Below are 60,948 nucleotides of genomic sequence, written 5' to 3' on the forward strand. Positions count from 1 at the left end.
TTTGAATCTCCCATGCCTTATTCATGGTATACTGGAAAAGAGTTGATTTTATTCTCCACTCTGAATAAAGCATTGTTTACCGGGAAGAATTGTGCAATGCATTTTAATTTTAATGGATCTGCATTGAAGCTCATGCTGGTCTGCACCTCGGTGCCTGTGCATGATTCCTGAAACAACTGGAAACAAGAGAAAGAATCGACTGCGTGTTGATTTGCATGCAAAGAAAGTAAATTATTCTTAGTGCACCACTGCATTTTTTTTAACTTGTTTTAAGAAAATCGTATAAAAGGACTCAAATGAAGAGAAATGACCCAGTGAGAAGAAGATGGCAACTTTAACGAAGGATTTTCATTCACCCAGCTGTTCCAACAATTCTGCAATGATGTTCATCATATTATTGCACATAATGTCTTAATAGTTACAATAAAAGGTGTTATAAAATATAAAATAAATGCGGATTTGTGCTCTCATGTTCATGTAATGGAGGGTTTCTGCAGTGGCGAAAGGACACCAGAGGGTGGCAGCACTGTGCTGCACAGCCACCAGGAATAGGATCCATGTGCTGTGTTCTCCTGCATTTCATTAGTTTAAGAGACAGTGTGTGTGTGTGTGTGTGTGTGTGTGTGTGTGTGTGTGTGTGTGTGTGTGTGTGAGGGGGAGAGAGAGAGAGAGAGAGAGAGAGAGAGTCTCCAGATTTCTAAAAACATACAAGCAAGTCAAAAGTTGCTTTTCCATCACATTCAACTTTTCCCACCTGCAGTCTCTCTTTCCTCCTCACACGCACACACACACACACACACACACACACACACACACACACACACACACACTTGTATATTTATTCCCCTGTGTGTGATGCCTATACTCTGCTTGGCCAGGTGTGTCTAGATTTATGCACCTGCACCTTCATTCATACATATTCGTGCACACTCGAGCGTATACACGAATACATAAACAAACACACGCTGAAACCCTCCTGCAGCATTGATACGATACAGGTAGACTGTGTTCCACGCAGCACGTCAACGCGAGCGCCCTTTTACACTCTGACACATTCGCATCTGTGCACTGTGGCAACAAACTGACACCAACACACAACCACAACACACACACACCTTCCTCCCTCTGTCAGCCGCCTTCCCTCTGACAGATGGGATGATGGGATGGGGTCGTTTGCCAGATTTGGCTTCCAAGCCGAAGCCCGACAATCTGAGAGGTGTCAAAGATGAGAAATGCGGTGAGGGGGGAAGTGAGGGTCAAGACAAAATGACAATGGAGAGGAAAGACAGATCAGAGACAGTGTAATGCCAGGAAGGAAAGGTCATTTTGGTTTTTGGGTATTACTGCCTGCTTCCCATAGAAAAGCTCAGGGAGGCAGAGCTTCAAGAGTCTTTGTCCGAGTTTGGGAAGATCACCAGACAGGCATCGATCAAATCAGCCGGTTCGTCCTCATCCTTGAAGTGTCCTCTCTTGGACCATTTGAAAACACTTCCAATTAAGCAGAAATCTCTCCCTTCAGCAGCAATGGTCTCATTGTTGCTCTCCCGGCCTTCGGGGGCAGTCATGAGTGCATTACAGTCTGAGCAGTGTCATGCTGAAACATGAAAGGACGTTCACTAAAACACAGAGGGGACATTGAATTCACCAGAGAAGAGAGGCAAATGAGGAAACCCAGTTCTGGTGATCCATTTTCTGTCTGATCGAAACTGTGTTTATGACTAAAGAAGAGGTGGGAAAAAGGTTTTGCCAGGATAATCTTTGCATGCTCCTTAAAAACATACTTTTTTCATGTGTCAAAACAAGTTTTTTTGTTTTGTTTTTGTTCAGGGTTATATCTTGTTGTTGTAATACTCATTTCAACCACAAGAGGGTGAAGTGCAGCACACATGGGAGAAGTTTGCCTCCAGGACAGAAGGCCTTTCTGCAAGAGAGCTTTCTGGCAGAAAGGCTTTGAAAGTCATGTGACGTAGCATAAAGTCCACACCAGGAGGAGGTTCTGGTGAACGAATAGTCAAACACAGAACTTCCACGCCAGGTTTCTGATATCGTGAAATCAAAACTCAACACTGTCTCAGTGGTTTTAGACTTATTATATTCAGTTTCCAGTTTGGCTAGGTTTAGGAAGCGACCGTGGTTGGTATCAGAATAAACAGTTTTACAACGTTAACCATGAGTAAGCAAGCTTTCTGGCAGAAAGCCCGAAAGGCAAACTTATCCCATGTGTGGTGCACTTTGGCCTCTTGTGGCTAAAATGGGTATCAGAACAACAAACACTTTGAAAAAAAAAAAAAACTTTTACCTGCTAAAGCTTAAAATACTTTGGTTAAGGTTGGGAAAGATTTTCATTTAGGTTAAATGTAAATAACAGTCAATGGTACAAATACATCTTTTAAGATATACTGTGCAAACTTCCTGTTCCATTAGCGACCGGGCTAACAGGCTTGCTTACTATTGGTTGTTTATCTCTGAAGACCACACTGCACTGCTTTTTAATGTGACAAGTTTGGTATTATGTGTTTAGTGTGTGCCACCATATGAATATAAATGAATGAAACTCCTGATGGTCGAGGTTCCAAATGGTTCTAAAGGTTTCTCTCGATGGTCTCCTCTTAAAGAGATTTCCTATTTCTTCGCTTTGATTTTTCACTTCCTGTGGGCGGCCATAATTTCTCACTAGTGTTCAGACTCGACGTCAGTATTTCATTTGGGCAAATAGAGCAACTCTGCAGGGTCTCAATTAGTTTAGAGTGGACAATCTTTGCCGCTGAAGCCACAGTCTGTGATTTACACTGATAGGTTTGGGTGTTATTTTAAAAAACATCCTGCCTTCTGCTGCTGTGGACGAAAGGAAGGTGGAGAGGAGAAATGAAAGCAGATAAGGAGACCCAGGAGGCAGGAGACAGAAAGTGAGGAGAAATGAGACAGAGGTTGTTGTTTGATGTTTGCTGCTGGTGCTGAGAGTCCAGGAGGCTCCAGACACATTCTGGAGATGATGAAAAACACAGAGAGGAGGCAGAGGACGGACAGATGGAGGGAGTCAAGGAGGAGCGACCACATGGGAGAGGAGGCAAGGAGAGCGCGGAGGACAGCGCCTCCTGGTGGCTTCGCAGGGGCCCTAAAAGTCTTATGTGTATTTGTTGTTAATTGTTTTTTGTAATTGAATTTTTTCCATCATTGAGGTACAACATAAACAAAGTCAGGGCCTGGATTATGACTCAGCACTGGGTCCTCTGCCAAAACACAGAACGCGTCATTGTTTCAGTTTATTTTACTTTAAATTGTGCTTACATGTTGTGTTTATGGTGGCAATGGTGTTTGGATTTCATTACATCAGCTCTGTGGAGGTTTATACCAACTGTCAGCGTATTGTTGTCAGTGTTTCATTGTCTTTCCTCTAAAAACGGACTGTGGCCTTCACTACCTGCATTACCAGCACCAACAGGCAGGCAGACAGTAAGCGACTGGCTGGTGAACATGGTGCAGCATTTAGCAGCTAAAGAGCCTCGAAAGTCCTTTCTCAGGAGGTGGAGGAGACCAAAAACAGGGCTAAAAGAAAAGTGAATATAAGACTTTGAATGAGGTAAGTGGCACGACTCCAAACGAATGCTAATGTTGTTTCATGTTGCTACATAGGCTGTATGCTAATGTATTTGCCTTATCAATATAGGAAGTGATAGCACGACGTTTAACAGTTTTCTGTTCAATCTCTGTCCAATGAAAACCATGTATCTTCAAATTTGGTGGTTTTGAATTTCTCTGACAAACTGAAGTTTTCATGTAAAATTATTAAACCATTTACAAAAATGTCACAAAAAAGCCTGCTTGATCTTAGTTAGCCTTGATTTAGCTCGTTAAAGTGACAAAATTTTGCATTTGAAGAGCAGCAGATAGAGAGACAGGCGGACAGTTGACCAGAGGACAGCAGAGAGGCCGAAACACCTTCATCTCCCTTTCAATCACCGTGTTAGCGGCCGGCTAATGGCTTTGAAATAACAAACTCTCTGACACTCATCACACAGTCATTCAGCTACAGTTAGCAATGCAAATAAGGTAAAGCAAGCAGGAGGTAGTGAGACAGAGAAGGGGGATAATTGACATGCTAAAATGTTCCCAATTGTCGACATGTAAAATATTTCATCGCGCTGGAGACAGAGGTGCCAGTGATGGAAAGGTGGAAGGCGGCTTTGCTTCTGAAAAGCCTAAATGAGCACAATTATGCACAGGCTGGTGCTGTGCATTAGCAAGCAAATGGGAGAAACAGAATTTATGCAAAGAGGGGTCTGGGAAATTATGATGGTTGCTGCTGAAGCGTAGATTGTGTTGACTGAATGTCAGAAGGAAAGCGAGAGAGACAGATGCATGTAGATGTTCGGTGGAGGACCCTGCAGAGCAATCAAATCAGTCTCATCACAGTCCAATCATAATGGCTCTTCGAAACAAAACTGCCATGATATGAAGGCAATTTAATTGTGTTATGAAAAGCAAAACTCGGATTTGAAAGATGAGAAAGAATCAAATGAAGCAGGAGGAGAGGAGGTGGGAAAATGAGCTGGAACAAAGGATGCAGTTGCAAATAATAAGCATACATGTGCTTTTTCATTCATAATTTTAAAAAAAATCAAGGCAAAAACAAAATTAGAGACAAAGATGTGACAGAAAAACACTACAGGATATAAGTTTTCTTGCTGAGAGTTAGATGAGAAGATCAACACCACTCTCTCATATATGTTTACTGCATGGCTGTAGCCAGCAGCCAGTTAGCTTAGCTTAGCATAAGTACTGAAAACAGCTCACTCTGTCAAAAGGCAAAAAATCCACCGACCAGCACCTCAAATCTTACCACTGTAAAAACATCAAGTGGCACTTTCAGAGCAGGTTTTATGTGTCAGTAACTTCCTGAAGTCTCCCCTGAAAGCTCCCTTTTTTAATTCTGAAGCATATCAACTGTAACACAAGGTACATGCTAATACAAAGAGCTAGTCTCTTACTCATTTGTCAGGTATCGGCTCTGAAAAATCAGGAACAATGCAGCCAATCTGCCAATTGATCCCACTTTGACCCACACACGGCTCAGCCATTATTTCCATATCAATTATATGAACAGCACTCCCGCCGCCATTACTCACCGCTGGTTCATTTCAGCAGAATGCAGCTGAATAGGCGAGTGATGAGGATGAAGAGAGATTGTAAAAGAGCTACAAGTGCAGTAAGGGATTATTTTTTTTTTATTTGTGCTGAAGCAGGAGGAGTGAAGAAGACAGCATGAAATGAAAAAGGAGAGGAGGAGGCTACGGACAGCTGAGAGAAGAAAATGGAAGTAGAAATAACCGTGAGTGGATGATGGCGAGAAGGAAGAGGGAATTCATAAGAGGGGAGAAAAGATGGTGGGAGGCAAAGAGAGGAAAAGGCCACAGCAAGACGACAACAGATGGAGGAGAGGAAGAAGATCGAGTCATCCTCCGCTGCTTTTCCATTAACAGAGAGAAAGTTTCTGGTTACATGTGCTTGTATGCTGGTGTTTCTGAAATATATGCAGGGTCGGAGGCAACAGCATGGCGTCCCATTACCCAAACACTGTGTACCTAAAGGCATATTTTTCTCTCCATTTTGACGTTCTGTGGAGTGGATGAATCTGAAAGCAGAGATCTCACAGAGCGATGCTGTAAAGACATCAGCACGCTGCAAAAGAAGCTCCCGGGAACGGAGACAGCATCCAAAACCACCTCCACCCACACCTGTCCGATGCTGCCTCGACTGTCGCCATTTGGAACATCGTTCAATATGTTTGTCTTACCAGATGACACTCGGCACGGAGCCTTCAAGCATATCCCAGCCTCAAACAGACACTTTCAAATTTTGGGAAATGTACTTATTTGCTTTCTTGTCAAGAGGCAGATGAGAACGATGCCTCTCTCAGATCTGTTTGTTCTATATTAAGCTGGAGCCAGGAGGTGATTAGCTTAGCTTAGCAGAAACAGCTAGCCGTGCTCAGTCCAAAGGTTACAAACCAAAGCTTACTAATTTTGCATCTGTTTTCTGTTTGGCATTTGTGGTTTTAAGGGAAATACCTCAACAACCGTTGGAGGAATTATCACGAACTTTGGTTCACACGTTCATTTCCCCCTCAGGGTGAATTGTAATTTTCATTTCATTTCATCATCATTTCAAGCCTCAGTCTTGTCTTTAGCGCTGATTAGCAAACAGCATGCTAACACACAAAGATGATGAACATTATAGCTGCTAAACATCAGCAGGGTAATATTGTCATTTAGCATGCCGATGTTAGCATTGAGCCCAAAGTGCTGCTGTACTATCCGCACAGGAGGCCTTTCAGCTGCATTTGTGCTAAACCTGAGTGACCTACACGCAGTATTGCAGCTGCTTGCTCAACTTGTGCCATGACTTCTCTCCAGTTACTTAGAAAAGATCTGGAATTTTGCATTTGGGAAATACATCGGTACATTTGCTTGAATAGAACGCAGTAATTGTTTCCACTGCTGCATTCAGGCTTAATGAGTGTGTGCACAACTATGAGGGGACTGGGAGCAATAGTAGCGCAGATGTTTGTGCATATGTGTGTTTATGTGTGTGTGTGTGTGTGTGTGTGAGAGAGAGAGAGAGAGAGAGAGAGAGAGAGAGAGACGGAGATAGGTACAAAGAGAAAAACTATCCATTCATGGGTAATGAGCGTCAGAAACATGTGTGTGACATCTGGCAACAATGGGCAAAGCCCTCCAACCCCCTTCTCCTCTCATCTGGCACCAGGCTTCTCCCATGAATCCTCCGCTCTCCACTCTACCACCCTTCCTCTTCCTCTCTCCTGGCATTCCTCCTCTCTCCTCACTGAAATCCACATCTTAAATCCTGCGCTGGAGAGATGTAAGCAGAGGGGAGTGGCGCAGCCGGAGGCATGATGGAGGAAAAGAGTAAGTGGAGGAGGGAGGGGGAAACCTTGACAAGAGGAGGTGAAAGAGAGAGTTTTGGGTGGAGGTGGGGGGTGTAAGATGAAGGCTAATGATGCAGCATGATGAGAGGAGATGGTGAGAGTGAGGAGTCATCACCGTTGGAGAGCGAATGAAAGAAAATGGTAAAATCATGAAGGGAGATCCAAGGAAGTAGAAACACTCAGCGGGCACTTTGAGGATCACAACAGCAGGAAAGTGGTGGGAAGATGGAGTGAAAGCTGAGAGAGTACACACACACACACACACGCACACACACACACACACACACACACGCACACACACACACACACACACACACACACACACACACCTCCTGCCTTCTCCCTGAAAGTGTACAGACCCGTAAATCCCTCTGAAGCCAGCAGCAATGCAGCTCCGCTCACAGCCGCTGGATCCTGTCTCCATATTCCAAATCCCATGATGGTCTTATTACCATAATCGGCTCTGAATGGAAACACAACAAGAACACACACACACACACACACACACACACACACCCACACACACACCGCCAGTCACTCAGTTACTCAGTCAGTCTACCAGTCATCCAGTGGGCCAGTCAGCCACAATCTCCATATTTTACCTAAATCCCAAAATGTCCCTGCCAGCCCAGGCCAGCAGAGGATTCTGCAGAAGTTCATCAAAGTTCAGTGATAACGCAGCATTTTTCTATTTCTTGCACTCAGTTCTGCAAACAAATCCGCAAACCTGCACAATTGCATTATTAGAGCCAACATGAGCTTCTTGAGATTTGAAACAGGAGCTTCTGCCACTTGACGACTGAATCGCTTCCTCTTCTGCCTCTTTCTTAGACTCTGACGATCACATAACCGTGTCCTCAAAACTGAACTTGGACGAGCAACGAAAAGTTGAGATTTATCTCACAGTCGAGCTTTGTCTTGTACTTTTCAGCTGAATTAATTCATAATATTTACTCATTCAGATCCTTATTGTAAGTTGAAGTGTGGAAGCAGGTAAGCGGCTCAGTGAGGTACGTGAACTGGTTTGACTGGACACATTTTCAGGTCCATCTTTCTTCGTCCATTAGCTTCTCAGTCTCCACGATGGCCGACCAGCCAGACGGCCAAACTTTGCTCTGGCAGTCTTTCTAACAGCTGACCTTGTTACACCTTCACCTTGGTGACATTACACACACACACACACACACACACACAAACACACACTCATACAGACTTGGCCAGATAACAAGGCCTGTAAATGAGGCTAACCTCGTGTAGCGGAGCAGCCAATTAAACCCCAGCAGCCTCGCGCTACACCGCTGCTACTCATAACAACGATGATGACAGTGATGATGGCGCCTGCACCGCCGAGACCAAACAAGACAAGAAACATCGCCTCCCTCTAATCGCTGTTTGATTCCCCACGGAGACAAAAAACATGAGGAGAGCGTGGGGGGTTGGAGGGGGGGGGAGTTGAAAGGGTTTGCTGAGGCTTAGTTTAAAATATGCCGTTTTCTTTTTTTTTTTCTTCTATGCACTAAATTTAGATGCTCACAGAGCCGTCTGGCACTTAACACAGCGAGCCAATGAAGCATGCAAACCACCACCAACAGCTCACCACAGTGTGATACTGTTATGTGGAAGCCTGCATTAACTCACTGTTAGTGGGTTATGGCTGCGGGTGTGGAGGACCGAGACTTTTCAAAAAAAGGTTATAACCTGAGTAAATATTTGAAGCCTGTATATTTACTGGGACAGCAGCCTGCAGCTGATTGTCAAACCTCAGGTTCAGGTGTTTACATGAAAGCTCATGACCACATCCCTTGAGGCCTCTTCTGGGGATGCTTTGGAAGCTATGTGCCACCCAGACCTTGAACAGTTAACCAGAGTCTGTATGCTCACTAATAAGTCAGTGCATTTCCCTGTGGGTGGCTCTCCCACTGCTGTGCCTTGTCACTGTTTGTGATTTTCCAGGACAGAAGCTCAAGGGTTGGAGAGTGTGCAGTGTGGTCACCACAAAATTGGATCTCTGCTTTGTGCAGATAAAGTTCGTGGCTTTATCAGACCATGACCTCCAGAGTGCACCGGGACGGTTTGCCATCAGGTGGCAAGCAGCCGGAATGAAAATCAGGACCTCCAAATTCAAGCCCAGGGGCCTCTGTTAGGAGCTTGAATCAGAATTTCTGCTCTTTCTTGATAAAATGAGTCAGCTGAGTAAGTTTGGACTCATTAGGAAGACTTCTGGAAGAGTGACTGGGTACAGAACATGAACTTCAGGTCGGTCGCTACAACACAGCAAGACAGACAATACGACGAATGCTGGCAGTACTCCGGGTGCTTATATACTGAGTGAGCAGGTGGGTCTTGATTGGTGATTGAGTGCAGGTGAGTTCAGGGGGCTGGTCCCAACCTGCCGGCCACGCCCTGCAGGAACACAGACACAGAGTAGACAGACAGGGGAGAGACAGACAGGAGATACCAGGAGGAGGAAAAGGAGGAGGCTGCAGATCTCCAGGTCATAGGGGAGTAAATAAGGAGCCTTTCCCAAAATAACACAATCCTACTTTTCATAATTCCACAGGAGAATCCTGCTTCTGTGAAAGTAAACAAAAAAGGCATTTCTTTCATTTTCTTTTTTTTTCTGTTGCTGACTCAGCGATCACTAAAATCACGTAGCTCGCATGTTGTTTGAATCGTTGTCTTTGCATGCTGTGGTTTTCTGAGCTGTCTGATTATTTTTGTATATTAATTAAATGACCAACACATTCTTAAACAGACGAAATCTTATTGTTACATTTCTGTTAGTACAGATGAAACAAAAAGATGCAACATGCAACACATGCTAAGCTAGGCTAACCACGTCCTGACTCGTCTCACTTTGGGAAATGAAGTCAAACGTTCACACCCTTCAGGCTTTTCCTCGCAGTCTCTTCTATGTGGTCTATTTCTGCACCTGACACCACTTATCTTTTTAAAAGAGGTTGGCCCAGGACACTCAGTCATCTTCCTGTACACACTGGGGACGTCATTAGCCAGAACACTTGTGCTTGTAGCTGCATTAAAAGAATAAATATACAGCTAATGTGAACTTCAAAAGACTGCTTTTTACTCCGAGTCGAAACACGTCTTCCCTCAGTTGGACATTGCAGGGTGTGTTGGTTTAAACGGGTCTTTCACTGTATTGCACCCGCTTGACTCACCTCGGCACCTGGCTGCTCCCTGAGGAGTCAGTCACAAGCAGCAAAGATGGAGACAGAACAAGAGGATCTGAGGGATCACCACTCGAAACCCGACTTCTGCGTTAGCTCTCCTCGTCTTCACTGCTGCCTGGACCAAACATTCCCTCAGGGGAACAATAAAGCTAATGCAAATATTCCTCACACTGACTTCAGTCTTTGGCGGGCTGGCTTACTCCTTTACCTCCGAGCCATCCGGTTCTATTCTTTAAAATATGCCCCTGAAATTAACATTCATAATGTTTCCACTTTATTGAGCTTTGCTGTTATTAATATTGCAAAGCGTTCTCAAGATGCGTTCGAGTGAGTTTTTTATTTGCACTGCACAGATGGTTTCTCACTTTAAGGATTAGGGGTGTTTTTGTTGTTGTTGTTGTGCTGCTTCGCTCAAATGTTGCTTTTAATCCAGTGGAAAACATGAGTAGTGCTGTCAGGAGTAATTCTTTACAATCCATTCTTAGCCAGATTTGCATTTTCTATCCATACTTTTTTCCTCAGATTGTCACCTCAGTCTTCCTCTGGCCCTTCTTTGGCAGCTGAGGTTATGCACACACACACACACACACACGCACACACACACACACACACACACACACACACACACACACTCAGCTCCAGCTGAGCTGCTCCCTGATGTGGAGAGGGAGCTTAAGTGTGTGTGTAAGCTCATCTTGCCTTTAGCTAATGCCACCCACACACACACACACGCACACACACTGGCATGCAGAAAGTATGATTAGGTGGAAATTCGACATTGCGCTGCGCCGTCGCTGACATGCACGAATACTGATGTGCGAACAGGCGGCTGCTGTCTCACACACTTGTACGTGGCCAAAAACAGCTCTGCAGCACGCACACACCGAGCAGCAATGGAGCAGAATACTGATGCAAAGGGATATGACTGTCAAACGTGACACACACGCACACACACACACACACACACACACACACACACACACACACACACAGCTGAGCATCCAGAGGTGTTTAGAAGGCCTGCAAACAAGTCATCAAGGTGACTGAGGAACAATATCCTCTGTCTCATTATCTCTCCCTCACACACACACACACACACACACACACACACACACACACACACACACGGTGAGAAAGCCTCACATGCATCAGTCCACGCACACACCACACGTGCAAAGTTTTACACACTCATCCGGTACAAACATGCCTGAGCACTTAAGCCTTCGCACACAGACGTGCTCATGCATAACAGAGCATCACCTCCTCCACCTCTGCAGGACTAGAGCCCCCCCCCCCAACACCAACACTCCCCCCCTTCAAGCAGCTGTTTCCATGACAACATCCAATCAGCAAGCTTGTACAGAGAAACAGCCAGTCACCTTTTAGAGCGGAGAGAGGCTGATGAATTCCAACGGAGGGAGGAGGGTGGGAGGAGGGAGGGAGGGGGGAAAGATGGATAAGACAAATCAGAGAGGGAGAGGAGGTAAGGATGGAGGAAGGGAAGAAAGGTGAAGAAGAGAGAGAAGGAAGGGAGTGCAGGGGAGATGAGAGGGGGAGGCTGGAAGAAGAAACAGAGGAAAAGAGGGAGAAAAGAAGGAGGAAAGTAGGAAGGAGCAAAAGGATGTAGAGAAGGGTGTGAGAGAGGGATAAAGACAAACCAGGAAAGAAAAGAAAGAAATGAGCATGAGGAAGGATAGAAGGAAAGTAGGAAGTAGGGAAGGCGGGGAGAGAATGGATTGCATAAATCAGTCAGGAAGAGGAGGAGGGAAGAAAAGGAGGGTGAAGGAGAGATGAATGAAAGAAGGAGAAGAGGAAGGAAGAGGAGCGAGAGAGGAAACAAGAGGTGAAGGAGGAAAGCAAGGAAGTCGAGGAAGAGGTAAAGAGGAGAAAGGATAAAAGCAAGTCAAAAGAACTGAGCTTACAGGAAGGAAGACGCGTAGGGATGAGGGAGAAAAGTGATGAAGAAGGAAAAGAACTCAAGGAAGGATGGAAGTCAATGGGAAATACAGACAGGAGGAGGAGGCAAACAAGGGAAGGGCTTTAAGGAATTAGGGAGGATACAAGGAACAAGGAGACGGAGACGAAGGAAGAAGGGAGTGGAAGAAGGAATGTCAGGTCAAAGGTCAAGTAAAGCTGGAGAGTTACGTCGCTAAAAGGCTAAAACCTGTGATGTAACAGGCAAGAACACAGGGGTCTACTGTGTGTGTGTGTGTGTGTGTGTGTGTGTGTGTGTGTGTGTGCCTGCGTGCGTGTGTGTGATGTAACACAGGGGTCCCTTTTTCCTAGAAAACCTTTCTCAGCTCTCAGAAAGGTCTTTTCAGGAATCGGGCCTCTGAGCGGAGGAGGATCACGTTAAAACACGTTAAAGAACATCAAGTTGGAAAACTTGCTTTCATTCACAATCTGATAATGTCACGCACAAATATTTTCACACCACGAGGCCGACAAGCGAATCAGACCTCGAGATCTTTTTGTCACAACAAAGTCTTGACCTGCACGCTCCTCGTTGCCATCCTCGTGCCGTGACGGCGCCGTAATTAGCCGCAGAGCGCGCGGTGGTGATGTCGAGGCCAACGACGCTCTCAGAGGCCACGCAACGTTAATTAGAGTGTGTGGAAAGAAATAACACGACACGCGGAGAGAGACGGTCCAGCGCGCAAATGAGACTGCAAATGGGGCATATCAAAGTGGATGAAGAACACTGAGCATCTGTGTGTGTGTGTGTGTGTGTGTGTGTGTGTGTGTGTGTGTGTGTGTGTGTGCTGGAGGAGGCAGGTGTGTGTACGTGTAAACTTACACGCATGTAGCTCGTGTAAAAAATGTAAAGGTGTGAATGTGTTACGCGCCATATACGCACGCACTCACCATATGTATTGAACGTGCGTGCGTGCGCGCGCGGGTCAAAAGCCGAGGCGGGCCCTCGCGAGAGAGCCCTCGCGCTCGTCTTCAAAGAGCTTTTTCCCAGAAAGTCATTAACATTCATGGAGGCAGGCAGCCTTCCATAAACAGTCATTAGAGGAGGAACACTTAGCGCGAGGCCGGATCACTGAGCCTCTTCACACTCCGCATCGCTCCGAAGTCACCGATTTAATTTGGAAATCTATCAAACGCTGTTTTGAATAAGCGCGTTCAGCCTGCGGCGGAGCTCCAGTTTGCAAACTTTTCTTTCATGGAGGAGGACCCCTGGTTAGAGACGCTGCACGCGCACTCACACACTTTGTCTTCTTTGTTTCCCAGAAAGGAAACATTTATTTTGCATTAGTGTTTTTGGGCTCGTTAGTCTAATTAGTGTCTGATCTGAAGTGAATCCGGGTTTGTAAACAGAGTTTTGGTGTTTATATCCAGTTAATCTCCGAGGAAAGAAATGATCTAAATGTTTCTTATTGTCATCAAATCCCACGAAAAGAATAGAAGCAGCCGTGAATGTTGGGAACAAGTGCAGTGATGTCCTTCCTCTGCGCTATAAAACTATTAAAAACTCATCAGTGATGAGGTTTATTTTCAGTCCCACAGACTGAACGTCATCCGCTGACACTAACACTCACCAGAGCACCGAATGTGGATTCATCCGCCGCGAAAAATAGTCCCCAAACGCCTCATTCAGTTTGAGTAACACCAGCTAAAAACTACAGTGACCAAGTTTGTGAGACAGCTGTCTGTCTGTCTGTCTGTCTGTCTGTCTGTCTCTATCTGTCTGTCTCTGTCTGTCTGTCTGTCTGTCTGTCTGTCTCTGTCTGTCTGTCTGTCTGTCTGTCTGTCTGTGTGTGTGTCTGTCTGTCTGTCTCTGTCTGTCTGTCTGTCTGTCTGTCTGTGTGTCTGTCTCTCTCAGAGATTTTTGTTTTGTTTAAATTCACTTTTAGGACAAACTGCTGTCTGCTGCTGTCGTCTCTCGTGTCTCTCGTGTCTCTCGTGCTCACATTCGGACCTTTTATTGACAGTTTTATGAAAACAAATGTGGAGATTTTAAGACACTGTAGTACATAGTCCACAAGTGTGTATAGACTTAAACAGAATAAAGCAGTAAATTAACTCGTCAGACAATGAGCATAATGTGTGTGTGTGTGTGTGTGTGTGTGTGTGTCATCTGAAATACGTCCAAAAGCTTAAATAATAATAATAATTTCTCATCCTGCCTCGATCTAATTAAGCTCCTGCTGGGGTGAAATTACAGAAGTGAAGATAAGGAGAGTTTGAAAATATGTCTTAGTTTGCCGTGATGTGCTTATGAAGAGGAAGAGGAAGAGGAAGAGGACGAGGAAGAGGAGGACCCTTCAGTGCCTTCAGGAGGCAGCGGGAAGCCTGAGCGTTGTCGAAGCAGGTAGGTGTTTTAAATGACGGTCGAAGCTCCTCTGTTGACTAAAGCTTGTTTAAAGGTCTCTTTTTCCACATGAAGCGCCCTTGGCTGCTCCCCGCGGACCAATTAGACTCTGACTTGGGGTTTTTATCCTCCCTCCCTGCTCAGAGAGATCCCACCAGCCCCATTTACTTTCACTTTATTTAACCGGGATAATCCACTCGGTGATGAATCGGTTCCCGGGGAGCTGTGCTCCGAAATTGGCCGGCTTGAAGTTAAAATTTACAGATGTGGTAAACAGAATAATATTGATGTGTTAAATCGTTCACTGCTGCAGAAAGTGTTCAGTTATCATCATGTCAGAGTTTATGGCGTGGAGGAGGGAGAATTTAAGCAGCGTTTGACCGTATTCGGTGGACTCTTGGATAACTCAGTGATACATGAACAACATTTGATTCGGTGACATGGAGGCTGTGTGTCCACCCAAGTCGTTTTCGGTCGCATCAGGACGCCGTTTTCATTGAACGATAAACCCACCATTCAACATCTGTTAACCACCAAATGGCAGACGAGCTGCTGGAGCATTAAGCAGCTGAAGATCCAGATGTTTGCCTCCAGAGTTGGTGGAGAACAAAGCGGAGCTAAAAGGAGAAGGAACATCGGACTGAATCATCAGAACACGACTCTAAATGAAAGCTAACGTTGCTCTGTGCCTGTTTGCTAACATGCTTAACATCGACGATACTATGGCAGCGTTGTGTTTCCTGCTTGTTGAACTTTGTGTTTTTAGTTTTTTACATCTCCACTGCGAAGAGGACCATGTTGCCTCCAGAGAGCGCCTTTTGTGTTTTTAGGCGAGGGGTCTTCAGTCGGTTGCAATCTGCAACTTCACCACTAGATGCCACTAAATCCTCCACACTGGGCCTTCAGATATTACCACATATAATGTACTGCAGGATACTGAGCTGCCAAGCGAGCGTCTTCTTTTCCATGATGAAGATCGTCAGGGTACTAAACAGGATTTTAGAGGTTCCAGTTGATTGACATTTGAACCAGTGGCTGCCGAAAATACAACCTTCTGTTTACATCACGCACAGGAAGGAAACAAGCCTCCTTCGATCGTTGTTCCCTTTGTCTCAATGGTAGATTTAATATTTAGAAATCCAGCACTTGGCCACATTGACCTGGTCATTAGAGCTCAACCATATTAATAACTTAATATGTTTCTCCAGTTTGTCTAATGAGCATCCCTGAAGGTTTTAATCCAGACAGAAGTCTTTGTTAAATTTTGTATTGGGGTGGATTTCCACAGCTCCCGCACTCTGTTATATCTAATTACTCTCTATATATCTTAAATCAGCCTTAATTTAATACACGCTAATAGAGAAAACTGAAGCTAATTAAAGAATTCTCTCTGCTGGTTATTTGCACACATGTACTTAGCTGCGCTTGAGTTACCCATTTTCCCGGGTACAATAATTCTTGTTGACAACCAATACTGGCAACATTCGCCGTATATTTGGAACATTTTCAGCCGCTATATTTCAGCGGTGCACCTAATGAGGATAAATCAAGCAGAACGAAGCCTCCCACAGTTGGAGCAGCACACAAGCGAGCGCTCCATCACATCGTTAGCGGCCTCCGAGTCAGACCAAGTCAGTGTTGTTGTAAGGCTCAGGGGCAAATGTTAGAGAGCAGCAGAGATGAGGACAATTGATTTATCCGCGGTCACATGGAGGGACCGTATAGGAACTATTGAATGCATGAGACTGTATGGGTGAGTTTGATTCACTGGATGTGTGTCCGACCCGGCCGAAGCTCTAATTAGCTGTGGTTGACTTTTCTGTCAGTCCGCTGTGGCTGAAACCTCCACGAGAAATAAAAACGGCACCTCTTCCTGAGCCTGAGCCTCAATATTTAAAGCCACGATAAGAAAAATTTAACAACCACAACACAGCAACACACCATCTTAACGTGGCCTCTCACGAAGCGAGATTAGAGGATGAGCATGGAAACTTAAGGCACTGACAAGAGGCGGGAATCTTTGGGAATCTCGATCCATTTAGAAATCAAATCTCAATTTTTCCTGTGTGTCCATGCATGTTTTTAGTGCACTGAAGTATAATATGAAACAGTTATGATGACTGAACGAATAAAGCAGAGAGAAACGTGGTGGAGAACGCAGCTTTTTTTACTTCTTCACATCGAATTCTTTGAAATGAAATGGACTATTCTGAGTTATTTGCGCTCCACTTGGCGAACATTATCTCTGGGTAATGGCGCACAATGTGTTCCTAAAATACTTCGCTTTTATCTTGCAAACAAAGCCAAAAAAGAGCTGGTAGGTATGAAGACTCACAGGTGGATTTTCAAAAAGTTTACAAAATGTGCAACAATAAAGTGAGTGAGACTTTAAGTTTGTCATATTTAGTCATTATAATACTTTGATCTGACAGACCAGCAGTGAATATATGAAGGCGTATTTAATATCAAACATTCACTTCATTGTCTTTCCATTGTCTTATTTTCTTTACAGTTTACTGCTTTGTGCTCTTTTGGCTCAACCTTAGATCTTTTATTGAAACATATAATTTATCTCCACAGGGATCAATTGTTTGATCACGTTTGAGGTTAATTACCCGAATCTGGATCTGATTCATTTGTTCCATGAAATCCAGTTAAGTGTGGAGCGATTTAATGAAGTCGTGACAAAGCTCCGCTCGCTTTGTGAGACACGACTGCTGAGACCTTCAGCCTGTTTAAATTTTCAGGTCCACACTTTCTAGTTTTCAGGCCAGCACTGTTTTGAAAATAAAAATTCATGACCCATAGTAATTTTAAGACACTGACAGTCCCCAGACTCTGCTGCACAGCACAGTCAGACTGCAGCTGAGAGCATCCGACGTCCGCTTTCATTTCCCTGCTTTCGTGACACAGAAACAGTGTTTTACTATCGTAGTAAACAGCATAAAACTGGAAAACTGAATTTAACTTTAGTGAACAACAACAACAACAAAATCAAATTCTGAGACATGCAGAGATGCATTCAGAGCCACGTTTCAAAAAGACTTATCAGCTAAATGTGCTTAAAGTATGAAAGTAAAAGTACCCACAGTGCAGTGAGCACTGAGCTCGTTGAACTACTTTATATCCTGTTGGCTGGTTTAATCTACAGCGATGCATCATATTCGATAAGATCCTCGTATGTTTGCAGCGTGGCCGTCCTGTGAGAACCACGTATCTCCAAAAAGTTTGCTGAGTTCAGAAAAACAGCCTGTTTTCAGCTTTGTGACGATGCATTTTCAGCTGATCCAAAGAGGCTTTTTAAAGAGTTAATTGAGCTGAAGAAGAGGAGAATTTTCTCCAAAGGAAAATTTCGTCCTTCAGTTCGTCACAAACACTCAACACATCTGGAGATACGAGCTTTTCACTGGACAGGAAGGGTAATCTGAAAAGCAATCAGTAACAAAAGCTGTCAGACTTCTGAGATGTTGTGGAGGAAAAGTATAAAGTTATAGCAGACAATGGAAATAGCCTACTCGAGTACAAGTACCTCGAATTTGTACTTAAGTACAGCACTTACTCAGTAAATGTTGATTTACTGCCTCATAAGATGAGATTCATGGGCTTCAGTGCATCTCACAGCAGATATGGAACAATAAGTTCTGAGGACTTAAACATCATCACATGCAAACATGTGGTCACAGACAAATGTAAGAGGAGACCTTTTGAATACTGCTGTCGATAAATACTGGAAGTATTTTAGTCTTAATAACATTAACGTAGCTCAGAAGTCCTCATTAAGCTGCAGCATGTGGGCTTGCTTCAGGCTGCTCTGTCAGAACAAACCCCAGCGATCACATCTGTCTCCTGTGCACATCAGCACTGACACCCGGCTGTTTCAGACCTCCACCCCCGTCCATCTCCTCATTAATCACGCTTCACCTTTCTGTTAACTCCCGTCCCTCCGGAGCCTCCAGAGGAAGCAGCAAATGTCAGCAGGCCCTGACGAGGCCACATCATCGCGGTGGAGATGAGAATTAGTGCTGAAATCGCAGGTCAGTGCTGCTGCTGTACAGCTGAGGCTTCGCTCTGACGGGCTCTTCTTCACTGAGCTACAAGGCGGCCGCACTTGAATCTTAAGAATGATTTCAGTTCAATACACCTCGGACCTTCTTCTTATTAAACAGGGCAGTTTCAGCCGTGGCTTCTATCAGTTATGATAACGCCGAACACACCAGAGACTCATTTCCTGACAACGATCGATCTCAAACATTAAGAGTTTTTCATCCACCTGCAGCTAAGAGATTCAATGCAGGAGAACTCACTGAGCATAAGAAGCAGACACAAGAGATCAAGGACTGGCAATCGACACGAGAAACAAAGACCAAACAAGCTTTAAACTCTGCAGCAGAAACAATCTGCAGGCGAGTCCTCTGCAGTCCACAGTCTTTATGCTGCGCTTGACTGTGATGAGTCCCAGCTGTGCCGGATCCAGACCCCAAACCACCTGGAGAGCCACGCCCAGCCTCTGCCAAAAAAGGAAACACAGGAACCAAAGCCCACACCTCTCCACACAAGAAACACCTGGAGCAAACCTTTAATAGTGCCCCAGTTTCTCAAAGTTTCTTCAAAGAAAATTCTCTGAAAACATGATTAACAACATCAAAAATGGGAGATATGAGGATTTTATCCAACAGTGGCAGCACAGCTTCAGTATTTGAGCACAAACACACGCTTTCACGTGCACGCGTGGCAGCATTCATGGTGTGAGAACCTTAAAATCACCGTGATCGAGGTCCCACAATGCATTTCTTTGAGACAGAGGCCCTGCCCGCAGACAATTAGACCAGACCGCCTGATTCTCTCATCAGTATGCAGCCGCTGACATTTCACTGGCCGCTTCGCCGTCAAACACACACCAACACGCCAGAGCTGTCAGGTGTACGGGGAGGTGTGTGTGTGTGTGTGTGTGTGTGTGTGTGTGTGTGTGTGTGTGTGTCAGAGGTGATGCTGCACTGGGTGTGTTTCGGGTTTATATTTCAGTTTTTACTATTTCAGCCGGCCTGATTCTTTCTCCTCCCATCCTTCATGTTTCCCCATAAATAACACAAGAATGAAGATGGCCCTGCACGCCCGTCATGTCGTTCGGCGGATCAGATGCTGGTCACGCTCCAGAAGGTGTCTGAAGGGTTGAGGTCAGGGCTTTTTACAGGCAGGTCAAGTTCTTCCACCAAACTGGGAAAACCGCTTCTTCATGGGGCTGGCTTTAAGCACGGGGCCACGGGGCCACTGTCATGGCAGAACTAAAGCACCCAGTCTAAACCATAACGGCCCCAGTCTGAAAGTATGTGGACAGCTGGGTCTGAAAACAGAAAACCAGCATGTTCACTGTGGACAGCAAACAGGGGACTCTGAGATGAGAAGCCAAGGCTGCGTCCAGTCAGGTTACAATGTCCGCACCTGCAGGAATATGATTGGACGTTAAAAGCCACACGACTGTGAAGGAGCCAATCACCACAAAGTGACGTCAGTGCTCTGCATGAACTGACGTTACGCTTCGCTCAGATGAGCAGCAGACCTGCATCGTGCAGAAAATGAGCGTTTAAAGCTCATTCTGGAGCTTAGAAACAAAAAGCTTGTCAGGAAAACAAAATGCTTTCAGAATTAACTGTCAAAAATGACATTTTGGAATAAACATTTACTTTAAAACACAACTGTACAATTCAAGGCTATTAAATATGAGAGATTTCAGGATTCTTTGTGTTTTCTGAACATTGAACATTTTACTGTTAAGACAACATTTGTTGTTGAGGCCTGGAACATGGACGATGTGACAACAACACAGACTGGAATGAAACCGACTATAAAAAGAAAACGAGCAACTGTGTTTGGATTGGACCCATTTGATGGTCTGACTGTTCATGTTCCTGCTAATCTCTATTTAAAAACCACCACGTCGCAGATCTCAGCAGTGACATGAGCGAGCGTCGTCTCAGCGACCGTGTTAATGTCAGAATGATCAGGAAAACGTGCTCGCTGAGTTTGTGTAGCTGCAGTGATTATTCTCGTTCTGGATTAATCTCATCATTATTTTCTCCATCAATCAGTTGACTGTTTGATTTACAAATCAAATCACCAAAAACCAAAGTCACACCTTCATGTTTGTCTTCAATAGTTCAAAATTCAAAATTAATAATCAAATCCTCACATTTAAGGAAACAATTATCTATCGGCTGTTTGATTAATGGACTAATCGTTCCAGCTGTATTTACTGTAAGTGAGTTTAATTTATGACAAAATATCAGGTTTTAAAAGATCTTTGTATGTTTGGTGTGCAGACATCAAAGTAAAATGTATTTCCCCCTGAAATGTAGTGTAGAAGTATAAAGTGGCATAAAAAGAAAAGACTTGTAAAGTACAAGTACCTCAAAGTTGTAGTTCAGTACCAAATTCCTGCAGTAAATGTGGTTCATGTTGGCAGACTCAGGTTTTATTTTTGTAACAATAAATAAATAAAGCAGAAGTGGAGGTGAGTTCAAGGTTTGTGGGTTTTTATATTCCCTCACTGCTTCATCCTGCGGTTTGTGGGGAGTGAATACAAACACTGTTTGATTTGTCTGAGGCCACACACACACACACACACACACACACACACACACACACACACACACACACACACTCGCACACACACACACACACGCTCGCACACACCTGCCCATCTGTGGACCTCACTGGGTCGGAGGAGGCGGTTTGTGATTGGCAGCTGGTGTTGGGATCAGGTGGGGCTGCTGAAGGTTTTTGAGGGCAAACGGAGCCTCGGAGAGACATTTAGAGTGACGTCCTCACAGAAACAGAGAGCGACACGACAACAGATGTGACAGTTAAACCTCCATCTGACCTGCTGAGTGCCACGCACGCACGCACACACACACACACACACACACACACACACACACACACACACACACACACGATGGTATTTTTGATAATATCTATTCATGATTTGAGTCTGTGTTTGTTAGAAAAGCACACAGACGTGTTTGTGAGAGCTGACGTGGCCTCAGACTGCTGCGTTACAAAGTTTGAGCATTTGAGAAAAAGAAAATAAGGACATTATAGTTTTTGGAAATTAAAAGATGGCCTTGATCTGGCTTTCTTAGCTTCACGAAACCAAAACAAAATCATCCCACCTAATTGAATTTCTGCCACCTGAAACATAACTGTTGAGTCCCTCACAAAACAAGACCTTGAACGTCACTGAAGAGTGAGATTCATCAAAACAGTCCAACACGAGCCTCCGTCAGTGTGAAGAATTTCAACTCTCTGAGGGAATAAAATGTTTGCTTTGACGACATCAAGTCCCAAAAGGCTTAAATTTTACTGTTCGATTTACTCTGTGTCAGCGTAGTGACGAACCCACAGAGAGTTTTCACCGACTCTGCAGCTCTAAACATCCATTTCAGCTCACTCATTTGGTTTCCTGCTCGTCAGCTTCGCTGTTTATCGTCTGACTGTTCACAACCTGCTCAGCAGCAAACATCAAACCCACACAGTCAGCGAGCGGCTGGTGAACATAGTGCAGCTTTTAGCAGCTGAAGAGCCTGATTTGTGTCTCAGGAGCTGGTGGAGACCAAAACAGAGCGAAAAGGAGCCTGAATATTAGCCCGAAACACAACTCTTAATGGAAGCTAACGCTGCCTCTCGTCTGCAGGAGGTGCATCATGGCAGCTGTTTGCTAACTCTGACTCTCCATATTAACCTTATGGCAGACGTCACCCATGCCATACTGCACATATTGCACACGTCACTTTATATTTTATATATAACTCATCTGTTTACTTCTTACTTTTACTGCACTGCCACTTACTACCTGTTGCACATGTTTTTATGGTTTCACAGAAATTACTTGCACTTCCTGCACCCTCATACTGTTCATACTGTTCATACTGTTCATACTGTTCATACTTCATGCCACTTGCACTACTTCCATGTATTTATATTTTTTTGGATATTTGACTATTTGCACTCCTGGTTAGATGTTAAACTGCATTTCGTGTCTCTGTGTTGCACTGACGATGACAATAAAGTTGAATCTAATCTAATCTGTCATGTTTTGCCATTGCAAGTTTTCCTGGTTGTCAACTATATATTAATGTCTATATTAATATCATATTATTATTGAATTATCTCTGGACTTTTCTCTCTAAAATATTGTAACTCTGCTAAAGTCATTGTGTTGTTATGAGGAGAAAATAAAGATGTCTTGGGCTAAATAGTCGTAAACAAAGAGTAACGCCAATTAGACTCCCGTTAACGATCACCGCTAACAGTTTGGGAGGTGCTTTAATCAGTTTCATTTGCTATTGAGTTGATTACATAATTACTGCTGACAAAGTACACAAACTGCTCCTGAAAACGAGCCTGTCTTTAATTCAGTTTAATTAGTTGTGTATTAGCTTTGGTGCAAGTTGGTGGTATTGATCTTCTAAAAGAGGCTTCACGTCCAATTTATGCTCTGAATTTAAACAAAAGGGTCTTTCCATTACATAAAAAAAAAAAAAAAAAACTCACTACACACAGTGTGAAGCTCCTATCATGAAGCATTTCCTAGAATTAGAGGGAGGCTGAAAACACACACACACACACACACACGGAGGAGACTAAAGGGATGACAGCAGTGTGTAAAGGAGGCCGGAGAAGACGAGTGTGTGTTCGCTGAAGACAAGTAAACGAGTTTATTAGTGACTTTAACTGATCTTAATCTCCAGATTTGTAATTAAATGTTCTTCGTGGCCTGTTTACGTCTCGTCTTCCCTAAATTTATTTTGATTCTTCTAATGAACTTGTGGAATGAATGTAATGGAGTTCCAGCCTGATAGAGAAGAGTTAATGCAAATAAACCTCATTTAAACTGATCTAACTCACCAGAAAGGATAAAAGGCGCACAGGGGTAAAATGCCTAAACGCTGCTTGTGTGTGTGTGCGTGTGTGTGCGTGTGTGTGTGTGTGCGTGTGTGTGTGTTTGTCTCAGTATGGGAGGTTGGCCATCTGGTTCTCATTGAGAGTGGAGGTGGTACATTGAACTCACCTTTCACCCAATTCTGCTCTGGGTCTGAAGATGACACACACACACACACACACACACACACACACACACACACACACACACACACACACACACACACACGTGTACACACACACGTCAAGTTGCCTGTTCAATTAAGAAATGCAATTCGTTTTTTTTACAACCACTGTTGCCTAATTGAGGGGTCGCAGCAGGGTTGTAACGCCTGAACACAGACAAACACACCTGCCAGCCGATTTCCACATCACTTAATTCTGCAGAATTATATGATTTAATCAAAAAATTAAAAAATGTGAAAGTGGAACTCTATCAGACCAACAAGTTTTCTGCAATTTTACTTCAAAAAGTGACTTCAAACTGTCTCACAATCGCATATCTTGAATTTCTCCTACCTTTTTATTTCAGAGTTTCAGAGAAATTTGGTAATTTTGAATTAGAATTTTTCTGATAAACTGAAGGATGAAGACTTCCTTCATGTCTGGAGAAAATTCTCCTCCTTCTTCAGCTCAATAAACTCTTTAAAAAGCCTCTCGGATCAACTGAAAATGCATCGTCACAAAGCTGATTTTTCTGAGCTCGTCAAACTTTTTAGAGATACGTGGTTCTCACAGGACGGCCACACTGCAAACATGTGATGATCTTATAGAATATGATGCATCGCTGTAGATTAAAGCACCAACAGGATATAAAGGAGTGCAAATGAGCTCAAGCTGAAACATCCACAGCAGTAAAATGCAGCAGACACATGAATGCAGCAGGAACATGAATCCACAAACAGCAGATAGAAAAACACTTTACTGCTACAGGAGGAGTTTTACTTTCATACTTTCAGCACATTTAGCTGATAATACATTTATTTAAGTGAGGTTTTCAAAGCAGGACTTGTTGTATTAGTACTTTCACTGAAGCGAAGAATCTGAATTCTCTCAGCACCTTGAAAGAAACCAACAACTGAAAGATGTTGCTGCATTTCGAGGCCTTGTTCTCTGGGACTCCCTGGTCTGACTGTAAATACATTCAGCAGCAGGGTCACGGGGCCCGGCATCACCTGGCACAGCTCGGCACAGCTCGGCACAGCTCGGCACAGCTCGGCACAGCGTGCCACAGAGCGGCCGATGCTGGCTCGGAGTGCCGGCACCATCTTGGGCAGATGGTCTTCGGCGTGTCGAGGGGGAGCTGGTGACGCAAGCATCACCGAGCAGCTGAAACAACCCACCAGATACAGGTGGTGAGGTGATCCACTCCCACACACACACACACACACACACACACACACACAGACCAGGCTGGTGTGTGTTACATAACTGAGGTTGAGGGGCTTCACTGTCTAATCTGTGCAAAGGACCCACAATTCATAGCAGTCGTCATGGAAACACACACGTTAGGACATGTAACCGTGCAGACACACGTGTTCAGTTAAAGAAAACACACGTAACTTACTGTACATGGAAATGAAGACACGCACACACACGCACACACTCTGTCACTGCAGATCTGATGTGTGAACAGAGAAGCTGTCAGAAGGGTCCGAGTGCCTCCCGATGGTCTGCTGTTGCACTTTCTGTGTGAAGCATTTTATTGTTCAGTGTCTCACACATACCAGCAGAAGAGGACACAGTAACAACATCAGAGAAACTGTAATTGTGAGGTACTTTAAATAATGTGAACACATTTTAAATGATACTTGTAATCAAACAGTAAACGCCTCAGTATGTAACAACAGATCATCTCACTTTGCACTGAGAAAAACTGCATTCACAATTTTATTTACCAGTAGAAACAAGCACGGATGTGAAGTCAGATGTTTCCTGGTTTCTGAAGGATTTACCACCCTGCACCTCATTCCAAGCTGTTTGGAGCCAGGACATCCATCTTTTGGATGGAGCTGAGGCAGGACAAGCATGTGGCAGCCGTGGCAGCTGACTGTGATTGGCTGAGACACCAATCAAGGCAAAACACAGTTGTTAAAGGAAAATATTCTCTTATTGTCAACAAATCCCATGAAAAGATCAAAACCATCGTTGTGTTAGTCCACCTTCCAGACCTAGTCTGCAGCTCCAAACCCAAAACACAACAACAGTTCACACACGAAGCTTCATTTTTTTTTAAAAAAAACCTCACAAATGTCCCAAAACAGCCCGGCACTGTAGTGTTTAACAAACGTTACTCAAACAGGAGGGAATAGGAAATTTGTTGGGGACTATTTTCTGCTATATAAATACATCCATATCAAGTCTTTGTTGGTTTTGGTCTTTTTGTGGGATTTGTTGACAAGAGAAAGCAGCTTCATCTTTACAAGTGCTTCTTCTTTAAGCCCTAATATCTGCTGCAATGCATTTTTTAGGGATTGTTCAGCTGTTGCTTCCAGAAACGTGTCTTGCAGTACCAATTAGAATTGCCAGGAATTAGCAACTAGCAACATAAAAACAACATATCATCATGCAAACCCAAGTTCTGAGCTGGTACACCTCCGGGTGTTGTTGGTGTCATAATAATAAGAGCTTGACGGCTCTGGGTGTCCCTGAAGGATCTCTTCCATCTTCATCTTTGGCTGACAAAAGACGCTGAGGGGCCCGTTAAATCATCAGAACACACACATTTGAGGAAGTGAGAATCTAAATTCTAGTCTTATCATTTTTTTTATTGTTTTACTTGTGTTGTTGATGCTCTTTGTGTGCATCTTTCTGTCATGCTTTCCACAGATCCAGCCTCTAGTGGCCAGGTGCAGGTACTGACATTTTCAGAAGTGAGGTGGTTGGCGCTTGGTTTGTACTTTCAGATCACACAGCAAGACACCAGAAAAGCTCTGTCAGTGAGTAAGGATAAGCCTTTATTGGTGTTTGGAGGGAAAAAAGCCAGACCACATATGCCATCGTCCCTGTGGACAGCGCACAATACTGGTGAGGAGTCGGGGTAGTGTTGCGCTCATGGGACTTGTAGTTCATAACAGTCAGTCACAACATGGAGAAGTTAGCTAAGAGTCCACAAAACTAAGGGAGAAAAAACATGGCTGTGTACATTATTGTCATCATCATTAGTATTGTTGTCAATATTACCCGCAATGCTGTTTTATCATACAGCAGCGATCATTGCCACCACGTGAAAAGCAGGCCTTGTACGCCCACCAGAAAAAGTTGTAACACGCTCAACAACACAGTTACATAGAAAAATAGCACTGTCAAAAAGTTTCTGAAACATCTGTGAAGAGATTGAAAAATCCCAGGTATCAAAAAGAAAAAAAACACATGGCTTTCTTCTTCCATCAACGGATGGAAACAAAAGAAGCTCTGAAACTTTTCTTCCAGGGATTTAAATTCAAAAGTTTGTGTCTCAGGTTTAAACATATTCCCAAAAATAACCAAAAAAGACAAGAAAAAGGAAAATATATATATATATATATATCAAGGATATAACTACAGCTCCCACAATACACCTGGGGTTCACTTCAGTCTCTGTGGATGGTGCCGACAGCAAACAGGCTCATGGGAAACAAGGTGAAAGTTGGGAATCAAAAGGGGACGTACGTGAGAATCAGTTCACATCTTCCCCAGAAGAAAACAAGCTGTTGCATCAAAGGAGTGAAAAGAAAATTTTAAGCGCATCAACAACAAAAGCAACAGCAATTCTAATATTAGCATCTGTGGCTAAAGAGCAGTTAGCTAGAACTTTAGCTTCTTTTTAAAAAAAGGTTTGCTTGACATGTGAAGACAGGACTGCTCTAAATGAACCGTTCACTAAACCCCTCCCCCAAAGAGCGACTGTCCAATGACAGCTGAGCAAACATGACTGACACAGCAGGTCTGCCAAGCTTTGGGTGTCTCAGTGGAGAGGTGACTGTCGTAAAAGCAATAATCTGCATTTTGTAAGTTTGGAGAGTCATATCTTTTTTTTTTTTTTTAATCTTCTTTCCAAAACCGAAAACGTAAAAGTGTAAGGAATGGATTGAACTGCGTGGTTGCCTGCTGGAGCATTAGCAGACATGGCTAGCTAAAAAAGACATAGCCTATTGTTACTGCCAAGGCCAGGAGTTAGCATATCATTAGCTAACTCCATTATTAGGGTCTATTAGAAGCGATGGTAGCACCAGTCTCCAATGCTACTAATGTTATATCAGTTTAAGATGCTGTTAGCCATTAGCAGCTCTATCCTGCTCTATATTGAATCATGTCTCGTAGCTTTGCCAAATTTGTGGATTTGTTCTCATGCTAAGCCTTTCGTTATGTAAAGGAAAAAAAAAAACGTTCAAATATTCACAAACGGCTGCAATTCAAGAAGAATACTGTTCCACTTCCTTTAAGAGACATCTTGTTTTAAAACGAGTCAACTGGAAACAGCATTTTCCTAGGATTTTAGCTTAATTAGCTAGCTAGCTGCGACCTGCGGTAGTTTTCCTCAGCCATTTCTGTATCATTATGCAGCATTATAGTGCATTTGCATAATACAATGCTTGTAGCCACCAAATGCATGTCTAAGACCCTTTTGCAAGTTTCTCATTTTCAGTCTTCAGTTGAGTTTTTAATGTTACAGATCGCGCTGAGTTTATGTTAGTTAGCTAGCTATAGCTAGTATAATCTGCAAGTGAAAGAAGCCATTTCATTTCAATTCATGTACATTTTTCAACTACAGTGTTCGACATGCAAAAGAGCCAAAGAAAGAACAAAACAACGAAAAACAAATGGAATGGTCAAAGTTGTCGTGTTGACATTTATGGTGTGTTGATTGATTCGTGACATCAACTCATGCATTGGATAACATGCAAGAAAACATTCCACCTTAAAGGTTGCTGCCAGTAGCCTTACAGGGGCACGATGAATTGAGTTGTTTTCTCCAGCTTTTCTATAGCTCGCTAACATCAACTAGTAAAGGTGAAAGGGAGCAAAACGTCCTTCATCATTCACTCTTCTGTTGGTTTCTTTATTTATTTGTGATGCATTTGCAGAAAAACAAGACAAACAAAGCAGCCAGTTTGACTCAGACTCAGCCAGCTGTGCTGCATCCGACACCTGCAGGAAATGAAAGCTAGCTTAGCAACGTTTTTTGCCTACACTGAAACTTTTCCTCTGAAAAGGATGTTTTGAATGCAGCTTCATTTGTATTTCATTTACAGCTGACTAATGTGTGTAAACTTACATAACCTACAAAATAAGTCACAACGTAATCATGTGCATACACGTGCATCGGGTACGCCGCAGTACTTAAACAAATAGCACTACACCTCAGTTCATAGTGCACTCAACTCGCACAACGGAGCAGAAGAAGCAGTCTATAGATGGCCTGTAGGCCCCACTTTCTGTTTAACTTACTACTAAATGATCACGTTTATTCTGTAGGCAGACGTGAAGGAGTGATAATAGAGTTACGAGTTAGACAGCGAATAAAGTCTGCCAGCTGGCCTACACCTAAGAAGCTGCTTGTCTGACATATGGACCCATTGTTTTAAGAGTAAGACCTGTCATGGTTTACGTGAAGCTCTCAAACGCGAAGCAGCGACAGTAACTAGTGGAGCGGGGTTTAGCAAACGGTCAGTTGGTCAGAGGAGGAACGTTTGTGTCCCATGGTGAGTTAGTAATAAACCGGGGTACAACAGAAGTATACCAACAAAACCCAACAGCTCTGAAATGCTTTGCAAAACAGGAACACCCCCCGCCCCCCCAAAAAAACAAAGCAAAGGAAACAACAAATTCTCTAATCGAATCAAAGACTTTTTGTGTGTTTTTTTTAATACGTGTATTTAATACCTCAGACAAAAACACCTGAGAAAAAAACTGACAAAATGATTCAGATGGGTTTCTTTGTAATATATTCCATATTACAACTATAATCACATAATTCAAGCATATATCATATACATATATATCTAGTGAGAGAATAGTTTAATATTCAATAGTACAGTTGTATGGTACAGTAGCAGTAGGGTGCATTTCTCGTTTCTCATTGGGTAAAGTTTGAAGGAGAGGTATAGACAAGTGTTTGTGTGTAAATCTATATACGATTTATCGATACAATATGCAACAAAAGAAAGAAGAAATAAACTAAAAAGAAGGAATAAAAGACAAAGAAAGGGTATAGGCAGTTCAGTACTGTGTTTGAGATGGTGGAAGTGGTTTTTGTGTACGTTTGCAGGTGTGTGCCTGTGATTCTTGTCAGTGTTTGTGTGTGTGTGTGTGCGTCAGGTGAAGGATCAGATCAGATCAGCACCATAGAAGTCCATAACAACATCAACAACAACAATAAGGGTTAAAACCTGGGTGAGGACTGTGTGTGTCCGTGTGTGTGTGTTTGTGTGTGTGTCTGCATGCTGAAGGTTTCAGTCACTGGGCAAATCAACCCTAAACCAGTTAGTATTTCATTTTTGCACTTCCTGGACAAATAGAGAGAGAAAGACTGCAACCGAGTCGTGTTATTGTTAACAAATTGTGTGTCTCAGTGTGTGTGTGTGTGTGTGTGTGTGAGCGAGTCGCCAAACTGAGCGCGAACCCGGCAGCGAAACCCTCCACCTTATTCATTTTCAAACATCTGCTGGCGTCCAGCTGCTCTGACGGCTAATTACTTCCTGTTTTGCTCTCTCTCTTTCTCCTTCACCTTCAAAAGTAAAAGCCCTGCGATTATTTCAAAGTCAGACACGGAATCAAATAGAAGATAACGAATCAAGTGCTTGAACGAGCCCACAAAGAAAACAAACGAACACAAAAATTTGCTAAAACTATACAATTTCTGTTTCACCGTCTTCCTCCTAACGCCCTCCATGCCGAAAACAATCGTTACTAAGATACCTGGCCTCGCCTCGCACCGTGTGAAATACCTGATTCAACCGTGATACATTCTCTGTTACGCCTCCAGCTCCATCCAACCAGCTCCGTGAAATCGAAAATAGATTATTTGTTGTTTAGCGATAAACAGCTGGGAGGAAAAGCGCTTCGTGTGGCCCAGTGACTGTCCAGCTAACAGCCCCTCCCCGCCCCATATATAAAATATACAAAAGATTATCTCCAAAATCCTCCTCCTGACTATCTCTGCTAATAGAAAAATATACAATAATCCTATGTCAAAATCTCTTTGCGTTATGGACGAAAACCCTGCACCCCTTCCTCCTCCTCCTCCTCCTCCTCTTTGCTGGACTAGTCTTGCCTTCCTGCCCAGTTCAAAAATATACATGTTTTTTGTCCTATTTATAGAAAAAAATTACACATCTGACCTCTCCTGGCTTGAATCCGTGCCTTGAGCTTAAAAAGTGAGATTTCACTGGCATAATGTGAATTCAACACCCTGTTTGAACTGGCTGGAGCAGCGGCCGGAACGCACTACCTGCAAAAACGCCGTGCGACACCGGCCGTAAGCACAGCACCGAGGGCGACGGGAGCTGCCGAGGTAACACGGGGTGATACAGTACGTTGCGTGGATTCAACGAAGCAGCATGTACAAAGAGAGTCAAACTGGAAAACAAAAAAAAAAAAATGGCGTCGCTGTGCTTTCCTGTCGTGACATCTGAAGCACAGCGCGCTCGCTAACACGCGCTTTCGTGTTTGCGCCCGGTGTCACACAGCGCTTACTGCAGATCTACGTCGGCCTTCCCCCTCGCCACTTCAACTAAAGTGCTGCTGTTGTTGGGTTGCCTTGTACCCTTTTCTCGTTCCCTCCTCCCCTCCCGCCCCTTCCTCCTTCATCTTCTTCCTCCTCCTTCGCCTCACAAGTCTCCGTGTCGACTCTCGTACTTGTTGATGATGTTCCTGCAGCGGCCCAGCTCTTTCCGCATGTCGGCCACCTCCTGGCGAAGGGCGGCGTTCTCCCGCTCCAGGAAGGCGGCACGCACCGAGATCTGGTTCTCCTTCAGCCGCCTGGCGTCCCGCGAGCGCTTCGCCGCCTCGTTGTTCTTGACGCGCCGGCTCCAGTACTTCTCATCCTGTCATCCGCGGCAGTGTGGTATGTTGGGGTGTGTGGGGAGGAAAGAGGGGAGAGGAGAGAAAAAAAAGGGAGAGAGCGGAATGAGAAGGGTCAGTTATGTGGTGAGAGAGGAAGGATGGAAGGAAAGGAATGAGGGAAGGAGGAAAGGTGGCAACAGCTCAATAGTTGGAACTACAGAACACGAAAACCACGACAGTGAACTGGCCTGAAAGAGCCACTGAACAAAAAGACAAAACAACATCATTTTATACCACAGCCATGGAAAATACTCATTTCTGATTGGCTAGCAGAGATGCAAAGAGCGGGAGAACCTATGTTAATCTACCATGCTAACACATTATACCAAGATGGTTAGCCCCAAAGCTAATTTTGTAGTCACACCAAATGTAGCCAGATGAGCTATTTCCTTCATGTTCCATCTGTAGCTGTTTGTTAGCCGCTTAAACACAAAATGCGTAGCTAGCATTAATTATCTTAATGCTAATATAGATTCTATTTAGATTCATCGCTAGCGATAATGCTTCTGTAGCCAAAAGATTTGTTTTTTTCAGGAGACATTGTTGCTGCCAGTTGCTTACGTTGCTCACAAATACAGTGAAGTGTGACATGGTTAAAGAGCTAACCGCGCTAGCAGCAAACACAAACAAGAACAGAAGCATTTGCCTTATTTTTGTTCCTTGTGTTTCCCTTTGTTTTCCCCTGTCCCTTTGTGTGAGTCCTCTCCTTGTGTCTATCTTTGTGTGTTTCAGGCTCCTCCTCATGGCTCACCTACACCTGAACCTCGTGCCAATCAGCCACCACAGCTGCAGCTCGTCCACGAATCACCAGCCAGGATGAAAACCTGGTTCTCCTCAAAAGTTTGGTAACACGTCTCTTTAGCTCATCTAGTGCTTTGTTCTTTGCTGACTGACCTCACCTGCCTGCCTAAATCTGAACATTTCTACTGATGTTTTGGTGCTTTTTTCCACCATAAACATGAGTCAACGCTACAATTTATTGTTATTTCATCATCATGCGACCTCTTTTTGCCTGTAGTTGGTGGCCTTGCTATAAGAGCAATAATATGCTCCAAGATATTCTCATGTCGACTATAAGACTCATCAGTTATGCTCTTATTTTGGAACACCTGCTCATGTTTTATTGCTTTAAGTACATGTTAGCTGTCAACAATGTTAAAGCTCACAAACAGACAAGTTAAAGGAAAGACAGCAGGACTTTCCAGCAGTCAAATGGTCTGTATGTGTATCAAGCCTGTGATGCTTAAACTTGGCTTAACATACAATAACTTCCATTGTGCAACATCTAGGATGGGACTGCAAGGTGAGACTGAGGATAACAAGGACTCACGTGAAAACACTATTAATAAGTCTTGGTTCTTAATGGAGCTTGCTGTGCTCAGCTGCTCAGATGAATGAATAAATACTCGGCACTGCAGACATAAACACCCTGCAGCCTCTCACAAGTCTGCAACTTGGTTTTCTGGGGCATGAAAGAAATTTGCTGGCAGATGAGGGTCTCATGAGGGGAAGGCTGGGAACCGCTGAGATTGTTGTTCTGAACTTTTGGACCTCGAGCGCAAAACAGAGGTCCAAACTGAAAGTAAAACCTTGTTCAAGATCTCTATCTGAAAGATTTATGCCTGTGAAACCACGACAAGCCCAAACGGTTCATAGTGTTTCCACAGAGAGCGTTTCACGGCATCTGTTTACATCTGGCAAAGTTAACATCAGTCCACCGTTAAACTCATCAGAAAAGTCATTACACTCTTACACTAATCTCAAAGCACCGATCATCGCTTTGGTATTAAATCTTTGACTCTGATATCTCAATTATGAGGAGCTGCGGCACAATCTGAAACCAAAACCTGCGTGCAAGTGATTTATAAAACTGGCTGCAACTGAGCGCAACAAGATGAGCGTCTTCATCTCTCCATGAATTACAAACGCCTCAGGAGCTGCAGCTGCTCTGCGCTGAATGATGAAAAGCCATTGATTAGATCCCGCTGTGCATTAAACTGAAAATACTCAAAATATTTTAGGGCTCTCATCAATACGAGTGAGCATCAGATTTTAAATTTTTAATAATATCCACATGAGGCTGCGTTCGCCTTCAGCAAACCATAAATCCTGCAAAATCGCAGAAAAGCGAACCTGTTTAATTACTGGGTGGCTGGTTTGCAGTTTGCATGGTTGTATTTTGGTAAAATAAATCACATGAAACTAGTCAGACTCTGATGTACAGGAAAGCAAAGACTTGTGGGAGATGTAGTACCTTCTGCTCATTGGGGACCAGCATTTTGCGCGCCTTCTTGATCATCGGCTGCGGTTTCAGCTCCTCCTCGGAAAAGCGGTGCCGCCGCGGGTCAAACGCCTCCTGGCCCGGCACGCTGGACAGAGCCAGGTCCGCCGGGTCGGGGTCAAAGTTCACCATGATGTCGCTGCTGCCGTTGGCCCCCGCCGGAGGTCCAGGAGGTCCGGGAGGGCAAGTAGAAGAGGGTGAGGGGTCCTGAGGCACCGCCTGACCACCTGGGAGGGATGAAGAGAGAGAGGATGACTCAGTTTGAAACACACAAAGTGATTCTCAGATGTTCCACAACCTTCAGTTTTTACCAAATCAGTCTGATCTGGTTTGGTGATTAGACATTTAGCTTGATACCAGTTCAGCTAACTATCGCTGTTTGGTTGTACTGAAGCAGCAACGAAGTGCCCGAAGCTTAAGCTCTTCTGGAGGCCAAGAGAACTTTACATTGAAGTGAAGGAGGGACGGAGCCTGGACACAAGCCTGCTGCAATGTTTTACAACTGTGAGTCCAGAAAGGTCCCTCTAAAGTGCATCTTCATGTAAAAGCTACAAACGTCAATGCTTTTACACTGTGTCTGTAAGCAGACAAGCTGATGTACATCCAGCGGAAGGCAGCATATTAAGATAAACATGAGTTGCTTGTTAAATTAAACCCCGACTATGCAGAGTTCAGCAGCTGGGGCAGAACGAGCTCTTCTTTAACCTGCAGGCTGTTGTGCTCGTTAACAAACCCATAAAGCAGCTGTCTGACTCTTGTTTTTCCTGCGCCACCATAACTTATATTTGGAAACATGATGAGAATTTAGAAAAATGGAACAACCCTGGTGAGACATATTGCTGCTCACAGGTCGAGTTCACAGAGCAGATTACTGTGATTGTGTTGTCTGGAGCAGGAGCTGCATGAAGGAGCTTTAAGTTACTGTGGATGTATTTAAGTGGAGTAAAGCTGCTTTGAACTTGAACTCTGCTCTCTCCATGCAGGCTGCTTTAGAGGTTGGGCTTGACTGCTGGTTATTTGTGTATACGTTTCCCGTGACGTATGATCTGCTCGATGGTCCGTGCAGATGCAAAAACACAGAGTCAGCAGGACTGGCTTTAATTACTCGTTTAGGTGTCTCATCACCATCTACTTCCATCTGCAGATTAGAGCCCATCTGCCCTCGCTGAGGACGGTCACATGTCAGAGAGCGGCGGCCGAGCTAAACGCTAACATGCTAAAGATGATGAGGATCTGATGATGTGGGACTTGATCTTGTAAAAAAAAAAAAAAAAAATCTCAAATATTTATTGATTTAAGCTACTGAAGCTAATTACTTTAAAATACTTCTGTCTAGTGATTACAGGCAGACTGACACTGAACGCTGAACCCAGTGGACGTCAGGTCCAGATTTAACTTAACGTTTGTTATTCACACGTCATGTTTAAATGCACCTGTGGTCATACCTTGTCTAATATTATTATTTACATTAGGTGTAGTAAAAGCAGCATTTCTTTTTATTTTAGGGCACGAAAAGAACCTGATTTAGATCAATTCTATGACGGCACATGCAAAGAAAAGCTATAAAAATTAAAAACACAGCTGCTGACAGACACCTTCTCTGTTTTTGGTGTCCAGGTCAAAGCCTGTCGTGGGATGAGGGTTTGGTATTGAACTCATCCGCAGGCCGCTGGCTGCAGAGTCACATGTGCTGCACACTCTCGCTAAGACTGACCCACTGAGATGAGTTGACTATAAAGAGGATTACTCTATAGACAGCGGACATTGTGTTCAAATTGAACTCAAAATGGGGGAGGGGGGGTGTGAGCATGTCTGTCTCTCCATGAACTCCACTCAGTTCTTCTTTCTTCTTTGTTTCTTGCATGTTTAATGAGATGTGAGCTCTGTAAGGCTTCATATTCTTAAATCTCTTCAAACAAACAGCATCTTCTGCAGCTGGCAGCAGTGACACAGATCCACCACCAGGTGGCGGGATCGAGCCAGAAACGTGGAGCAGGGCAGCAGGTTCACATGATGCTGGATTTACAAGAGGCAGCAAAGATCAGGCTTGTGTTTAACCCCTTATGGTGCCTCATGCGGGAAAATCAGCTCGTACCACTGAATACAGAAACAGAACGATCACATCTGAAGCACAGCAAGGAAATTAGAGAAATCTGACCAGAGATCAGATCTTATGCCCGTTTACATTTAATAATGCTCAAATGAAAGACAACAGATTGTGTTAGAGCTGGTTTTTTTTATCCCCAGTTGGACTCCAGCAGGTTTTACTGGTGCTATAAACCAATGCTGCGGAAATAAAATGAAATAAACATCACAGCACCAGGAAGTAAAAAAGAAAACATGATGTTGTGATGCAACATTAAGTTTAGCTTCGAGCCGCATCAGTTCAAGTTATTCCTGAATGCTGCTCGTAAATTGTGCAGCAGTGAATGTAAAAGTCCCCTGGATGCTTTTACCCTCAAGCTATTCTGCATTAGTGCTGCTTTTCTTTCCTGAATGCAACACTATGGAGCCATGAACAGCGGCTCTATTTTCAGTCATATCTCCACACAAGCTCAGACGTTCTCGTTCAATTTCCATTTCTGATGCCTGGAAAAAAATCGACAAAACTTGATTTTTTCCAAACGTTTCCTCTCTGGAATACAAGTGTTAGTTGAGCAATCATCCAGTACCAGTCTGAACTCTGTTGTGGCAGCATTTGTAAGACGCTTTTTTGGAGCTCCGGGCTCTGAGCCACAGATTATAAATAACTGCCGAGCTGGTGACCAATACCGGCTGAAACAGTAGTGGAAAGATTTCAGATACTTGAGCAAATGAAACATGTTTACAGACCATAATTTGACTTGTAAGTTATTTTTACCGGCAACGATGAAAGGAACTGATGTTGGCTTTTTGACAAATGCTTCCAAAATCCCTCTCGTTCATGACGGATTCTGAAAGATTCAGCATGAGTGACGTAATTTAATTTTAATTTTTCCAGCATCAAATCACAGAAGCTGAAGAATGCCCTCAGGCAGGCGGGACTCGGAGCAGCCGGAGCGTTTTGTAAACTTGGAAATGTCACTCAGAGCAGCATGACTGACACCGATTTCCTACTCGAGTGCTGCTGCGAGCTGCCAGTCATTTCATTATGCACGTCAACCGCAATACCAGAGCCAAACCCTCCACAGGCCCTGCAAGGTCCGACTGACGCTCTGAAGCAGGCGAGGGGTGAAGCATTTGAGGGGAAGTCGGTGGTTGAAATACCCCAGAGTTCCCCCTGAAATCCAGCTGAAAACACTTGACTGCACAGTGAGCGTGCAGCGTTAGCACAACAGTGTGGAACTGAGTGAATGGAGGGTTTAGAGTTCAAACTCGTGTCAAACTGAGATAAAATCTCATGATTGTGTTTACATTAAATCCTAAAAAGTGGGAGAGAAAAAGAGCTTGACTCCTCAGTGATTTTGATCTGCTTATGAAAGTCCTCAACAAGCTAAAGAAACTGATGCTCACCGACACTTTGACACAATTTGTACATTTTTCTTTTTGAGAAACCACATAAAGTCAGATCTATATTCCCTGCTTCTATCCACCCCCAGCTCAGAGCTTGGATTTACAGAAGCTCCAGTGTGCCATGAATGCACCATCCTGCTGTACAGTTATTATCCTTTATAGTCGGTTTTACTTTGGTCCAAGCCAGAGTGGAAAAGTTGACTTTTTGTGTGCATTTGGTTATTTTGGGCTCCCACTTGCAATCAAACCAGAGCTTGTAAACAAAAGTCACATGGACTCACAAATACAGCGGCTCGATGATTGGCCGGTCTTGGCGACCTGTCGCCCTGCAGAGGCTGACGTTGTGGCAGAAGAGTCAAAAGCTGATTCCTCTTCTAAACGGCTCCAAACACTCACGGGATGTTGCTCTTACTGGTCAGCTACCGAGCTAGCTGCTAGCTGCCGGTGAGCACAGTGGAGCAGACGTGTCCCTCAGGAGTTGGTAGAGACCAAAAACAGAGTTAAAAGGAGAGCTGCGATGCTGAGCTGATACGTCAGTGTTATGCTGGCAGCTTGTTAACGTTGCCCCCAAGTGGCCAGAAATATCTGATAATGCAGCTTTAAGGCCTTTGCCAAGCAACACGTGCTCATTTCCAACGTTGCCACTGTGAGGATTTGCTGCTTTTCTCTCTTTACATAATCATAAATTTGGATTTTTGGACTGATGGTTGGATGTTTGCGTTTGCATTTTATGGATCAAACCACCAAAGGACTTCAAAATAAAGTTGCTGATGGGATAAAAGATGGCACACTACGTACAAACTGTGCACGTTTATCCATAAAACCATCATGAATCTCCCATAATGCAATGTTCCATATATCCCTCTTTATCCGTCTATACATCCTCTGGTCCATCTGTTCGTCCGCGAAGCAGCGACTCCATCAGATGACGGTTTGATCTGACTCTCTGGCAGCTGGACGGGGCTGATCCTGGATAAGTCTGTCCAAAGCCCCGTCCTAATAACAACCATTTTGGGCAAAAAGTTGAGACTGATCCAAGAGCACGGCTCCCGCTGCTGCCGGGTAAACAGCCGCCAAGCGCGGCTTCGCCTGGCTTCATTTCCTGTCTGTGAGCGGGAGCCATTTGGACGAAGCAGCCGCTGACTCTCAGATTCACTCGCTGCTTCCATTAATTTAGTTGAGATTATGTGTTTTTCTCTTTCCGCCTGTCGCTCTGCCTGTCCATCTCTGCTTCTCCCTGTCTCTCTGTCCATCAGGTTACAGTGAGTCTGCAAATTCATCTGAAAGCCTTTTTGTATATAATGTTGGATTAAAGCAACTAATACTCAAATTTCTGCTGGAATGATATTTAACTTTGACCGTTTTGGCGCCAAAAACATCTCACTAAACCCAGTGTTTCCACCAGAACTGCAGCACTTAACTTCCTCCATTAAAACTTTGTCGTCCTCAAGACTTTTCAAGGTCTTTGAAGGTCTCGTTTGGTGAAATTCAAGGACTGCAAAGTTTAGAATTAGAGCCTTCATTTCTTATTCATATTCTTGTCAAGAATTCCTGGTTGAAATGCTTCATTTTTAAACGGCTGCTGTATCATCTAAAATCTCCATCACAGGATTCGCCTGAGGATGTGAAGAGTTGATCCTCAGTTGGAGTGAGCGGAGGCATACTGATGAAGCTGGGTGGTACGGGAACTTTAAAGCCTCGAGAACTTTTCCCGTCCTCTTTCGGAAACTTTTTTTAACGTCTTTTCAAGGTCCAACAGTTTGATAGAAGAAAACCGGAAAGCGAGGGAATAGTTTGGGTTCGGTTTGCGTCCTTCTCAATCAAACAGCTTCTCTCTGGAGCCGCCATTTTGCTCCAGCGTTCACAAAGCATGCAGGGAGGAATCGGCTGCAGTGGGCTGAGACGCCCACGGAGGCAGAAAATAGACAGGTTGAGGTTTGAGAGTCAGGTGAGCAACTCTTCCTCTTGACTAATCGCTCGCTTGATCGAACGATGCTTTCACTTGATCCGCCTACACACAAAACCAACAAACTCACTGCGGCTTTCTGGGGGTCGCACAGAGGCATTGTGGGAAATGTAGGAACCCGAAAACTTAAGTGGGAGTGGGCGAAGCAGGTGAAACGGAAGTAATTATAGCATGAAAGGCTCCAAATATAGACTGAACTTCAGACTCCTCCTCATCATCATCATCATCATCATCATCATCATCATCATCATCATCATCCTCATCCTCCAGCTCTGCAGCTTTTCCTTTTAAATCCACTGAAACCTTTTCCTGTTTCAGTGGGTTCTGATTTAATAAAGGGAAACAATGCAATTAGTAGGACAATGGTAATTATGCTAATTATACCAGGACAGCGCTAACACTTAACTTCTGTTATAATTATTGTAATTGAGAAGATTTTTGTGTATTTGTACTTTTTGTTGGGTTTTAAAGTCCATTTCTTTCACCGAGTGAGTTTTCATCAATTTTTACTACATTGAAGCTGCAATTTCTGACTCAGTAGCTTTGAATCTGAAGGTCTTTGTCTCGTGCTTCACTGTGACAGCACATTTCAGTTTGTGACAGTTATAATAACTTTTTACTTCCCTGCTCAAGAAGACACGTTACCGTTAAATTTAGGACTGCCAATTGGATGTTTTCCTTAACTTTCAAATATAGAACACAACAGTGCAACAATGGCAGAACAAACACGATGACACACTGTAACATTTAGTCATCAAACGCAGCATAATGGGCACCGTTACATGATGGCTGGTGTCATCTGACTTCAATGTTGAATTGTGGGAAAACAGATTGACTCACGCTCTGCTTAGTGCAATCAGCTCTGAAGAGTCTGAGGAGGAATATTTCACACAAATATTCAAATATCACAAAAACTAAAGGGCCCAGCATCAGTAGTAGTAGTAGTAGTACTAACAGTGCTAACAACGCTAACAGTAATGGGAGCTATCAGCAAATAGCAAGACCAGCAGTTCTGGTAACAGCAGCAGTAGCAGTACACTAAATTTATTAGTATTACTACTAATGGTGGTCTCATGGTACAATCATACAGTTGCAGTAATAACAGTAGCACTTACAGTACTATTAATCACAAGAGCAGTAACAGTACTGCAGTAGTTGCAGTAGTAGCACTGACAGCAGTATTAGTGAGTAGCACTAGTAGTTGTGGTTGGCATAGTATTGTATTAACAGTACTAGATCTACTGCTGTTAGTACTTTTAGTCGCAGTAGCACTAACAGCACTAATAGTAGAAGTGGTAGTAGTATATCAGTACCCTCAACAGTAGTAGTAGTAGTAGCCTTGGCAGTGGTATGAACAGCAGGAGTAGTAGTACTAGCAGTAGTACCAGTAACAGTGGTACTGATGGTGGTTGTTGCAGCTAATACTGCAAATCCTATTAGTACTTTCATTACTGTTAGTAATTACTGTAGCAGTGATAACAGTACTAATAGCAGTGGTAGTAGAATTAGCAGTTGTACGAGATCAATTAGTAGTCTTGACAGTAGTCCCAACAGTAGCAGTACTAGCATTGGTAGCAGGAGTAATAGCATTTAAAGCAGTAGTAGTAGTACTTGTGGTAAGCATGCTGGCAGTGCAGTACTTTCAGCAGCAGGACAGAGAGAAGTAAAAGAAGAATCAGTACTATTTGTAGTCTCAACAGCTGTATTAACAGCAGTACAAGCAGTTTTAGTCAAACTAAAAGCAGCAGTGGGAGTACGAAGTGTACAATCAGTAATCATAGTACTGACACTGCAAATAGAAGTAGTAGTAATCTTTGTATTTTGGTACATAAATGAAAAAATAAGTACTGCAAAATTCAAGATTCACTGATTTAAACAGACAATAAAATACGTGTAAATATCTGTCGAGGATTCAGTGTGCAGTACTGATGTGCTGCGTTCACGGTCAGGATGAGTTCCACTAGTCAGTATTATGTAAGAGCAGCAGTAGTAGTCTCAGTATTAGTACTACCATCAGCAGTAGTAATCAGATAAAGAGTCAGAGCAGCGTTTCATTTCCTGTACAGTTTGTTTCTGTCCTCTGAGTGGACGACACGGGGATGAACTGTGAGCTCTGCCAGCAGCTGTTTGTGCCAGACAGAAAAAACACCGAGTGGAAATACAATACAGACGTGGAATGTGATGTAGGAAGTGTGTTACATAAAGACGGCTCCCCTCCCTGTAACGTAAACACGGCCGTGACTCTGCTGCCATGTTTGGCTTCTTCCTCTCTATCTTAAACACATCCGATCCTTCCTTCACAACAGCAGCGAGTATTTGGCCAACTGTGAGCTTTTCCTTCAATTATATGAGCAAACAACAATCCGGAGGAAACGCTGGCCGCGACGCGTTTCATCCACACTCCCTCAGGGCTGTGGCCAGCGCTGACTTTCAGTATTGATTGATCTGTCGATTAGGCTTTTCATTGATCTGTGTGCTTTCACAGAGTCCAAAATGGCATTTTCAGGTAGCTTGTTTTGTCCTACAAACAGTCAAAAATGCAAAACTATTGAATTCTGTCAATATATTGATGTGAAACAGAAACATATGAACAAACGTTTAAACTTTAAACCGAAATAGTTGATTCATTTCCAGTTTTAGAGCCGTACTCACTTATAGGCATGCAAGAATACACACACCTGATTTTTTAAATAGCTTTAATTGTTTATGTAATTGTCATCATATATTTTATTTATAGTTTTAGAAGTAAGTTAATTAGTGTTGAATAAAAATATCTTTTCTTAAAGTCTTTTTGCCACAAGCGGTTTTAATTCTGCTCACGTGATCGTTTCAGATTATTTTTATCTCACTTTGCAGCATCTGTAACATCTGGTTTTAGTCTCACTGAGAGACACACATGCACGTCCACGCACACACCGCACACCCAGGCAGGCTTGGACTCGCCTCTACACACACACACACACAGTCAGGCACGTGCACCTTCACATGAGTGTGCAAGAACACCAGTGAAAACACACACACACACACACACACCAGAAACAATTCAGTCCAGGTGACACACCCCGGGAGTCTTGTTCCTAATGTCAACACAGTGACTGGGAGTTATGTCACCGCGGCGTGGAGATAGCAGTGACCTCCTCCCTCTTTCTGAATCGCTGCTCGCGTTCTGCCAGTGGTCAGATCACATTATGGAACCTGGTCACATGACATGACCAGACATGTAAGAAGACCCCGACACCGTGTGAGACTTCACAGGTTTCCTGCATCAGGACTTTAATATTTACTTCATTTTGTTAGTTCTTGAGGCTTTAAGTCTTATTTAACGTAGACTCACTGTAGTCTACGTATGCACTGCATGTGCCGCTGCGCTCTTCCCAAAAAAGGCTCAAAATCTCATCAGGACGTCCCGACTTGTGACTGAACACAGACTTTCCGACAAAAAACGATAAATTCAAACAGAAGGTCTGGCTCGGGGACGCCTTTGGCCTGCTCTCAGAGAGCCTGTCCTCACCAGAAAAACAACAGCACTGAACGATTGTTCAGATGCCTGAAACGGCAAAATGTTCACGTGTTTATGTCTGACGAACGACAAACGACGTGACGGCGCCGCAAAACCTCTACAGGAGGAAGTCAAAGCGTCTGACCACCGTTCAAACCCCGTCTCCTGCCAACCATAACCAGGTGTTCAGGCTGAAAATGGCACTACGAGGAGACTCCTAGTGGGCTGCTGCTCTGGATACTGGTGAGAGGATGACCAGTCCAGGAAGGCCAGTTTGAGCTACAAATCCCTGAGTCTGAAGAGTGTTCAGCTGACAAAACACTGCACATTACAAAGCCATCAGGTGTGTGCATGCACGTGTTTGATTGGCCAAGATACGACACACTGCGATGCAGCAATAATTAAGCCAGCTTCAGCTTTTTCTTCTGCAGTCAACACAGTAATAAACGGCCGTAGCACACACTTGATGCGTGATGCGGACAGTAGCCGGAGAACAGTAGCTGGGTTGTTATGATAAAAATAGCTTTTCTTTTGAAGAGCTTAAGCACATTGCTGCTGGGGAAAAGGACAGTGGCGTTCCTGCAAGTTGATGCGCCGCCGGTCTATCATGCTCTTAACTGCAAAGGTGGCAGATCAAAACAATAAAGGTCACATTACTCAGTTTTTAAAGGTCATATGCATTTTGGAAGGTCCTGACAAATGATGTAGCAGTGATGACAAAGCATCAGATTAAAACACACGAGAGGCACGAGGAAGGCAAAGACACCAGGGTGAATAGCTGTGGATCTGGGGTGGGGTCCCCAGAGAACGCTCATGCACACGGTCCAGACGTTTACGCTAAGGCCCTGCAGTGTCGATCCGTCGGTGGATCAGCAGCAAAAACAAATATATTCACATTTATCTTGAAACACCTGCTGTACAAGAATGCTCACATTAGCATGCTAACATGCTCAAAATGATAATGCTAGCATGATTAGCGGATAGAATCTTTCACTGTATTAGTTTAGCATGTTAGCAGGCTAGTGCTAATTAGCGCTAAACAGAAAGCAGGCTGCAGCTAGTAGGTGTTAGGATTCGTCCTCTGGGAACGTTGAACACTCATGAAAAATGCCCAAGAGGCAAAGCTGAACTCCTCATTTTGTGCTTTAGTTTGTGGGACTTGTTGAATTCAGGACCTGGGTTATTTCTGGTTAGTTTATACGCATTCTGTGGCAGATTAGGAACTGGTAAATATGTGAATTCGTACAGTTCATAGACAGTAATGAGGAGTATTCTGTCTTCTCTCTACGTATGCTGCTACACGACGATCTGCTTTAAAATTCAATTAAAATTCTCCGTCCTCTTCCTCAAGCTCTTTCTCTTCTGCTTCGTCCTCGGTGTTTATTCTCTCTGTAATCTGTTTCCCCTCTCTCTCTCTTTATCTCCCTCCTCCCTCCTCCCTCCCTCCCTTCCCTCCCTCCCTCCCCTCTCTCTCTCTCTCTCACGCTGGCTCTCTCGCTCCGGTGCTTTCTGCAGCGGCACGTGACGTGGCGGCCGCACATGGCCCGAGCGTGTGAGAGACGGAGAGGGAGAGAGACGTTTCAAAACATGCAAAGCGAGCGCTGCTCTCTCGCCCCCCCCTCGGCTCTGTGCAGTGTTACAGAGTGCAGAGTCAGTGTCTGCTTTAACCCTTCCCTCCCCGGGATTAATCACAGTCCTGCACAGGCCTGGCATTATCCTGCACACTCCTCCTTTAAAGACACAGCAAGTCATTTGGCTCAGTGTTTAATCAATGTGCTGCCACATCTGACTAAATTCCTCTTTTGTGCATTGGAATTAAACTCTTACTGTATATCTCAGCTCACTGGTGGATGGTTCTTGGAGGGTTTATCTGGGATTCTTCTAGTCTAGACGCTGGTATTTTGGTTGTTTGAGGTGAAGCAGCTCTGTGGTTGAAGGAGAATACAGCTCAGCTGGGGAAGTCATTTATGTTGTTCCTAAAGCCAAGGGCAGGCTAATCAGTGCTCAGATGTTTGTCTGCAGGAGAAAGTGAACACACTGATATGGGCTGTGGTAGCTGGACTGCTGAGCTTTTCTGTGTAAGTACAGGGGCGATGGATGTCGGAGAGGGAACGAGTATAAAGGACCCTCAGCTGAGGAGGGCCTGCAAAAATACTAGAATGAATTCTTTGTTTTCACTGCTGAAACATAATGCATAATGCAAAACATATCAAATCTTGTGGACTTCTTGGCGCTCGACATGGTCCAGAACTTTGTGCTACGCGTCTCTAACTGCATACGCCTGCAAATGTAAACAGCTAACAGCTAGCTGCTGTACTGCAATGCTCAAATTAGCATGCTAACATGCTCACGATGATAATGCTCGCATGTGGATGTTTAGCAGGTATAACCTTTATCATGATCAGCATGTTAGTTTAGCATGTTAGCATGCTAACAATAGCTAATTAGTACTGAACGGAAAGTTTGCTACAGCTACCAAAGTCATGAGGATTCGTCCTCTGGGAACCTTGAATGTCTGTACGAAATTTCTTGGTAGTTCAACTCAAAGCTGTTGAGATATTTCGGTCTGGACCAAAGTGGTGCTGCTAGCATGGCTAAAAATGAAGGCACATAACATGTTGGCAGTCAAAGAGTAATCTTAATGTACGTATGTTCTGTTGTTCACATGTAACCCTCTACAGTATGTCCTCCCCTGTTTGTCACATTCACTTGTAAAAAAGGTACTAAAAAACAAGGACAACGTCAGTGTTGCTCCAACATATTTTCAAAACTAAACACTTATGAAGGAGCATTGTAGCGGGACCCAAACCTCTGAGTATAAAGCATTGTGTTTTCTTGTACGGTGGCATATCTGCACTGTCATTACACTTGTGGCTTGGTCTCAGTCTGTAGTCAGAGGCAGCTTGAACACAAAAGATTCTGCCTGTTTTAGCCCATGTGACGTGTGCAGAAGTGATGCTGTTGCTAATGAGTTAGCATTTTTGATGTAACAGTAAAAGGCAAGCAAGTTCATTCTTGACATTGTGAAAAGAGGTTTGACACAACAACAGCAGCTCAACAGCCAATTACTTGATTTTCCAGAACCTCCAACGAGACCAAGACCCCGATATTCGCTTGTTGTAGAAATCTGTGTGTATATCAGCTCATAAGTAAGAAGAAACAGCAGCACAGAAATGCCAAAGTGGATTTGAGAGAGTGCTGACAAGTTGATTTTTCAACTGTAAACTGTTCAGATCAGTATGTACTGTATCTAGGTCACAGTGCTTCAGAAACAAATATAAGGGATCGGTATCAAGATTGCTGTTTATGACATACAGTATATCAGATTTGTTTTATTCTCAGATATCTTTATAAGTATATGTTCTAAATAATCAGGTATCTGCCACATATTCAGCCCGATCACATTGGCTTCATCAGTGGATGGTGTTTGCTCAGAGTTGGATTGTTTTCTCTGAATAATGTTAGCTTAGCTTTAGCTTTAACAGTGAGGTGTAACATTCAGCGCACCGAAGATGCTAGCGTTATAAGCTACGCTAACCTGCGTAGCTGCAAGTCGGCTGACACATTGCTAAAGCTTGTTTGAGCTTCAACGTTTCAGATTTGCAGCTTTGAATTTGTGTTTCGTACGATCGAAGACGTAGACTGTGATTCGACTGCTAAGATCCTGGGTTTCCCTCCAATACACAATGTCTGTCTGAATGCTGATGCAGAGGCACTGTGGCCATATTTGTAATATAAAATTTAGCAAACTTTGAGACATGACAGTGAGTTCAGATAGTAGAAAGTGTGCTGTGAAGTACTGTATGCCGCAAGAGACTGTGAGAAGTCCAAAAATACCTTTTAACTTAAATAGAGTATAATCTTACTTTGATTATGCTAAATTATCCAAATATAGATAAGCACAAAAAAATGTTTACTTCACAGTTTCGTATTCAGAGTACTGCCTTATTCTGCTTAATTTCTGGTTACTGAAGTCCATTTAAATGTAGTTATTGTGGCTGATCACAGTCTCAGACGACTTGAGGGCGAAGAGATATCTGACAGCTGAAAATTAGCTCATTCCCACTGAAGATCCAACCGAAAACGTTTCAAAGATGAGGCTTGAGATCGAGCCTCGGTTGGAAATAAGTAAAACCGAATCACATGCAAATGTCATTTAAAAAACCGGTTCCTAATTTAGCTGCTGGGTGCTAAATCTGGTTTGTTGCCTGATTAGTTTTCCATAAATGTGTAGAAGTACAGAAGCCATATTCCACTCGTGGCTTGTTTGTTTTTATCTGTAGTTCCGGCTGAAGCTTCACCACTTCTGCTTTCACTGTCAGCCTCTTCACGTGTCAGCTTGTCAGCAGGATTTAGAAACGGTCCAGATTCCCATGAAGTTTGGCGGACTGATCAGCCTCCAGGCAAAGGCACAGCTCATTAGATCTGGGTGGTTATTCAGATTCAGGACTTCTCTCCAGGTGACTTGTTTCGTTTTAATCCCACGTCAAACCTTCTGCAGCGCTGACGCTGATTTTTTCATCGTCATCATCTCTTGGTGTTCTTCAGTTGAACAAGTGATTACCATCGAGGGCTGTGAAAAATTCATGCAGCTGATGCTTCCCTCCAAACACATGCAGGTCAATGAGTTCATGCGTCCTCCAGCATGCGCAGGCTCAGGGGAATCTGAGGTTTAAAAAGCTGTTTTTCATTAGGAAGGTTTCTGACTGAGTGAACTGACCTGGACGTGTCGAAGCTGCAGCCTGATAACAGCTGATCTGAGCTACAAGTAGAGATGATTAATGTTTGCTTTGCCAAGAAAACAAAGGACTATTCTTCAGGAGGAGAAGAAAATATTCTGGCGAGGAAGAAATAAACAAATGACCTGAGTATTTAATATCATTTACAGTGAGAGCCATGGTGGGCTTTCTTTAACGTCTAATGAATTCTGCTGAACAGCTTTTCCTCCTCTTCCAAAAATGACCTCAGTGGGCGTTCGCTTGGTTAAAGAGCATCGCTAGCGAGTGTTGAGCAAAGTGACATTGAAGAGGACTGAATGAGGCTTCAGTCTGGCAAATTCTCTCCTTCACTGATTAAAATATCAACATGAGCGCTTCATGCATCAGACTGGACGAAACTTCCGGAGCTTCGTTCAGAAAACTTTCTGCTCTGCTGTTGACTTTACTGATGTGAGAAAGCGGCCGCGCAGGTAGAGAATCATCATCTTATAGCTGAAATCAGGACTTTAAATACCTGTGCATGAGTAGAGCTCGTTACTTCTATGTTTTATTTTGATTTTTCTATTTTTAGAATACCATTTACACCATAATCTATTTTACATACACGTTACATTACACAAGAGAGCAGGATCAAAGGCTTGTTAGCTAGTTTTATGTCTATTTTTGGTTTTGTGTAGTAGAAGCTGCTGCAGGAAAATCCCAAATTTAGGAAGTGTGGGAGTAAAATCCAGGTGGAGATTGGTTTAAACAATTCTGGAGCTTTTCCAGTATAAAATCCAAGTCTTCTTCATATGAAATCAAGTATAAACATAATTATTTATTCATCATGTTTGGGGGTTTCAAGAGACAATGAATGACATCAAAGCACCGTTTGGTGCTGCTCCTTCGCTCAGCTGCTTCTCTAATCTTACAGCAAAAACTTTCCAGGTTTCATCTGGATTTGTGAAATAAGGAAAAGGAAAACCAGCTTTGAGGTTTTTTTTTAATATTTGTGTCCAGTTCCTGCAGTTGTGTGACCACAGCTGGTTTATCTATGCAGTGTTCATCCATGAATCTACGTGTCTGACCTCAGTTTGCATCCTCACAGATGTCAGTATTCATGATTTATGGCATTTTAAGGAACAAACAGGTAAAAAAAAATGTTATCAAAGCAACTTGTAAAACAGCTGCATCCATATTTTTGTGTTTCCCTCCCTCTGAGCTGAATTTTCAATTAAAATCAAACCAAATGTGCATGTGGATCCGTTTATTCTAACCGGTCTATTTTCCATCTTTTCCTCTGGTTGATGCTCTCTGTCTCTGCAGCTCTGTAGTAACACTTCAGCTTCACAACGACCTGAGGGATTTCTGGCTGGATGCATCATGCTCAACCCAGTCACGTGTTTATAATTCAGAATAAAGAGAGCGCACACACACACACACACACACACACACACACACACACACACACACACACGCACGGACACACACACACACACGAGAGCATGTTCACATTAAAGCCCAAACAGTTGCATGCAAATGGAGAAATAAAGAGGACACTCTCATATGCATGTTCAAAGTTCAGCGTACTGCACAGACACACAAAAGCATGAGCACGTAAAGGCCTGCGCGTGTGCACACACACACACACGCACACACACACAGTGATGCTGTATATTCATAGAGGCACTCAGGCAGACATGAACGCACACACAGACACACACTGCGAGCCTCGCAGCAGTATCCAGCGGTATTCACTCCTGTGTAGCAGCTCTATCCTGCTTTCTTTCTCGGGTCTCTCTTCTCTCTTCGAGCTACTCTGCAGCTCCTTTTCACTGTGAAACATCTCCTCTCTTATTGTTTATGACTCAGAATAAAAAGACAAACACAATGTTCCAGTCAGATTTCTCAGAATTGGATCCTGCTGGGCACTTTATCTCCCTTTCCTCCTCTTAAAGTCTCTCTTTCTGACTGATTCTTTCAGCGAGTAGCTGCGTACAAATGCTTCACACTACATCCTGCATTAAAGGCATGCACATTTTGTGAAAACATGGGTATGAGTTCAACACACATAAAAATATGAAGTGCACAGCTGATAATCACTATATGATGAAAACAGTCCCTTGATTCCTGCCGTCCAGGCAACATGTCAACAAAGCAAGAAGAGCAGCAGCCACCAAACTCTGACGTCCACCTTTAGAAATTCAGCCTGTGGTGTCGCTCATAGAGAATCATCACCTGACTCTGCTGCTCTTTTAGTGTCTTTCAGCTCATTGTTTTGATTCGTTTTTGTGTTGCCTCACTCCTCCTGCTCTCACCTGAGGTGTTTCAAGCAGCAGTTGTCACCGAAAAAGCTCTAAAAACCCACCGTTTGCTGCCTGTTAGCGCTTAGCTAACAATGCATTAAAGCAGCATCACAGCTCTGCTTCTCGTTAACGAGCAACAATCTGAACAGTCTCTTCATCCGTTTGGTTCAAACCAGTGATGCTTCAGCGGCAAGATTAAATTCACAACACAATTATAACTGTTACAGAAAGTTGCTTCTTCTTCTTCTGTGTCCAAACACCGACAGAACTTTACACCCTCCATCACTCACTGTCTCACCCTTCCTTGAAACGTCTACAACCGCAGAACATTCACAAAGGCATTTGGCAATCTGTCATCAATAAATCATCATGAAATTAGCTGTGATGATTCATTCGATTGCTCACAGGATAAAAAACATGACCGTCAGCATTGTAAAGAACGGCCTTTGTGGTTTCAATTAGAATTGGAAGTTGTCACATTTGTGAGATCTCCAACAGAAAGGAAAAATAAAAGAACGACAGACAGAAAAGCTCCTCTGATGTTCTGGCAGCTCTGGTTCACATCAAAAGCAGCAGAGAGAGGAAACAATGAATTATGAATACATAACGGATGAAAACTGGCTGTGGGAGAGAGCCGAGGAGGGCCGGAGAACCGGGTGTCAGCCATTTATCTGAGATATAATTAGAGAAGACCCTACTCTGGTTATTGTTGGAGGAGTCCAGTGGTGGAATTGGGTTAGTTAATGTAATGTATCATGAGTCTGTGTCCTCATTAGCGCCAGATCACATTAAGGTCTCTGCATATACAGCTTCATCTATGTCTGCCTGCATTAGCTGGTGAGGGGATGTCGCCTACTCACGTGCAGATGTCACTTTTAATGTCGCTGTCGCCTTCTCAGGAGCTTCCATAAGGAAGGCTTTCTCATCTCTAACTAGGAAGTTGGTATATTTTGATTCATTTTTAAGGTTTTAAGACATTAAAGACATCAAAACCTTTCTTCTAACAACCTCCTTCTGCTTTGATGAGCCTGATACAATAAATAATTCATGCATAATGTATTAAATTTAATGTCTATCTAAATGGGCCAACATGGAATGAAACCACCAGATCCCACCCCAAAATTCCTCCCAGCTTGCTGTTGATGATCAGTCACTCACCATGTAGACACTCAGGTCCTCCCATCATGCCTTGCTGCTGCTGCTGCTGCTGCTGCTGAGGTGGAGGTAGCGGCGGCGGTTGTGGCTGGACGGTCTCCAGCCCCAGCAGCGAGGAAGAGGAGGATGAAGAGGACATGGAGGAGGACGAGGAGGAGCATGGCGGAGGGGAGGTTGGAGGGCACTGGGAGCTCTGGTTGGGCACCGCTGACTGGGAGCTCTGGGAGGAGAGAGAAAAATATAAATACAACCTCTACTAATTAACATACAACAGAGCTAGCAAGCTAACCCGCTAGGATGCTAGCTTACTAGCTGCCGAGCAAGCTAGCAAGCTAACTTGCAAGTGGGACTTTTTTTTTGTCAGATATGTGACGGAAAGACGGTCAGTCAGGTCCTTCAAATGAAGGGAGATGTTTTGTTGCTGGTGAGGTTTAAGTGATGTTTGAATGTGTTTTTGTTCCACATCAGTCTCACCTGGGATGGGATCTGGGCGCTGGTGGAGCTGGGCCCATTGCTGTGCATCCCCATCCCGTTCTCGGTCAGGAACTCCTCCAGGTCCATGTATTGCAGCTGGAACAAGCCTCCATCACATGGCAGGGTCCTCTCCCACAGCAGCGGGCCCAGGAAGGCTGACTGGGAGTTGTGCCGTAAACCGCCGGACCCAGGGGTCCCTCCCACCTCACCGGGCCCTCCGGCTCCGACACCCAATGAGTCCTCATCAGAGTCCAAGGGCTTGTCTTTGTCTGGAGAGAAGGACGGACGAGGAGTCTGTTAGACTATTTGTGTTAAAGGCCAAAAGGAAAGACAACGGATGAGCACTGGTATCCACTCCGCCCGTCCAGCAGATTGACTCTGACTGCAAAGAGAGGCTGATAATCTCATTCACAATGGTTTCATTTGTTTACTGTAATTAAACTGTCCTCAAGCTAATGTGGTAATGATTTATTGATGTTTGAGTGAAACCCTACATAAAGCACTTTACAAGCTAATGTCTTTGTCTTTCATTCCAACACACTTTGTGTCCACGCTGGAAAAACTGTATGACATCAATTATTTGTTGGGGTTTTCAGACAAATTGATTATACTGGGACACATTCCAGCTCACACGTACGTACTTAAATAAAGTGCTTAAAGATAAGTCTGGTGGGCAGATGGTCCCGGGTTTGATCCCCGATGAGTGAAACACACACTGATGCGCATCAAAATACCTTTCCATGCTGTGTCAGTCCACAAACATGCGTTCCGGTTCCCGCGCTAACGTATATCAACACATCCTGTGACTGCTGCGTCTGTCTGCTTGATGCATCCAGTGTGTTAAAGGCAAGAAAAGTGGAATTCATCAGCGTTAAACACAGCCAGGAGGATTCCAGCGCAATCATGCTAATGCTAGCTAATGTTAGCAAACTTTAGATATTGTTTTCACTGTCATATCTGAGACAGTTTGCTGACTTCTGCGACCGTTACGCTGTTGTGTTTTAATGTTTATCGTCCCGTAACGCGACACCTCCATCGCCTGCATTTCTTTGGAAATCTTTGATTTTGCCACCTGAACTCAAACTCACCCTTTATGCTTTGACTTTACTCTGCTAGCTACCAACTAGTTAACGTTCAAGTGGAGGGCGGGTTAGCTCGTCACGCCAAATCTCATGTGATTGGATAAATTTGTGTCACCACCACTTCAAGATATTTACAAAAATTCTCTGTTTTTGACACATATTTAGCATCTAACAGGAGATAAATGAATAATTAATGCAGGAAATCAGATCAGAAGTTGGAAAATGTGTCTTTGATTTCACCGTCTTCAAACGTATTGACTGAAGCACGAGAGCCCTCGAGCAAGGCACAGCTCGGGCGTTCGCTCCAGCTCATTTTGTGGAGGCTGTCCTTCATCAGACCATGTGAGAAAAACCCAAAAAAATGACTAATTCTGGATCTGGGGGAGAGATTTCTTGGATCGCTTTGTTTGATGCGGATCTGTCTTCTCGTATTTATCTGCTGACGAGCGTCGGACGGGCGAGACTTCCGCTGGAGCTCAGAGCAGAATAACAGTCGTCTCTACCGTAAATCATGTGACGCTTCGTCAGAAAACACTTTTAAAAAACATCAACAAAAAGCTCCGGAGGAAGAATTTGTTTGATAAAGGAGGCTTGTGCTTCTGGCTAACGCTCGTGTCCTCTGCTTTCTGTAAAGCACTTAACTGCAATCATTAAAAGGCATCTATAAATAAAGCTGACTTGACTGGCCCTGCACTCTGACCCCCCGGAGGGACGGGGCCGATGGAAAGATAGATATAGACATCAGACATCAATAACCCATCAGCAGAAAAAATACATGAACACCAGGCGGCAGGTTTAAGTGCACTGAACGGAAAGACGAGTGATTGTTTAGCACCCTGACCCTCTGATAACATTATTCTACAGAATTATGCCTGCAAAAGCACATATTCAATAAATGGCACACAGAATAATAAAGCCCTATAAAATAGCAATAAAAGAGCATATTTAACTGGGCAGGGATGACGGAGCGTGAGAGAGTGACGAGGAGGAGGAAACAAGCTGGAGAGACTGAGGGAGAGCATCGGCCAGGCCGGAAATTTAAGTTTAACGGGATTAAAGGACATAAAGACAAGAGAGATTACAACATGAAAACAGTAGAGGAGGGGCGGAGGGGGGCGGAGGGAGGAGTCGAGGGCATCGTATTCATGTCCTTCATAATCTCTGCTGCCATCATCATCCTCCACTCTCCTTTAAACCACTGTCTGCTCATCACCGAACTCAAAGCAGAGGGACAGAAGGATCCGGAGGATTCATCTGGTAAACATCTCTCTGAAGGTGTGGGACACTGTGAGCCTGGAGCCAGACCTCCACATCCCAGATCCAACTCAGGCTGCTGCTGTGTTCGCCGGTGGCTGTCGGAAAACCAACCCAGCCAATCAGGAGGCTCGTAGGTGCCATTATCATGTTTTTGTGTCAGAGCCACAAAGATGGTTACAGAGAAATGACATCAAGATCTTTGGAGATGAACATAAATACACAGATTTGTGGACAAAATGAGACGTTTGAGGACGCCATCTTGGGCTTTTGGAAACACTGATTAACAGTTTTCACTGTTTTCTGGCATTTTATAGACCAAACAGCTGATCGATTAATCGCGAAAATAATTAGCAGATTATCTGACAATAAAAATAAATGATTGTTGAAGGTTTGCATCCAAAACTTTGTGTGAATTCCAACTAAACCAGCAAAATAAAACACAAATTAAAGCCAGATGAATCAATAATCAGGTGAGTTTTCATCTGACACCAGTCTCGGTCAAACGCTTCGTGCACTTCATGATTTATTTGCTAAATCTGTTTCTGCTGCACTTTTTGGTTTTATCGACAAACCGACTATTTCCAACAGTTTCCTGCATTTTTTATGTGTGAATGCAGTTTAAAAACATAATAATGGAAACAAATTTATAGTTAAATGCACGAGATGTCAAATAATATTGTTGAAATTTTAGGGGACACAACACACCACTGGACTGGCTCAATCCAAAGCATGGCCACGTACCCCAAATCAAAAGAAAACTGCATTAAACCTGATCCTGCATCCTGATTCATGAAGCTAACTTATAGCAGCCAGTGTGAAGAGGACGAGGAAGATGTGCCAACAACACCCGGAAGGTGCCTCAATACCAAAACACAGACAGCCTGCTGCTAATGCTAACCACAACAACCTGTGACTGTGGTGCTGCTACAGTGACATGACAGTAATTCATGAGCACAAATCAACTGATTCCAGATCAGAAATTAGTCATTTGGATGCACAAGTTTATTATTTGAGATGCACAAATGCAGGCAGACACCTGCAGGCTCAGAGGAGGAGAAAAGAAGGCAAAACGACAATAAAGCAGAGGCCTTCACAACAAATGGGGGAACCCCTTTAAGAGCAGCAGGAGGAGAGAATGAACAGAGCAGCGGGGGGGAAACGGGTAGTAGGCAATGTACTGCGTGCTGCAAGAGATGAGACAAAGCCTGAGAAAATGCAAATCAGCAGAGGGACCGAGGAAGAGAGCGAGACAGGAGAGAGCGAAGAGGAGAAAGTCAAAGACGTGTGAGAGAACGACAGACAGAGAGATGTGCGAGATGGAGTGGGTGTTTGTGAAGGCGTTAAACAAAGCCAGCCAGGGAGAAAGCAGGAGGGCGAACGAGTGAGACATCGACTCTGCATCGTGGAGGGGGAAAGGCAAAGAAAGCCAAAAACATCACACACGAAACAGCTTCCATACACCCCTGAATGCATCACCTATCATTAGGAGACTGCTCGCTCTATGGGCGCTGACAATGAGGCTGGCCGAGGCCTCTGAGCTGCTTTCTGGCTCCATGGAGAGAGCCTGTCAGCCGCGCTCACCATCATCTCCTCCTCCTCATGCAAAGGAACAAAAACCCTCCAAAGAAAGGGGCTGCAGTTACACCCGGGGGCCACCAGGGGCCGCCAGCCAGCAGGGAGCGCTCGGACGGTGTGATTGCTTTGTTGTTCTCCCTCCCTGTGTGAGTTTTATCTGTACTTGTGAGGACAGACTCGTGACAGTGCCCGTCCTCACCGAGATTAAAAAAAAAAAAGACTTATTTTAGGGTTTTAACCGAGGTTCGACTCCACATTTGTGAGGATGAAGTCAGAGTTTAAGGGAGTGGATGGAAGTCAGTGCAGGGTCCTCACAAGCCCATCAAAAGCATTGTGTGTGTGACAGCAGCTGACTGGGAGTTATGACATCCCTACAGCAGAGAGGCGAGCGAGGCAGCCTGGTTAATATTTGTCATGGCAGCTGGTGGATAGGAAACAATTCAATTCCACTCACTAACCTTTATTTAAACAGCGCAGAGAGTCGGATTCAACACACACGACGGCCGCTGCTGCCGCTTCGGCTGTATTTTGATGGCATCCACTCCAGATTGTGTTTCTTTTTTTAAACCCTCTTCTTCCCTCCTCCTCCTCCTCCTCCTCCCCCTCCTCCTCTTGATCATTTCATTTCACCATCAAATGCAAAAAGGAAACGTTTAATATGAAAAACCCAGAAGGAGGACGGCTGAAGTGAAAACAGTGAGTGTGTGTGTGTTGGATAAGAAGGGCCTCTGCCTTTTACAATCACACCTACCCACTCAGTCACATGCACACACACACACACACACACACACACACACACACACACACACACCAGTGAATAATCACTGTAATATTGCTGTGATATTTCCACAGAGACTCACACTGAGTGGACGCTCTGTAATGATTTGTCGTATCAGTGCAGCGACGAATGATTATTTTGATGAATCTTGCATTGATTTTGATTAAAATGTCAAACATTGACGCTGTAACTTCCCACAGCAACTGATGTATTCAAATCGCTCGTTTTCTCCAGCCAAATACATTCAGTTTAACGACAGATTTGACAAAGAAAAGCAGTAAAGAAGTACTTGACAGTAGTAAATCAAAAACAGGTGCTGACACTGTCAAAGAATACTTTCAGTTATATCTCAGCTCACATCTCCAGCCTCGAATATTCAGAGTATTTCTGCATCTCCAACATCTCTAAGGTGCATTTATAGTGAAACTTTTCAATATCTTTCGTGCATTTAATTCATCATGGTCTATCACACAAACTCCACTCATGAGCATTGAAGTACGTTACAGCACATTTTCATGAGTACACATCTCTGCATGACACTCCAGCAGTGACTTGTTGGCTGAGGTATTTCCCCTACTGTCCCTTTAAGAAGCTTCTTGCCTATAGGACCCCCCCACACACACACACACACACACACTCTCACTCACACACACGTGCACACGCTCACCTTTCATCTCGCAGCAGTCCTTGGTGCCTCTCTGGTCGGCCTTGATTGGCAGCTGGAGCAGTGACTTCAGGTTGGTCATGGAGGTCAGGTGGCCACCTTGGGGGCCACTTCCAGCCGGGTTGCTGGCCCCAAACTGGGGGCTGGTGGCCCCGGCAGGGAGATCCGGCGGCAAGAGCTGAGTGAGGGGCCTTGACATAACTTCTAGGGAGGAGGAGGGGGGAGGTGAGGGGAGGCACGGGGGGGGGGGGGGAGAAAGGCAACCTGCAGACTCTAAGATCAAAAATAATCCAATTGGTGATACTAATTGACAGGCGCGCCGTCAAAAGGTGCGCGGACAGGTGAGGCGTGTGTGCGCTCAAGATGTCCACCTGATGTCCCGCTTTTCCGCCCGTCCCATGAAGAAAACAGTGCACAGACACAGAGTGAAAGGGGGCACTTATCTCCAAAATGGCACCATGTTGGCCGAGTCTAATTCATCCTCTCAGACTGGCCGAGCCTTCGGGAGTTGCTGTCACCTCTTTCCTCCTGGAACAAACTCAGCTCCGCACTAATAAACGCGCACAGGAAGACAAATTGAATGAGGCGCACGAGTGAAGTCCCCCGCTGAGTTCGTGGAGATAAAGCGGCGGCTCACGGTCGGCTCCGGGCCGTCCGTCGGTCGGCTGATCGATCGGAGGATTTTAGTCCGGAGGAAAAACCAAAAATAAAAGCAGACAGAAACGCGGATGTCTGTCGTCCCGTGCAGTGAGTGGAGAGGATTAAAGCAGGGGTGTCCAGCAGAGGCGAGAAAAAAAAACTGAACCAAACTTGTGGTTAAATATGAGCGAAAAAATATAAGATGAAGGAAATAAAGAGATCCCCCCCAAAAAATAATAATATCCAGTAGTATGAGAGTCAGATAGATGGTACTGATGGCTCTTATTTTCCTCCCTCTCTCCCTCCCTTTCTCTCCCTCTCTCTCTCTCTCTCTCTCTGCCAGTCAGCTGGAACCAACACGGGCCGCTCGTGTGACGTCACCGCTCACGGGGGAAAGGCGCTTGGGGGTGTGGATCGTTTGCACACGCGGGCCACGCCCACTGACGACGCCCCCTTCCATACGTCCGCTGTTCTGCGTTCACGGCGCATGGGAAAGCTGGGAAATGTGAGCTTCAGCGTGGAAAACACGGCTGCCAGAAGATAAGAAAAAATAAAACTTCACGAATCCCTTCACCTAATCCCAATAAACCATTCAATCAAGTATGAAAAAGAGGCAAAAAGAGAGTTATAGAAAGATTAAGATAAAAACGGAGATAGAATAAAGAATAGAAATCAACTATATATGTACATTAAAAACACTTGCCTAAAAAAAATTGCATTTCACATGAAAATATGGATAATAACTGTAATGTTTGTGCTATTGGACAGTAGAAAAAAAATATGCAACACAGTAAAAATTGTCATGTTGCAAAGATGTAATGAGCAGAAATAACAGCAGTAATACGACTGATCCAGATCAGAATCAGGATCAGGTTTATTTCACAGACGTTGTCACATACAAGCAATGTATGTGTGTATTATGATAAAACTCTCAAGGTTAAATTTTCAGATTTTTTTTTCTGCTTAATTAGTTTTTCACCTCTGACAGGAGCTTACATCAACCCAAAATGGATTAAGTCGGCATTTTTTCCCCCTAGTGCTTGAACGCAACACATATTTCCATACAATACAACACCTCCCAGTAATTTCATCCAATGGCTGACAGCAGCTGGCACAGTTGCGCGCTAAGCCCCGCCCTCGCGGCCGGGCTCCTTCCTGGATGGACCTTGAACGCACCCCGCCCCTCTCTTCTTCTCTCACGCTGTCATTTAAACAGCGAGGCCAAAACAACAGCGATGACCGCGGACTGAGCGCGAAACTGGGAAGAGCCGAACGCTCGTGAGCCGTCAGGAGGCTCGGCTCGGTGCTGCTGTTTCCCCACAACTCGACAGGGTTGACAGAGTCTGAATAACAAAGCAAACACGAGCATCAGGTGTTCACATGTGACAGTCAGGCTCTGCCTCCTCGTAAACGTAACACCTCAGGCTTTTCACAGGTAAACACACATCCGCCATGATGTGATCTGTACGCAGCAAAAGCTGAAAAAACGATATTAATAAATGTTAATTTCAATAAATCAAAGTAGTGTTTGTGTTTATAGACAACTGCAGACCGTAAAGTTTCCAACCGGTCACATTTAAGGTGATTAAACTGTATTTAATCCCATAAAAATTGTCTGGAGGGACATAATTCGTCTGTTTTTCTCTCTTCTGTGTCCCCGTCTGCCTCTCGCGCTCTCAACACCGAAGAAGCACATGGCTCCGGCACGCGCCGACTGTTGCCTACCGGCGACTCTGCCGCGTCCCGATTGGCTGAAACTAGGTCACTCGCAGCCTCTCTCGGCCTCCCATTGGCCAAAAATAGGTCACAGTCTCCGCCCACAGGTTTCCCCATGCTATTGCCGCGTGACAGGCCGGCTGAGGAGAGAGCACGCGGGGTGGGGGGGGCTGATTGTGTGGATTAGTGTTTCACTTCTGACAAGATCACATCTTTTTCTTCATGAAAACAAACAAAAAACACCTGAAATATTCAACATTTAACAGAGTTATTACAGTAAAATCTACAATAATGAAGATTAATGTCACAGAAAATGAAAGAGATCGATAAAATGACACATTAAAACAAACATAGCTAACATTTTAACCATAAAATAACATGAGATTATTTTGGTTTGTTGACATATTGGGCTCATATTGTTCTTTTACATGCTACTATGGCATAATATTGGATTAAATTAATCTAATTAATAATGTCTTTTATTGTTTTGTACACTGTGTGTTGTTGTTTTGTTCATACAGTATCTTAATTATCTTTGTAAAGTTCTCACAGAATCTGTAACATCTGTCCAGGAACTACAACAACACGCAGCACATACTGAAATACTTCACTGTCATGCCAGCTTTCACCCTGTCTGACTGTGTTTTCCTGCCAAAACAGCACATCTATAACTTCAATAAAAGCAGCCCATCAAGGAGTAAATCACCCGGAAACATGCTTCATCACGTGTTTCCTGTTGATACTAATTTGACTGATTCATGAATCAGATGCAGCAGCTGCAACTGTGGGAACAACAGTTCCTGGAAGGACGTGAAAAAGCCTGCGAGTCCTATCTGGTGACAGAGTGCTGTCAAAAATAGGAGACATGACAGAGACGTGCGAGTGAGGGGCCACACACACACACACACACACACACACACACACACACACACACACACACACACACACACTCCTGCCTGTGTGTGTGTGTGCGCGCGCGCTGGCATGCATCAGGGAAAGTGAGGAACAACAGCTTGACGCCATTAATGTGTGATTGGAGTTTCATGAGCCGTTTGAGTTCATTTCCCTGGTTCCTTCTCTCCAGACTTCAGAGGCAGCTTCACTTAAAGTGTGTTCAATGGCTCCCCCTCGTGGCCGTTTGTCGGTAAAGCACTGAAGCGGTACAGTCAAACGGGACCAAAGCTGCAGGAACACTGGCTTTCAGGGGGCTGTCAGATATTTTAATGGAGTAAAACTCACAGTACTGCACTGTGAAAATACTCCAGTACTAGTATTATCAAATGCAAAATGTGCTGAAATTATCAAAAGTCCTTATTCTGCAGAAAAATAGTCCCTGTGAGTTTATGATATTTATATTGCTTTAATCTACAGCAATGCATCATATTCTATAAGATTTGCAGCGCGGCCGTCCTGTGAGAACCACGTATCTCCAAAAAGTGTAACGAGCTCAGAAAAACAGGCTGTTTTCAGCTTTGTGACGATGCATTTTCAGCTGATCCAAGAGGCTTTCAAGAGTCTGACGAGGTGAAGAAGACATGAAGGAACTCTTCATCCTTCAGTTCAGCACAAACATCTGGAGATACGTGGTTTTCACTGGACAGGAAGGGTATGACTAAATGTAATCTGAAGAGTAATGAGTAACTGAAGCTGTCAGACAAATGCAGTGAAAAGTACAATATTTACCTCTTAGATGTAGTGGAGGAGAAGTACCACTAAGTTGTACTGGAGCACAGTACTTGAGGAAACCTCTCTTCTCTCCAGCTCAGTGAAACACGTGTCAGTGCATATGAGACTCCCCAGTCAAACGGGGGGGGGGGGGGGGGGCAGCTGCCGGGTCCTCAGGAAGGCTCTCACAGCTCACCTGACCCCGGTGTCCCAGGTGCGCCACACCTGACCTCCTGTGGCTGCCGCGTGTGGAGCTCTCTGACG

At 44.1% G+C, this 60,948-nt stretch overlaps 1 protein-coding gene across 1 annotated transcript; it reads right to left on the reverse strand.

Annotated features, from left to right (window-relative positions):
* Positions 1–27,417: 27,417 nt before the first annotated feature.
* dbpa (D site albumin promoter binding protein a) lies at positions 27,418–57,626 on the reverse strand. Its single transcript, XM_076754275.1, has 5 exons — positions 56,668–57,626; positions 51,309–51,577; positions 50,838–51,054; positions 33,693–33,946; positions 27,418–31,419 (listed from the first exon to the last, which is right to left on the reverse strand). Exons 1-5 carry the CDS (start codon positions 56,861–56,863, stop codon positions 31,204–31,206), a joined length of 1,152 nt encoding a protein of 383 aa, XP_076610390.1. The 5' UTR covers positions 56,864–57,626; the 3' UTR covers positions 27,418–31,203.
* Positions 57,627–60,948: the final 3,322 nt, after the last annotated feature.

The sequence above is a fragment of the Chaetodon auriga genome, chromosome 17 (assembly GCF_051107435.1).
Source record: "Chaetodon auriga isolate fChaAug3 chromosome 17, fChaAug3.hap1, whole genome shotgun sequence".
NCBI classification, from domain to species: Eukaryota; Metazoa; Chordata; class Actinopteri; order Chaetodontiformes; family Chaetodontidae; genus Chaetodon; species Chaetodon auriga.

Excerpts from the sequence above, each read along its gene's own strand:
- dbpa (XM_076754275.1), bottom strand. The coding sequence starts at position 56,863 with ATGTCAAGGCCCCTCACTCAGCTCTTGCCGCCGGATCTCCCTGCCGGG. Across the intron at positions 51,578-56,667 it reads GGACTGCTGCGAGATGAAAG|ACAAAGACAAGCCCTTGGAC; the intron begins GTGAGCGTGTGC and ends CCTTCTCTCCAG. Across the intron at positions 33,947-50,837 it reads AGGACCTGAGTGTCTACATG|GTGGTCAGGCGGTGCCTCAG; the intron begins GTGAGTGACTGA and ends CATCCCTCCCAG.